Source organism: Eleginops maclovinus, chromosome 12 (genome assembly GCF_036324505.1).
Source record: "Eleginops maclovinus isolate JMC-PN-2008 ecotype Puerto Natales chromosome 12, JC_Emac_rtc_rv5, whole genome shotgun sequence".
NCBI classification, from domain to species: Eukaryota; Metazoa; Chordata; class Actinopteri; order Perciformes; family Eleginopidae; genus Eleginops; species Eleginops maclovinus.
In genome coordinates this window covers 8,692,148-8,752,309 of record NC_086360.1, presented here as the reverse complement: position 1 = coordinate 8,752,309, position 60,162 = coordinate 8,692,148, and the positions used below count along the sequence as shown (strand labels likewise).

Genomic DNA, 60,162 nt, shown 5'->3' with positions numbered 1-60,162 from the left:
ATAATAGCAATAATAATAATAATAATAAGCTTGATTTGTAAAGCTTTCATACAATAATCGTAGTCCTAAGTCCTTCACAGCAGACAGTTGACATCTCTCAAAAGGGTCACAGAAATCTGATATCACATAGAATACAGCTAGCAGTCAAAGACAAAAATAAACACTAAAAGATAGGTTGGCGCGCAAAACAATTTTATTTGTCTGTGTCCCCACCACTTTTCAAAACAAAGTGACACCCATGCCTGTAGCAGCCTATTAAGTAGTCTACACGTGAGCAAAACTAATACACACATCAGTCTTTAGTAAATGTATCCTTCCTGAGAGTGATAATCCGTTTTTTTACTGTTTTAGAAAGATGTAAGGCAAACATTTTGGTAATTTTTGAGGTAACGGACCACTGGTGTTTAAGGGTATCCACTTTGCAATGACATAAAAGCAACACATCCTTGTGAGAAGCTGGAGCGAGGGAATATTTAACATGTCAATGATTTGTTTAATTAAATGGTTGTTTTTTATTTTTCAGCACTGTCCTAAAGGCAGAGGTAAAAAAAACAGGGAATATAAACAGCTTTCAGCAGCATGAAGCTACAACAATTGAAGGAACATTTCAAGCATGCCAATGCATGTATATTCTAAACCACTTAAGGGCATGAAAGTGTTTTAATTGCACCAGGGTCACAGACGTTATTGCTGAGTAGTGCGGCTCAAACAGACAAGTTCCTGCACAGCCAGAAAGCCTCTTTCTCACAGTGTCTTTCCGAACCCATCAGGGTAGACCTGCTCCTAATCTACCTGACTTCAGTACGCTGAGTGCAGAAAGTGGCAGGTATTGTCCTCCATTCTTCTCACTTTCTCGTTCTGACAGTAACTAGACACGGCCATGTATTGTCCCATTGTTGTCTTAATTACTGGTCGACTTGGGTTCAGAGGAATCAACTTACATCACCCTCTTTTCCTTGCCTATGGGAAGATTGGCTTTTTCACAGGAACCTAGAGGAGTGGTGATTATGCACCAAGCCTAGATTTGGATTAATGTTACAGCACACACAATTGCTATTGAGAAAAAAACAACACATTTTGAGGTCAAGTGGACGGCCACACAGATTTAATTTCTCACTGTGGCTGCGTGGAGGCCAGAACCTTTGTCGGAGATCCTACAAAACCTCAGTTAAGACATCTTTGTAACCTAGATTGTCCCAGAATAAAGCATTCATTCAACATTTTTAATTACAAATAGGATTATTTGTGGCCGATGAAGATTATTTTGCTACACTAAGGAGCAAAAAGAGATTTAAAAAAAAAAAAACTTTTGAGGAAATGTGCTCAAACATTTGTCACCAGTAGAGGGAGGAAGAGGATCAGTTACACACTGTGCTTGAACGTGTGTGGTGATGATGAAAATATGAAACTATTGCATTTTCAAATAACCTGAAGCTGAATGTAGCATTACAGTGTCCCCATGTTTGAAACAAAGCCAACATAAGTGCCCTCTTGGTTGCTCGTCTGGAGGACATAATGTACTGAAGTGCCAAAGGCTGCACACAAAGTGTTTTGAACTACTTCACCATACAAATGCATCACGACTCTCTGCGTATTGGTAGAAGTACTTTCAAGAGCAGGTTTATACATGATCTGCACCTGTACATTTTTACAATATTATGATGTTATTATTATTGATGATTATATTATTCAGTGACAGGTGAAGAGGGCTGTAGACACTCACGGATTTGTGACCTCAACTTTTGAGAGCAGGTATAGGATTATTAAATAATAAAGTTCTCAAAAACTCAATCAGGAGCTGCAGAGATTCACAGGTGACAAGATTTTAAATGATTGGATGCCTTACAGCATTTTTAAGGGTAACCTAAACAGTTTGAACTTTACGTTTTTGACAGTTGTCTCACCACAACAAATTGCACACAGTTAAACAGTTACAGAGTGAAAGAAAAACACAGGAACACCTTTTATGAATTAAGAAATCACCGTAGCAAACATCCCAAGTGTTCCAGCTTGTTACACGTCCTTCCATGTTTGTTTTTTTCATGGTGTTCCAGTTGTAAAGCTGACCTCCTGCTGTTACCCACTAAAATGTGCAGGTTGCATGCTTGACCTCATCCTGGAGGGAAACCAATGGGTTACACATGGCACTTTGAATCCTTCCTCCGTGTGTGTGTGTGTGTTGTGTGTTGTGTGTGTGTGTGTATGTGTGTGTGTGTGTGTGTGTGTGTGTGTGTGTGTGTGTGTGTGTGTGTGTGTGTGTGTGTGTGTGTGCATCTACAAGCAGTCTGGGACTAATTATGCATATCTGACTGATATTTAACTTCACAGAAAAAAAAGCATGGTAGAGGTTGTACCATACAAAGACTGCAGCATGAGTCTATGAATGGGATTAGCTTGAACTGGCCATTTTCCCAATTAAGTGCATGCATAAATGTTGAAGTGTATTGAACATAAACAAAATAATAAGCACAACACCAGCTTAAAAAACATGCATACAGTGTTTATTTTGCAACCAGGACACATTAAATAAAACTACAAAGATACTTCACTTATAAAAAAGATAGATGATATCCCATTCACATACAAAATAACAATAATTTACTGTATAAATTAAACTTTTCACGTTTTTTTTGCTATTTACAATTTCATGAAAACAATGTTTTGGCCCCTCTAGATTATTTCCCACAGGGCTTCCGGTGATGTATTCATGTCATCGAGCACTACAGGACATTCACGTCAAGGACAATTTGGGAAAAGACAATTTCCACCGCTCAGAAGAAAGCGTGGAATTTTCCGATTGACTGGAGGATGGGAGTTTGCATAATTCACCAGGCTATCCAAACAGATATGCCCTTGTTAGATTTTAACTGTCAGATTCCGTTAGCTTGTGTTTGATGAGAACGCACATTAATTTCCCATCGCTCTCACATCTACAGCTCTTTTTTTCTCCCTCTCTGTACGCATGGTCTGCTCTGAACATCACAGACCCAGGGGCATGTGTTCTTGTCTTGCAATAATTAACATGAGTTACAGTTGAGCAGACAGGCAGAATATAGCACCGAGTCACATTTTTAAAAACTTCTGATTGACAAAAGAAAAGGGTTCTTTTTCTAAAGGCTTCAGATGTTGTCAGATTCTTGGAAAACTGTAAATATTTGGACTTGAATGTCCCTGTGATGCTGCATCGTGTCTCGTTTTGTCTCAAGTGCTCAAGTATTTTTTCACTGGAACTGAATGCAAAACTTTTTAAGTACTATTTCATCTCAAGTCGAAGCAAATGTAAGTGCGCTGAGGTTTCAAACATCATTTTTATCTATCCTGTCAGAGAATGATTGGGGTGACTATCATATCTATGCCGATGGCAAGCTTGCACATTTGACCTTTCACAAGGAGTTTAACTGTCAAACAGAAAACCCTGACAGCTACGAACCTGCTGACAGCTGGTGCACAGTGGGCTTTTGGTTATATTTCTGTCGGGGTATATTGTTTGCGTTAACATTTTTTGGATTGATATCAAGCATGGCATGGGAACCGGAAGGTAACCGATTCAAGTCCCAGATCGCATAAGTACTACCAAGGTGTCCCTGAACAAAACACCGTCCCCTACACTACACCATAATGGCTGCCCACTACCCCTAATACTAGGATGGGTCAATGCAGAATCCTGGGTGACAGTAGTGACTTGGCTTTGGAACTGAAGGGTTGCAGGTTCAAGTCCCGATTGTACCAAAATTACGGAGTGTAGAATGGCAGCTGGAGAGGTGCCAGTTCGCCTTCTGGGCGCTGCTGAGGTGTTGAGCATGGCACCAAACCGCCAACTGCCAACCTGCACCGGCCACCTACTCTATAGTCTATGGGTCCCGTTTGTGCATGTGTGTATTCTTAAAAAAAATAATTTTAAAGTGATTTTTTTTTCCTTTTTAATAAAAGTTGATCTTAATCTTAGTCTTATAGAATTTAAGAAATGTACCGCTTTGAAAGGGGATAAAAACATGATCCTATATCTTTAGGAGAAGTTGACAAGAAAGTACTTTTTCAAATGCCTTGACGAGACACAAAATGAAAGTGGACATAAATATCATCACTGATTTACATAATATACAACAATATTCACCCCCCCCCCCTGTAATCAAAAGACAACTTAATAAGAACAATATGTTCAGTAAATGTCCAAGACCACACATAAGAGCACACACAGAAATTAGAAACACATTTTTTTTTAAAGCCTTGTCCTTTCTAAATGAAGAGTTCTATCCTAAAAGGCTTTGTGTTGATTTTGAAAAATATCCTCATGTCCATCATGTAGTAAAAATGTAAAATATCTGGAGAGGTTTTCAGTTGAGTGGAATATTTTTAGAAAGACTTAATGCTTTCAATCACTGTACAAGATGTAGCATTTTTTCTTTAAACTTTACATTTAAGTGGTGGAAATCCTATTTTGAAATGAAACTCTTCACATCCACGCCGATTATAGAGATTCGAGTGAGGGACCCCATGAACGAAACAGATGTAATGCATCTCAGACAAGGGAAGAGGAGATCCTTAAGGCACTTGAACATCATCAAACCGGAAAGACTCCCACCCACAACCGAGCAAAAAAAGCCCTCAGATCTTCCCAAGCCTCCCTAAATGGCAGTTTGTCTGCAAACTGCACCACCCAACCCCCACTCAAGGGGAACAACGCTAGTTATCTCTACACGCAAATCCTCATGAGCGCTGAGTGGGCGAGTGCTCTGTGATCTTTTCATTTTTATGGCGAGTGATTCATCCCCAAAGTGCTGTGATATCTACCTTCCGCATGGTGTTTCTGTATCCAGTTTCCCTCTTCTCAGAAAGCTAGTTGTCACGTAAAGCACAACAAAAAGGAAACATTAGCACTTTGCATATGGACTCAAAAAGACAAATAAATATATAACTCTGGGATGGGAGGATTCTGGTTTCTGGCTGTGAGTCGTCCATGTGATGAAGGTTGTGACTCTGAAGAACTGGGAAGAGGTTTACCTCCCTGTTTCCCAAACTGCGCACTGACAGAGCAGTTAGCCGGTAATCTGCACCCATCTAATCTGCTTGTGTTTTCTCTAGTGAGCCTGCAGTCTGGAAGGCTTTCAGGAGGTATGCTGACTGTAATGGACATCCATTGGCGATGGAAATGGAGCCTCGCTTTCTTCCTTGTAACTTTGTCACTGCATCCTCTTTGGCTCCCACACTCAGGTCAGTGACAGCCCTGCCTGTCCCGCTCCTCTTTGGTGCTGAGCAGGATGGGAGGGCCTGGCCACTTGGGCCCAAAGGCTATTTCTTAGCAGTCACTTGTTATTCGCCACTCAGTTGTTCGTGTTGGCGTAGCGCCTCGTATAGTTTCATTGTCTGAGGGCTTGGCTCCTGACGGCCATCGTACATAGTAGTTGTGTTTGGCGGTGGCGTTTGGTTAGTGGCGGTGCGCAGCGTAGCGCTAGTTGCCTACCAGGGGGCTGAGGTCGCCGTGGTGGTTCTTTAGCTTCTTCTTGAAGAGGGAGATGGTGGAGGGTCGGTACAGGATAATCCAGGGCTCAGAGGACGCGTTGCTCTGACTGCAGCTGTCTGAACTGCTCACTGTTGGGATGTTCTGAGACCTGAGAGAGGAAAGGTAGAGAGAGGAAAGTAGAGCACGAGAGAGGGGGAAACAGGAATTAGAAGAGATAATATTGGAAAGTCAGGGACTTATAAATGGTGCCACACTGACTTCTTGATGTGTCATTCCATGCCTGGTTTATAATAAACTTTAACTAATGGCAATTACGGCATTGGATGCTTTTATAAGCTTCATTATCTTCTACTTGATATGTTAAATTGAAACTGAATCTACCACGTTTAATGTTGAAAATGTAAACCCTACCTAAAACTTTACCTATGTTGGTAAAATAGATATCACTGTTGAAAAATATTAGATATTGTGTCATTTAGTTAAAAAAATGAAAGGCCGAAGGTAAAAAATTAAATAACGGAAGATATCAATGTGCACAAAAGACTATGCTTTAAACTTATTTCCAAATGGCTGGAGTTTAGAAAATAATATTTAGGGGGATTCAAAACATTTCAATAAAGAAAAGTAAGAGAGTCTTTAGTTAAAGGGGCCATATTATTCTCATTTTCAGATTTATATTTGTATTTTGTGCCTTATCTGTGACATGTTAACACGCTTCAATGTTCAAAAAGTAATTTATTTTTCTCATACTACCTGTGCTGCAGCAACTCTCTCCCCCTCTGTCTAAATTCAGAGCCCAGTCTGTTCTGATTGGCTCTGTTATGAATGTTCAACCGCTTAGATATGTCCCTCCCCTTAGCCTATCAATTACAATGTGATGGAGCGCTAGCCAATAGAAGGCCCGAGTCCAATAGGGGAGTTTAAAGAAAAAGATAAAACAAATACCCATAACAATTAAATGTGGTCAATAGGGTAGTTTGGATTCAATTTCCATTGTGGCTAATTTATTTCCTCGGTTTAGCTGTAACTTAAGTTATGAATCACTGACAGGAAAAAATAAACGTAACGTAGCATCACTTTCATGTGTTATCAGATGAAGTCGCTCTGGGCCGAACCCAACATGAAGAACGAATCATTTTGAATTAAGATGCGACAGCGATATTCAAATTTAACACATGTGTGAATGTCTTCATGTTCTTTCACCTTCTCCAATATGACATGATTGAAGAATAATACTACAGATTTAAGCTTTGACATTTCATGCTTGGTTGATCGTGCGCACCCTCAAAACATCCTCATACTTACTTGACCGTCATATGGAGCAGCAGCTTCGCCACCATGGCTATGACTGTCAGAATGAGGAGAGCAGCCAGAGCGTAAATGGTCCACACTGCAGAGAGGGAGCAACACAGTAAATATACATTAGATGTATAATCAGGGTAATGAAAAGGAAATAAAGCAGACTGAAAATATTAGCAAGCGAAAGATTAATATAGCAGTGTTGCAGGCACACCTGTGAGGAGCGTTCAGCCAGCAATTTGTTAAGAATGCATTCTCAACACACATCTGTTGAGGAAAACATCAGATCGCCCTTTGAGACAGAGCGCTCAGAGTTTGGAAAGAGCGATATTTGAGGAAAAGAGAAAAGCCCACCCTGCGCAGCTTTGACAAGACGCCTGTTTGTGATCAGCAGGGAGACCCAAAGTAAATTCAGTTGTGAGTCACCGACAGGAAAAAACAAGCGTCAAGTAGAATTACATCTTTGTGTGATCAGGGGAAGTCACTGTGGGCAGAAGCTCCCAGAAGCCTCTCATCGAACTAAGAGGATTTTTAAATACTTTCTGAGAAAACCAGGTCATGCAAATTGGAAACTCGAGCTCCAAGAAACCTCCCGCAAGATCCCTGCAGAGGTAGAGAGAGGTGCTGTGTATCGTGGGTGTTAACATACTAGCGCTGTGGCCGATGGTCTCGCCGCGTCCAGCCCACTGACCTGGCATGTTGTGCTCCGGTTTACCGGGGCTGGACGTGATCACGTAGAGGATCTGGGAGGAACGTCCGTTAGAGGTGCTGTTGGATCTCTCTGTGACGCCGCCAGCTAGCTGCGGCCCTGCCGTGCTCGAGACGTCCTCTGCTTCATCCTCATCTCCTTCAGCCTCCATTGTTCTAGTGTCTTGGCTTCTCAGTGCTGGGGAAACAAAAAGGGGGGTCATTTGGACATAGATGTTGTGCCCTTAACATCAAGCAGACAAAGTGCAACATTTATTTGGAATGGTGTTCCATTAAATGTACATTCATTATTCTCATTATAGATCTGCTTTTGGTTTCCAGCATCTCCTGTGCAAGAGATCTGTGGCTGTACTCACAGATCTTACCCCCACAACCAGTGGATTTTAGTGATGAAATTCTACTAAAATTATTTTAATTATCGTGTTTTCTAAGAATTTCCCCTACATTTAGGACTAGATCTTACTGCAGTAAAATTACACAATTATCTCAGTAGAAAAAAGAGCTTTTACGGTAATAACTGATAAAGAGAACAGTTTTGAAAGCAGCGGACAAAATGCAAAATGAGAGGAGGAGGAGTGACATACAGTATTCAGACACTGAATGACAGTGAGTTCATTAAAAATGCTACAGATCAGGTTGTGCAGTGATCATTTTGTGAGTGAGTTGCGCACAAATGTCCCATCCATAGCAAAAATAACACCAAATAAAAGTGATCACAACTGAAGATATCTGGCAATTGGATAAATGCAAAATTCAAATTAACGCAGTTACAGTGAAATACTCAGAGAGTTGGTGGTCACTAAAGCACATTTTTATGGAGGCAAAAAAACTCATGTATTTAAGGATGCAGTGACAGGATGCCACTTGTGTCATACAAATTAAGAACAAAGCTCCTCTATATTTTAAAATACGTTTCAATTGTATATCTTAATGCTTTTAAAGTGTTTCATTTTCTGTAAAGCACTTTGAATTGCCTTGAAATACGTTATATAAATAAACCAGCTTTCACGTATGTGTATTTTTAGAAAATATGTGAGAAAAGGGCAAACTGCACTGCAAAAGTGCCACAAAACTGTATGTGCTGTCCTGCCTTACCCCCATATCTTTTGTGAATTTGCCCCAGAGTCTTTATTTAGCTCTAAGTAATTTGCATTTGCTTGAATAGTTAAGCACACAACATAAGGAATGGGGTGGAAATAAGTTCAGAGATATGGAAGAGGCTACCATCCCACATCCTGAAGCAACTACATCATTCATGTTGGTCATCGTCATAAAGTTAGTCTTTCTATCTTTTGATCAATCCTGTATTCCCACTTAATTCCAGCCTTATTGGAGAACCGTAAAGACCCCTACAATGTGATTACCAGCTCTTCTATCTATAAATCCAGACTTTTACAGCTCCAGTTAGACCAGCAGTGCATGCTGTGACGGAGACACAGATGTGGAAAAGCTCCGCCATGTCATTTCTACAAGTTGAGGACACATATCACTTAACGCCCCTTTAATTACTCCTCTGGGTAAACTGTGCTGTTGCAGCAAGCACGCAGTAATAGGATACATCATGCTGATCATGTCGTTGAAAGCATACACGGCAGTCAAAAGTGAATATTTAATGCGTTTGTAAAGAAACAGATCAACTTTGCAAAAACACTCATGCGTGCTGTAAACATGCGGTGTGGTGAGAGATTCTCTGTTTGTTCATAAAGCAGCAGTGCGAGAGAGCCTGAACTATTTTGAGTCATTTATGAGTTCCTGGAGGAAAGCAATATATAAATAAAATCAACTCTGCCTTTCATGTACTCCTCCTAAACACAGACATGATTTATTTAAAATCACTGTGTGATTTGAGAATGTTCTTCTGAGAAACAAACTTTGGCATGTTGCACTTCACTCTTTCATTATCTTTCCTAAATGTTAATTTGCAGTAAGCTTTGTTCAAGAGATAAACATCTCAGAAATGGATCAGTTGTTACTTAGAAATAAATTAAGCTTTTATAATCTGCTTCAAACTAATCTTAGGTTAGTGTCTCTTTAAATTGTGCTGGAAGGAAATAAAAATGTATGACTCAAAATAATAATCATTTTAATTCTAAGCTTTGGTTCACTTTCAAAAAACACCCTAAGGCTAAACATTGTTTCTAATTTAGCAGAGTTAAGAGAGACAAAAGCTAAACATTTTTTACTGGTTCTCCCTGTGACGTACTCCGGCTGCTCTGCCTCAACTACATCCTGTTTCATTAGGTTGGATGAGAAAACTTCTCCTCCAGCCTGCATCCCATGAAGAATAAATCAAACACCCAGAAATCATTTCAAATACAATTTGACCCAGGCTGGTTCCAGTCTTCCATGAATGGTTGAATGTTGAAGCAGTGTCTGATTTTTTCCCCTTAACTTAACACATTAACGTTCACCCTGACAGTGATGTTCCCAGTACTTCCCACATGCTTCCCATTTGCAAAAGGAATACCACGCTTCAACTTCAATTTTATATTGCCGCTTTGACTGCTAAGCTTGCCATCAAAGAGATATGAGCTATATTAAGTGCTTGTACTCTAACTTTGTCTTACTGTTGTTTTTGTGTCTTTTTTATTTGTTTCTGGCCCCAGGTCACTATGTATTCTTATCTCTATCTCACTGAGAACACCCTATTACAGGAGGTGACCTTTTTCTCATATCATGTTTCAGATTCCATTTATTTGCTACACTGTGCCTCACGTAAAACAAGAACCAAGACGAGAGCGAAGGGATCGTGCCTGTCCAGAGGTCAGCGGATTTTGACCTTCCAATATTGTTTTTACTGTAACGCTAGCGACAAGAAAAATGACAGAGGATTACAAATGAAGGCAGAGGGGAAAGAGCAGGGACAGATTGCCTCCAAATGTAGCGAGCTGTGAGCCTGAATGTCACCTACGTTGAATTATATCAGGGTGTGCTCCTCTCATGCCTCCAGAAATGAATCCATTAAATCATTTCTGGTGCAGTCAGGCTCATTCTGAAATAACGTACAGTAATGCAATAAACAGAGAACAGCTTTAGTTTTTTAACATGAACTTTTCTACATTCTAAAGAGTTGTTGGGAGAGAAGAAAAAAATATTTTCTGAGAGGACTTGAACTTTTTCGAGAGCTTTTAGTCCCCCAGCTGCATGTCTGCTCTACAGTGAAATCACGCTATCATGAGGCCCGATGCATCAAGTATTTTTATGTAAATGGGATAAAAACTCGCTCTGCAATTTCACCAAGCAGCGCTCTGGAGCAGCAAAGCAGCCTGCCGCTGCTTGATAAGAGAGTGAGTTCCTAGAAAAACAAAACATTATTTAAATATGCAGTATCACCCCGGGGCTGTGAGACATTGACTAGCAAATGAAAAGAGAATAGGGCCTGCCAGTGGCGTGACAACTGCCTCACCACAGCTAAAAGGCGGTAGTCGTTGAAACCAAGGCTGCCATGCAAAACTCCATCGTGGAGAAGGCTAGTCAGCACGTACCTGATTATGCGAATGAGCACTTTAGTTCAGGATGTTTGCTATAACTCCAAACATACATTAGAAAAGATACTGGAGACATTTTACAACATAATTTGTCCTTCGATGCAATCATTCTCATCGAATATACAAAAAAGTAAAAATCCTACCTTGGTAAAGCAGAGCAAATCCCTGGGCCTGGTTGGTGCGGTCAGAGTAAAAGTACAGAATGACAAAGTCGCCTGTGACATTGACTAGCTCCCTCGGAGGGCTGCGCCAGTCGAAGCGCGCCAACACCTGGTTGTTGTTGCCGTCAAGGAGCTCCACCATGTCCGTCTGGTCGGAGATTTCAAAGAAAGTGAAATTGAAGAGGATGGCGTAGGATCCAGGGACATGGATGGTCCAGTAACAAACTCGGCCAGCCCCGTACTTGTCGGGGAAATCAGGGGAGTAGATCACTCCGGATGGAGCGGAGTAGTTTCCACCACAGGCCCCCACACGTGCTAGAAGAAAGAGGAAAAAGTAAACAATAGATAGATAGAATCGGAGGATGAAACCCTCTTTATTTGTCACATACATGCACAAAGCACTGTGAAATGTGATCTCTGCTTTTAACCCATCCTAGTACTCGGAGCAGAGGGCAGCTATTGTTCATGCGGGGAGCAATGGGGAATGGGGAGCTGGGTGTCCGGTGCCTTGCTCAAGGGCATCACAGCAGGGCCCAGGAGGGGAACTAGAAGTTTTTAAGATTGTTCCCTTAACAAACTGGGTCCTGGGCTCTTGCTGGTCACATGAGTGCCTCGGTAACAGAATACATCTGATAAGGTTTGCCTGCCTGACATCAAAATTATTCCAATGAGTTCCACTAAGTGAGGTGTGAAGATTTAAAATTTGGGAAAGAGAGAGGTATCGGATCAGTATTTAGTACTGGCAGGCAACCATTTTTGCTTCACATCTGAAACTATGCACATTTGATGTCTGTGTTTATGAAATGTTTAAAGTCCCCTTCATGAGTTGAGGTAAGGAACTAGAGTTGGTATTGGGAGAGAAAAAGTAAAATAGCTTGTAATGACTTTCCTAAAACATTCAAAACTTAAGTCAAATTAAAAAGATTTGACTTTTCATAGAGTTCTAAGACCAACAGGTACTAAACATGTCCAATATTGTATAATACATTTGTATCAATGTAATTTGGAAGATCACAACTGTGTGTGAGGAAAGGAGGGCTGCTGGTCACAAGGACATGTGTTTCTGTGCCTTCTGCCGGCCAACTGGATCCTTCATTTAAAAAAAGCACTTGAAGGAAGGTTGAAGTTGAAAATGACAACTCCAAGGACAAGCTTACCGCAGCTAGAAATGTATTTTTATAAGTACCTTATATTACCCTGGAAATCTTAAAATCAGAGTTGTTATGCCCCCCCACTCAGATGTGAAGACCAGACTCACTGTCAAAGATGATGACCCAGCCGTCTCCACCGCAGGGCTGTGTGTGTTCGCCGAAGCAAACATGGTTACACTCCATGCTAGACGACTCGCCGTGGTCACGCTGTTCCACTTCGTTGCCACAGAAACAAGCATATCCTGACTCCATGCCGGCGAGCTGCAAAACACAAAAGGAGTTATGCAAATCACTGCATCAGCAATTCAAAACAAACGTTGGGCAACACTTTCCATAATGCTATTCATTATAAATCCATTTGGCATGGGTGCCAGCAAGGAAACATCGACGACTGAGGGAACAAACTTTATGCAGGGAACATGAAGATTTGGGATATAAAATAACATGGTTAAATAAAAGTATTTTCAAAGGTTTACTTTTCTTATATCAGCTTTAATTGATATTGTGTCAACACTTGACTGCATTGAGCTCCTTCTCTCTTTTGTGCCATAATTGCTCTTTCTATCCTGATTACAAGAGGCTATAATCTGAGTCTGGATAACCACAACCTCTCAGCTAATGAGAAGCCTCCCTTCAAACACACAACTGACACAGGGTGTAGAATATAAACAGAACATAAAACAGAAATAGCAGCTACCTATATTTCAAATTAAACTGTTAGTAAACTGTTCTTGAAGCAGGAATGCGAAACGTCAAACAACCTTCACACAATTTATGCCTCGCCACTACTGGCTTCTTGTTCTCAAAAGAGCTATTGTCCCTCATTAAAAAGGACACCATTGTCCAATTTTAGGCCCTAAATGAATCCACACAATTGAAGGTACTGCATCATTTCCCACTCAGCGTATTATGTCATGGAATAAGAATTTATGGAGCCCGTGCTCAAACCAAGATTTATCAAGCTACGTCCTTGTTGTATTATTCAATCCGAAGGAGTCACACCAACGTGAATACTTCTGGCAGAAGCAAACAAGCGATGAATAACTCATCAGGCATGCTCTTTGTCAAAAAGTCACACAGGATTCCGAGCATTGGCGTTTAGCATGGGCATTAAGACCGGTGACAGTCCAAGGGAAGGCAGGCGATGCCAATCTGCCAACACTTCCTGTAACATCTACTGAATTGAGAGTGGAAGGGGGAGCTGTCAGTATCTGTCAATGCAGATGGAGGTGAACCGGATCAGCTGCGACAGAAAATGAACACCTGGCACTGCTTATAGTTGGGACAATGGCATGCCAGACACAGAGATGAGAGAGGAAAACACATTGAAGAGGAGGTGACCAATGGTCTAATAACCATTCATTTCCAGCTGTCAGCCTTGATTGCTGTGATGATTTTTCATCTGCTGGTTGGTTCCAAACAGGACGTTTGATGGCTGAATGAAGAGGGCATATAGACTGCACTGGGTACCATTGTGATTGCTGTCAGGAAATTGCCCGTAAATGCCCGACGATTTACATAAAAGCTTGACTATGGCTAGAGCCAGCTTGTGTCGATTTTAGACATGACATGGGCAATTGACTGGACAGTTTTCATTCATGAAAAAATGAGGGGGCACTTTTGAATTTTAGTAGTGGTTTCAATCTCTTCTCCTACCGAAGCTGACTTATGATATAAACCTTGACAAGGTTCTTGTGTAAAGGTCCCCTATTATGCAAAATGCATTTTTTGCTGTCTTTTATACATAAATATGTGTCCACGGTGTTTAAGAAGACTCACAAAATGGCAGGAAATACAACCCTCTCTCTTTCCTCCTTACCCACATCTCTAAAAACAGGGGTACAAACGAAGTGATCCAGATTTGCTGCCGATTTGATGTCATAACCCGAAATATGGGCTGGCTTTACATTGAACTCCTGGCATGTCCCGCCCATGTGACACGTCCCAACCTATTGTCTGCAATATACAGTAGTGAGCTGAATCCCCTTCGCAGCACCTCTGTGTGTGTGTGTGTGTGTGTGTGTGTATAAGCAGGATGTCTGCAGAAATAATGCTTGATTTGGTTTGGAACATAATATGACGTTTAATCACGGCAGCGAGAGAGAGCTGCATGATGCTGCAAAGGGGCGTGGCCAGCTACAGGTCCACTCAAATTTAAAGCAACAGTCACAGAATCAGCACTTCAGGAACAGGGCTGAAATAGAGGGGGATGAGGCATGCTACAATGGGGGATCTGTTTGGTATTTTGAGCAAAACACTTCACAGACAAGTTTTGTACAGATATTGCCCTACAGTATACTGTTCAAATATAGCATAATAGGAGACCTTTAAGCATTTCTCACCTTGTATCTCTGCTTCCTACAGAAGCTAATGCAGTTCTGAATGGTGAGTTTGTTGGAGGTCTCGCTGGTACCGGACAGAGTGGGCGGGTCACCGCTGTCTCTGAAGCAGCCCAAGTTCCCAGGCACTGTAGGGAGAAAAGTGGAGGGTGAAAAAATGACCAGTTACACACAACAACTTAGATGCATTTTATCTGACATGCTAAATATGAGCATTTCCTGTGCAACAATGAGGGTGTTTTTTGTCATTGTGAGTGTTATATCCAGGCTTCCTTTTAGAATTATTGTATGAATCAGTCTCTATTCTGTATTTTAAGAAACAAATCATACCCTGCATTCCTTGAACAGTCATGTGCCTCCAGTTGAACAATTTAGGTAAACAAAATAACAATCCCAAGTGACACACTCGAAAAGAATCTTAGACCTCTGTGTGAATGTTTTGGTATGATTTGCCAAGACAACAATTTGGCTTCTAAAGAAAAGAAAAGAAGAGGAGGAGTTGGAGAGAGGGACGGGAGGAGGGGTGAAAGGGACAGGAATGTTTGAGTCCTAGCAAAAGGGAGCTGGATTCTAGAAAATGTACAGTATCAGAAGGGAGCGCAAGTTGCATCAGTTTCTGGATTTAACATTTTTTACATGTGTGACTGCGGGTGCGGCAACAAATCATATTTCCTAAATTTTATGTGTTTTCTTTTCTTTCTTTTTTATGAAGCGCCTTTCCAGAAGGTATTTGACTAATGGCAAAGTCTGGAAGGAGGCCAAGTCCAACACCTTAGATCTACATTAAAAGCAGGTTTAATTTTAACCCCTTAAGAGCATGAAAGGGAGATTAGTGCATGAGCTAAAATGAATGATTTTCAGTTTTCAGTTTCAGAGTGCTACTTGGGACAAACTTTGGTCTAATTTTCATAAAACAATGAAAGCAGCATCAACTTTTACTTCTGAGTTTTACTTTTTTATACCCTCTTGGTTGTAACCGTTGTTGCAGCCCATCATATAAATAACTACTCAACTCTAAAATGTTTGTGAGGCGAGCCCTAGGGATGTTTGACACAAATAGGCCAACAATCAGAGACCACACAAATGGAAGATGGATGTTGACACCTTTCCTGATCATATTTTCCACCTGCCTCCTTTAATCCACTTTGTATTCTTCAAATAGTATGCAATATTTAATTAAAAAAATGTTTGGTGATTAAACATCCAAAAGCCTTTAAATTCAGCTTTATAATTAAGGAAGTGCCAAGCAATATGAGGAGTCTACAGTATATCCCATGCGTGGTTTGTTTTTCATTGTGATTCAAACCGACTTAATCTTGTTTAATTTTCACGTTTCTGAGTTTAAACAAATTTGACAAACAGAAGTAAAATCACAATCAAAAGTCATTTCCATCGCAAGTATGAAGAATCTCCCCCCAAAAATGTTCAGTCTAATTGGAATTGATGCCATGTGACCGTAGGGGACAAAAAAAGCTCATTATGAAAAGACAAGAGCAAAGACTGTGACCAAAATAGCTTTCATTATTGGTCTGAGACATAAAAAATCAGAAGCATGTGACATTACAAAACATCCTTATTCTTTTTTTCAAGTGCGGTCTAACTCAGGCACTAACCTGCTTTAATACAGAGCTCCAAGTGTGATGCTTCCTCAATTCTTGAGGCATGTAAACACAAAATGAGTAAAATATTCCAAGACCAATCCATACGATTCAAATACTTTTATTCTATTCTAAAACAGTGCTACAACTTTTAATTCAAAACATCCAGAAACAAAAGACGGTGAATTTCTTTGAGTAAGTCTGAAGATTTGATCATATTTGTGTATTTTAAATATGTATGCAAGTTTCATTTAACAGAAAACTCAGTGATGCCATCTCCCCACAAAGACACTATTTGATCATAAGTTAGATATTACACAGGAGCATGTCCTGTCTGTTGGTGCAACAATGGAGTCTCGCTTTGTGGATCCTTGCAAAGTCTGACAACAAGCTCAGAGACCATGGAGCTTTTTGTCTCCTGATTCTGTATCGGCTCTTTATATTCTGTCCTAAACTGAAGATCTCTGGAGCTTTTTCGTTGTTGTGTGTCTTTTCCTGTCATACATTTGCATATTGAAAGCTGCTCGCCTGATATCAGCAGGTTCCCACCAGTGAACAACTGATGCAGAAAAAAACAGAAAAACAAGATTATTTACAAGCGTGTCCTGATTGCATTTTGGAATCCGTTGGAAGGGATTAGCATGCAATTTGAATATTTCTAAAATAATTGTTGATCTAGGACTGGGCTATCATTTCATATAATATGTTGTTTGTCAATGGAATCATGAAATTGTGGATATACTTTTAAAAAAGCACATTTAGCTGTAAATATGCATCGCAACAATTTCACTTCAAACTGTTGATCACTTTGCATTAAAAATGAAAGAATTGGAGGAAAGAATACTCCCTATTTTTTATTTGAATTTTATAAAAAATAAAAAGTAAAATTTCACAATGCAGTTATCTCAAATGGACTATTTATTAAATGAATTACCAGAAACATGGTTTATCATGATATAAATTGTTATCAAAATATGAAATGATCTATATTTATTGTCTTATCACCCAGCCCTCTATAGAGGGGATCCACTCAAAACTGCCATAATAAACTGAAGTAACTCTGATAAAGACCTCACATGTGCAATGTTTTGGGGGGGTTGATTCCAATGTCAACTTCCTTGCTGGCACGAAAGCCTCTACATGCACAACAGATGCTGAAGACTCTTTCTGTTTATGTAAGAGTGAGGCACAAAGGCTTTGGGGGGAAAAGGGTGACATGTTTCGGATTCCACGCAAATTGTTGTCCACAAGAATGTCCACCAGAGAATGGAAAAGTGAAGAAGGAGACTGAAGTGAAATGACCAGATATGGCCGCTGAGGGCTCCACACTGCGCTGAACTGTGTTTGACATATGGCTCAATATTTCAAGACAAAGTCCTCAGACTCCCTCAGACCAGCAATAAATCACGTACAATGTTCCCAACCGTGCCAAAGCGTTATACATGGATTTATATGGTTGTTTGAATCATTTAGCGATACTCCATGGTGCACACTTGCAGATTATATGACATTTTCAAGGTAAACACGAAAGCAATAAGAATCTTCGAGGTACTTCAGGACAGTGCTGTGACAGCAGTTTCTTTCATTCATGACTTAAGTATACACTGGATTAACCCCAGTGGAGTGTGCAGGGGTGGATGTTGGGGAGGGGGGGATAAACACCTGGTAAGGAACCTGTAACTCTCAGAGCAATGCAAGCAGGTACCACTTCAATGGAGTTTTGAAAAGCAGAGGAGAAAATGCTACTGCAGGGCTTAACAAGCAGATTAAAGGCAGCAGTGCTACTTTTTCATTTCGCTTTGACAAGATGATTGCAGACTACAGTCAATTTATCAGTCTTTGTCCTCCTCTCGTCCCAGGGGCTGTGAATAGCAGCAGGCGATGGGATAGTATCACACCAGTTACTGGAGATTTTTAAGGACTGGACACAAAGAGGGCAGCAGCTTCAGCTCTGCACCTTCTCTGCATGTAGTGTTTATCAAAAAAGCAGTTAGAACATTTTATGAAATCTCCTGAGCAAAGCATTGTTCCTTCAAAACATCTGCTTTGCAGGCCCAACAAGTACAAATATCTCCAAGTATAATAAAATGAAAAAAACACACAAACACGTTCACTTCAAAGCTGTTGGAGGAATTTAGACTTTAACGAGCTAGAGGGGAGAAATGGAGGAAACACAAGGTGCATAAATGCTCCAGTCAGCCCAGACTAGACCTCTGAAAACCTCAGGAGATCACAGCGGGATGGGGAGACTCCAGCAAGTGAAAAAAAAGGTGAGAAAAAAAAGAAACATCACACAGGGAGCTAAATAAGGCTTGACTGCAGCCAGACTCGTCACAAACACGGGAGCCTGCTGCATTAGCTCGGAAAAGAGCAGTCAGGTAGCCTTCCCACAATGCAAAACACAGTGCACTGCAGACAGGAGGCTGCTGGCAAAACAACAAAGTTCACAAGTGTCTGTGCAGCAGAGAGAAGGAGACACCTCTGTTGACGCAGCAGACACAACAAGGAAACATAATTACAGTTATACATTTCTTTGACATCTAGAGGGTAAACAGCAAAAGCAATCTCAAAAAATACATACAGGGAGAGCAAGAGATAGAGTTTAAAAACAATGTTTTCTTTGTAATAGGGCTGGGTGTCTCTCTTTTCAAAATAGATCTACTCTGAGCAGCCAGAGCAGCTCGCTTGTAACCACCCAGAACAGAGTGCCACATATTTCCACTTAAAAGATGAGGTAAGAGAGGGAGACAGAGAAAGAATACGGAGCCTTAAGCAACAAGGGACCTTTAAAGTCTGTTCTTCGTAATGTCAGCTGAAACACTGGAGGATTTCACTAGAAAAGCTATTTTCACAGTCAGTCCTAATCCTATAATCTAAAAGAGAAGCCGTGATGACAATGAATAAATGTAGATACAACAGCCTTAGGGCTTGAAAATAGATATAATAAAGCACCGACATTAAAGCAGAGGAACACTTTAAAACCTTTTCAATACCAACTGAAATGTGTCCACAAACATGTACTTTGTTTGTTTTTTAAAGGTTTTTATGGGGGGGAGGGGGGGCAATAAGCATTAAAAGGCCCCTTTAATGTTAGATATTGGATGTTTATGTTTATCATATTGACACTAATACAACAGGCTCTTTATTTGATACCAACACAATACAATAACAGCTGAAGAAGATATGTAACCATTATTTTACATTTGAATAATTCTGATTTATAACCTCAAGTCTTCTGACATATTGGCTGAATGAAGTCTATAAAGTTCTTCCTTTCTTCTCCTTTTCTCACTTTACAGACATCTATAGTCATTCATATTCATTATTTGGGGGGAGGGCTCCTGTCAGGTGATTTTGTTGATGTCGTTGCTTGTTTGTTCTCTGAGTCAACTATCAGTTGGCGCCTGATATGTTCTGGATGTGGGAGCATGAAAGGTCAGTATGAAGGGGCTGGCTGATAGCTCCCACACAGATCAGGAAGTAGATATCGTCACAGTGGCTTGTCTCAGTAACTGATGGCGTGGGGTTTTCCATTATGAATGATAACAGTCATGGTGAAATACAATCACAGTTGTTTACTCTTTTGAACAACAATTTAGCTTGTATTCTAAAGATACTTGTTGATTTGATGACAGAGGGATGATTCGCCACCTATTTTAATAATTGGTAATTGCTGCCATTTTTCAAGCAAGCATGCCACACCTTTGTTGGATCTGGTTCCTCAAGGGTTTGATGGTTGTCTCTGGCGTGTATGATAAACTCAACATTTTTGTGTTTTGACTGCTGCTCCAAAAAAACAAGCTATATGATTATAACACTATGGGAACTAGGGATGCACAATGACATTGGCACGTTGTTGCTATTAGCAGATGAAGGTTTTAAAAGGAAATATTGGCGGAAATTAACATTTCCTCCGATAAGATTTATCACACAAGACTAATTAAGTCAATTGCAAGTTGTTCTTTTTATTATGCAAAGTGTGCTTTTGAAAACTATTCTATTTTGTGTCTGGCACTGGATATAAGGATAAGGCCATATAATATTTCTATTCCCTAAAGAAGAGACTACAGGATTAAATTAGGATTACATTTTTATTAAATTAGAAAATGATAAAGTTGTTGCTAGTTGCAGTTCTAATGTCATATCAACATTTTCACACAGACGAGAGAGGCAGACTGTAACACCTGAAGATGTTTGCAATGTGTGGTATCTCAAATGGATGCAGCAAGCAGCGTGAAGAAAACATCATTTCTTTTTTCAGCATTTCTGAATCCTTCAGTGATGATACAATATTTGCTCTGATTTCAGTGTCCAAAATCACATGCTTTGCCTTTTGACGGTGTTACATACAAATCATCAAAATATGTGTTTTTTGTGCCACATTAGCCTTGTACACACTGGTGTCTCTTTTGGATAATTTTCTCACACTGAGTTGCCGTCTCAGAGATTGAACATTGATAGAATTTGATTAAATTGATATCAATTGCATCTAAAGATCTCTGATAGGTATCTCTGGTAGAAGCATGAGAAAAATCCATAATAATTATTTCAGGCAAACAATCGATACAATTCAACTTAATATTTAATGAGTCGAAAATCATCCATTTAGCAGCTCCACTGCTTCATCAACATCCAATTATAATCTAACCAGAAAAAGTCATTAGTGCTTCCACAATGGAGAAGGGATGTTAAAGCCGAGAGTTCAAAAGAGGAGAATCAACATTTTATAAGCACATTCCTTAAGTGCTAAAAAGGCTTAATGGGAGTAATTTAAAACACAGGTATGTTGGAGCCTCGGAAACACTCCCAACAACCCATTAATGCACCGCCAGCAGGTTAACAATTTGAATCTGATGCACATACACAAACATGCACCTCGTGGAATCTTGCCTTCCCAGGAATGCAACACACTGTAAAAGGAAACAACACTTAACACAGTCAGTGATTTTTCATCACGTTGTGTCTCTCTGCCTTTAGTCCTCGGTTTGTCTGCCTTTTATTGTGTCTCGGCTCCATGTATTACCCCTTTTGTAGTACAGTATATTCAATACATAAACAAATACAGCTGCTGCGTTTCATCTAGCCTGTGATTAGTCTTGTTGACTGAACACACAAGAAAATTAGAAAAATATGCCACTAACTCCCCCAGGACCAACATTTCTGGAAAGTCTGTTGTTTGTGAGGAGGTGGGAGTTGCTATTATGAGTTTCTGTTGGGGTTGATGCTTTGCTTTTCTATGCAGATCATAAATTATCCAGACTGTAAATGAGAACCGTTAGACAATAAGGGGCTTATTATTGGACAGAATGAGAGAAGTGTTTGTTTCCTGCAGGCTGACTCTGCAAGTGGGATGTTCAAAAGATGCTGCTGGTCTGTGTGAGGGTGTCAGAGAGAGCCTCCACGGTATTTCATATACCATGTGTGTGTGTGTGTGTGTGTGTGTGTGTGTGTGTGTGTGTGTGTGTGTGTGTGTGTGTGTGTGTGTGTGTGTGTGTGTGTGTGTGTGTGTGTGTGTGTGTGTGTGCGTGCGTGCGAGTGCGTGCGTGCGTGTGTGGTATAGGCTATGTTACAACAAGATTGAAATGGAGGAGATCAATGCCCCAGCCTGAGGCCCTGGGAGAGTGACTAACCATCTAATTAGAGGGAAAAGGGAAGAGCCGGAGCTTTAAATGAATTATTAGTGCCTCCTCAGAGACTGGGCCGAACAATGAGGGGAAGAGATGAAAAATGGCCCCCACACTGTATCACTGACAGACCAAATAGTCTGCAGTCCCAGATGTCTTGATACTGGGGCGACTTGGAGATGAAAAGATAAGCAGACACTTTGTGGCCACCTCAGGCATTAGATACGCACAACGCTGCATGTCCATTTATCATCCTTCACATTCAAAGAGATTGACTTCTTGTTTGTCTACTATGGCAGGTTGTGCTGGTTATCTGGATGTCAATGACAGCAGGGAAGTCCCTTTGTATGTGCAGTTTGCAAATTATAGAAACTATGCTACACTTTAGACGGAAGCTTGTAAAGTACTGCTTTTTTCTTTATTCATGAACAGAAATTAATGCATTGACATTTTTTGACATGTTTGGGTTAGGAAATATTGTTTGAAACAATTGTGAATACGTAAATTATACGTGGGAAAATAAGATCTACTGCTACAAACACAAGTAATGGCTATGAAAATAATGAACTACAGCATAGCCTTAGCCTCTGAGCCTCATAGCCTCAGAGCCTTATCAGATCTTGAGTAAACATGTAACTGTTTGATAAGACGGTGCAGCAAGAAGAAAGGACATGCACTCATTAATCAAAGAATCGTATTTAACGGGGAGTATCAATGTGCTCTGTAAAGTTAATTAACATTTCTGCCCACTGGCCTATTACACACTGCATCTTGTGAGCGTAGTTTTAGGATAGCACAACAAGCCAGATAATGGAGTGATCATATCAGAAAGCCAAAAGAGTTTATCCTCTGGGGATCATGAATGGTGGTCAGTACATTTTGTTGACATCTACCCAACAGAATATTGATTAAGAGTTTTTTGTGTATTTTCAGGAAACACTGGCCCACATACAGTATGGAACAAAATGTGGCCCTCATAGATGAGTAAAAGTAATTTGTGTATATTCCTCAAAATCAATTCATATTTATTTCACGTAATTGCAAACGTATGAAGAAGGGAAGAATAAAAAAACACTGGACATGTCCTGCATGTGACCAGAACAATTCGTTAGTCACGTAATTACGTATTAAACTCACGCAGCTTCTGTATTTATTTTTTAACGCAAACGACAATCATTTCTCCTAAACCTAACCAAGATGTTTCCAGTGAAGGCGGAAGTTTATTTTGAAGATGTTGTGTATGTCACAAGCAAAAATGTACTCATATTGCTTGGAATTCGCCAGAGAAACATCAAACAAACTGTAGCATTGTCGCTGTGAGGACGTTAGCATGGTGATGTTAGCATTTAGCACAAAGCACTGCTGAATAGTACATCTAGCTGCTAGCATGGCTGTAGCGTTGAGTCATCACTTTATATACCTAACACAATGGCAACACACACACAACATGCAATGTGAGCTTGCATTACACTAGCTGAACACTATCCAATAATAAAATGTAATTTATTGCACCTGCTCAGAAACATGCTTTTTCTAACTTTGGCTGTGAGCCCTCATTCCTAAGAGCTAAATAAGTTGACCCGATATTCATCTCCCCCTCTCTCCCAACACAGGCACAAAACAACGGCCATCTACTTGTTCTCATTAGTAAACATTCTACACAACGGACTTGCTTCGTAATCGATACCTTTCATTCCCTAATGGCCCCAACTGATTTAACCCCAGCCATGTCGAGAGAGGGAACGAGCCAGACAGAAAGGTTGAGAGATTCCATCTACCTGATTTCACGTGACTTGTTTTTGTGAGTCTCTACTCTCTAGTTTCTGTCTGAGGTTTTCTTCACATCACTACAGGCAGGTATTTCCCCTGAGGGCAGGTATGGGTGGAGCTTTAAGAAGGTCAGAGGTCAGAGTAAGATAACAATGAGCGTGTTCAAAGCTTTACCAGGGATGGACGGGCCAAATGCAGGTGAAAGGGGACACGTCATGTCAAGCCGACAGCTGATAATTGGCACCTGTCAAGTTCCAAATACATTTACATTTGTAATGTTGCAAAAACGTTTATCCATCTCAGGCTACCTATTTGCTTCTCCAAATATGAAGTGCCGTTCAAATCTCTCTTTCTTCCGACTGTGTATGGGTTTTAAGTCTCATAATAACAAAACGTAATCCCTTTGTTGAGGTCAGTGGCAAGAAATACAAATAAAGACAAAAACGTACAATGTATAAATACGCAGGTTTCAAAGTAGACCTCGTAATTCGATACATAAAACCGCTCTTCAAAAGAAGCTGCTTGGCCTATTCCTAAGAAAAGTCTGTAATTAATTTGGTTTGAAGGTAATAATCTTGCGAGGTAATAGTTTAATTTACAAGCCGGGGCTGTGAGGCCAAGAAGCTAATTCTGGACACTAGTTGCACGCACACAATTTCCAAGAACTATAGCTCTTTATGAATGTAGTACTTTTATGAGGAACCACATGATGAGCTTTTTGGATCATGTTTGACCTTTTTTGTTTTGTTTTAACGCAACAAGAATTAAGCTCAGTTTTTTATTATTTTCCTTTCTTTTCGAATTTAATAAACTTGTGTGAAAACATAAACACGAAAAAACAATCATTTAACCACCAGCACACCACGACTGACCTTACCCCGACCTTAATCCTCATGATCTGAACCTACAGGAGCCCAAATGAGCTCACTTCTGAAAAATGTCCTCACTTTGAAGGTCTAAATCTCTGACCTGTTCTTACCCTGTCAAAAGTACAGGAACACACATACACACACACACACACACACACACACACACACTCCAACACACACACCATTCCCCACTCAGTGATGCCTGAACCTGCCTCATGCTGGTTAGGAGGGTTGGTTGTGGAGAAAGCTGTTCGAAGACCACCTAGGGGAAATATTCTGCCTTTTGAAAACATTGACAGAGAATGAGGTGAATACTGCAATAACAGATCCTGAAAGCATCCCTGGTTTAGGCAACCACAACAGCCACGAGGCAGGGCCATGGTGATTCAGTCTGCGCATGGTTTCCAGACCACATGTACAACATGTTCAGCTTGTCTGTCTCTTTCTTATTTCAACTTGCAATTGTTCTTGTGTCAGGCATTCATTCAGTCGTTTGACTTTTGCTGTCAAATTGAAAAAGACGCCTACGTTTATTCTACAATTATATAGTGTTTTCATCAGCTGGATGAACCTGGGGCGATGTAGAGACAGGTAATTATCTTCATCAACAAGAGGATCCAAAATCAATCAATTAGTCCACACAATGAGGTGCTTATTCTAGTTGTTGGTCTTCTTGTCTTTTTCGTTGCTCTGGTATTGCCCCAACTGATCTTGACTAATCTAACTAGTCTTGACTCGATGCAGAAACAACTGATCAATTAGTCAATAAAAGAAACTAAATAAAAAGTCAATGTTGACAATTGAATAATCATTTAAGGCATTTACCAAGGATAACAGTAACACAGAAAAACAGTTTTCACAGTGGGCCACATACAGAAAAATATACAAATGGGCTGGGCCAATAATGGTGAGGTATATTGCCTTATAGGTTAAGTTATAAGTTAGCAACATCTGTCAAATGTGGGTTAAAGAAGCGTCAAGTTTGCTTATAATAAGGAGAAATATGAAGGGTATATTTCAAAGAAGGTATAGAACTTTGGTTGATCCAAAAAATGTCCAGATGTGTTTTTACAGGCCCATTTATAACCCTATGATTTGGTTGCTAGAATGAAACAAGCTGAATTGCCTTATTTGGTGGCTCATTTAAATAATTATGATGAGCTCTGCTCTGATTGGCTGGTTTACAAGGAGCAATCCATGGCTGCCTCAGAGCCCTAGGAAGTAAGTGAAGTTCGCGAAAATGTGAGAGATGAACCATGGAGGCTATTGGCATCCAACCTTACATGTCTGAGCCTTTATCGGAGGAGGAAACCGATGAATTTGAAGAACAGCCAGTTGGTCGGATATTGGAGAGCAACGTTACGGAGTGGTAAGTGTTAGCGTTAGTGTTTCCAGTAGCTGGTGTATGCAAATGCTGGGGCTGGACTACCGTGTTTTACGTCACATCCAGGGATTGTTGTAATTCGCCCGTTTAACCGCTGTGATGCATATTCATGATTTACACGTGAAGGAGGAAACAATGGTGTTTGAGGTTCACGGTATGTCAGTTCAATGTACTGAACTCTCCTTATTCAACTATGCCAAGGTAAATACAGTTTTCATTCTATGGCACCTTTAAACTGTACTTTTAACAGCTTATACTTGAACGAAGCAGAGTGAAAGAAAAAATGACTTTTGTGTAAAGCCATGTAAAGCACTGACCCTTGGACTCCTCAGTTTCATCCCAAATGGTTGAACAAGAGAAACTTTGGAAATGGATATCAGGTCAGATTCATTAAAAACTAGCTTTGACGTCTACTCAGGTGTCCCACAACTTCAAAACGCTATTTAGCAGCTTCATAAATCTCTCTTAATGAAGGCAATATCTCAGCATTGCAAATTTTCTTCAATGTTTGGTCGTAAAACCTTGGGCCAAACACATAACTACTTTGTTTTAATGTCTTCAAGGTGTGGCTGTTTAGCTTGCCACAGTGAGCTGATGCCTATGGTGTTGAGATTATTGTTCCATGGTGACAGAATCACACGTTCCCTTAAATGTTTTAATAGATTAAATTATAACCTACTGTAAGTGAGGTAGCTAGACATCATGCCACTTGAAAGTTGAGCATAGACAGGTTAATGACAAATAACAGTTTAATTACCACAAAGTATCTTTGTGTTGTCAGTCACAGTAACAATGCGTGAAATAAAATCAAACTGAAAACGTACAGTACAGTGTTTTTATTTATATCCTGTAAAGAGGTCCTATCTTCTTAATGTTAAAAAATGATTGGTGAAATAAGTCCTCAGAACAAACTTGCAAATACCACTTATCGCTATAGTGGCAGCCAAAGAAAACAAAAGGCAGATCTGGGAGATTATATTTAAAGTAAAAATACTAGAGTGTAAAAAAACTTAATAGAAAAAAACCTTTGTTAAGGAAAATAACAAAAGTGTACAGGTGCTTAAAGAAAAGAGTAATTAAAAGTAATCTTTACACAGAAATGAGGAATGAGTTCGAAAGACAGAAAACTCAGTACCTGGTGAGGTTATATTTAAAGTTAAAGGCAATAAAAAGTAAAAAATAACTTCATCAAAATCTTATGAAATGTTGTGATAATAGCACCTTAAAGCCATACATAATGTTGGAAATGTGAATAAACTGGATTCCTCAAGATAGAATGTGGGACATGTGATTGTTTGAATGGATTGATCACCTTCTTTATTCCTGGGTTTAACTTTACCATTCTTATCATTATTCTTGACATTAATTTTATTAAAAAATAGCATTTCCTCTGCAGGCACTGTCCTACAAAGGCAAAGTTTCACAGCATCTGCAAAGTCCCTTTTCTGCAGAAAAAGACAGTGGAGTAACAAGTTTTTCTTGGTTATACAGCACAGTGTTGAGAGGAGCTCCTGCCGTGCACATCAAAGCATCTTTGTCTTGGCAAATGTTTGAGGACTTCACCCTCACAGTTTCACTCTTTGTCAATCAAATTTTGCAAGGGTACATTGTGAAACATTTGAGTGCAAGCTGAAAAGAGCCACACTAAAACAAAAAGTTCTTCCGGTATGTAACACTCTTTAAAAGGTAGTCAATAGTCAATTTACAATTATTTTTATCTTATGTCACAACAGTGAGACATATAGTGCAGTAATGCTGGCCATGTGTAACTAAAGATGTCATTATCAATTGACCTTTTCATTTTTTTTTTAAATGTTCTGTCCCTACAAAAAAATGCTTTGCCATCTTGTCAATCATTAATGCAAATGAAAATTCATCACAAGTGAGTGAAGTGTACTAAATTTAGCTTATTTTTGAGGACTCTGGTTTCAACACAAGTAACCTGGAACTGATACCATCTGGGAATCATTTGAGTTCAGAATTTAAAACAAATAATTAAAGTCCCTTAATAATAGATTGAGCTGTCAACTCTATTTTTCATCCGGTGAACAAACTGGTCTGTAACAAAAGGATTTCTGGCATAATGACCCTGATCAAGGCCACAAGCCGAAACTTGTTTGTCTAACAATTAAGTTGTTTGGTATATTCCAAGTGTTGCTGAAGTTATACCTCTACGCCCTACTAGTTTGCCAGAGGCTCCACTGGTAAATTCCTTACACTTCATTAGATCAGCACTGCTAAGTCAAACAACATTAACATTAAGGGCTGATAGAAATAAATGATATAAAACTGACCTTAACAACAGAGAAAAATGCACAATGAATTAAGTGTGGAAAGGCTAATAACTAGGTTCCACCTTGAAAATGCCTATTTGTACCGTCATAGATGAGGGACATAGACAAGGGTCAATTAATGTTGTGATCTATGTTATAATCCACCCTGTCCGACTATGTGTTTCTGGCCTTACGTGACCAGCCTGGCAGCGCACACTAACAGGGTGTGTCACCTTCACCAGGGTGGCAAGACCCTAGAGCCTAGCCTCAGCGAACGGCCACCAACTACCAACCATGTGACATCAAACATAAGCAAAAAAGTAGACAAAACGGAGGCACAGACAAAACAGAAACCAGACGAAATGAAAACAAAGAACACTGTTGCCCTTCCTCTGGCACACCACTGTGTTTTTCATCCTTTTGTTGTTGTGTTTTGTTGGGAACAGTGACACTGACAGAGCATGGGCATTCTCTCACTTGGCAGCCTAGCTTTCAAACGCAGCAGATTAAGAGCAGAAGGTGAGGCACCACGTGGCGATTGTGGTTTCACAATAGATGAGACAGAGCATTGGTGTCTGAAATCTGCCTAACATCCCTGCAGGGAGAAACCGTCTCGATTGAGCAGGCATGTTTCTTGACATTGGATGCCTGGCCCACAGCAAACTTCATCTCCTTTTCTTACATGACAGGGCTCCGGTTCATTTTAAATGCTCAAACAGAAAGAGGATACTTAATATAGACAACATTTGATAGGTCTTTGCCAGTAGAAATGGGCCACATCGCTGGGATGGGTTTCACACTGCACAGTGCTGGATTCTGGAGAAGAACAAGGCACATGGCAAACCCATCTGGAACAAAAGCTGGCCTGATTCAACCAAAGATAAGGGACGACACACATAGACAGCATGGGCTCCTCTTTCCTCCCAAAACACAAAGGTTGGGGATATTAGCCTAGAAAAACCGGGCTAAATGGACATTTGTCTGAAATAGGTCATTCAAAAGTCTAATGGGAAACACACAAGCTCCTATACACATAAACACGCAATCCATTCAAACAGCAAGCTTTAGTCAAGCATGCTACTCAGACAGGATAATGGTGGGATAGCTCCAGGGGTAGGGAGGTTCTTGAGGCCGGGCGTTACCTACTTCAGGGAAAAGTCACAACACCTCAGTCTCAGCTTTGCCCACAACACTGTCTGATCAATACGTCCACTTTCTATCTCGAGTTCGAACACAAGCTGCATTTGATCCTTTTAGGCAAGGCTTTAATTTGGTGTGGCAAGGGTTGCAAAAGCATATAGAGTACTAAAACTCAATTCCTAACGCACAATATGTCAAAGAATGCATAGGTCAGTTGGAGAAATAACAGAAGCAAAAATACATGATTGACAATACATTTTCATTTAAGCGAAACTGAATATTTGACTTCTGCTTATTTTGTGATTGAAAGAATGCAATAAGACCTTATCTGCCTTGCAAAGGGAAGAACGTGAGAAAAATGCATATGTGACATGCCTGCAGCTAATCGCAATATCTAAACCTCCTCTTTTGTAATTCTTTCATCTTTGGCTTCAGAACCAGCGTAGGTTGATCCACCCTAGTCAGTTTTCAACAGCAGTGATTAAAAAGGTGGAAGAAATGAAAGTAAGGGGATTAAAGAAAGGCTTCTCTTTGTGAATGTGTGCCAAACCGGTAGAGAAGACAGAAGCACCAAATATCCAAACAATCACACTTCACACATTTGTGCACAAACCAGTGGACTCTCACACCCAATTGTGCACATATCCTACACATTTATCCACACACAGGTAGATGCACATTAACACTCACATTAAACAACGTGTCAAAACAAGCTACAAAGCCAAAGGGGAAACTTATGAACACACATGCGAAAACACACGGAGGCAGCGATTGACAGCTCACATTAAAGTGAGGGCAGGCTCAGGCTTGGTAGGAAGAAGGGTGACGGGAGGCAATTAGAGACGATTTTTGGATGATAATAGCTGTGTACAAGCCATACAGTCTATAAAAGCTATTCATAGCAGGCGAGCAGATGAGCATAGCAATGGAAATGGCTGGTCCGTGTGCCCATGATACGGCCCCGAGGGCATGGAAGCGCACAAAGAAAGAGAAGGAAAGATAAAGAAGTGCCATAATATCTTACTCTTGCATGTAGGGATGTCGCAGTATCTCCAGTAGATCCCGTCCTCGTGATCTGCAATGTAGCACCACGGCTGAACGTCCCCATCAGGATTCCTGCAGACAACGAAGGGTTAAGGTTAAACCATGTGCACACTTAGCTTTATATCCATTTTGCCTTCTGGTTTCTCACATCCCCCAAAAATTATAAAACAATTGGAAGTCAGAACTTTTGGCAAAAGACACTCAGATTTTCAAATGATCAGTAATTTTAAATTTAAGTGAAACCAAACCCAAAATCCAGGTATTAACATTTATTATCAAAGCATGTTGATTTTTATTGAGTAAATTGGAATATCGGTCAATTAAGATTAAGATTTAGATCAACTATATTAATCCCCGTTATTTTACAATTATACAGACAGACCTGAAATACACACACAAAAAGGACCTATAGACATGCACCAATGGAGAGGGGGCAGAGCGAAGGGTCTGCCAGGGTTCCGGTGGCCAGGATTAGTTGGGGGCTTGGTGCACTAAGCAGTGCCCAGGAGGCAGAATGGCACCTCTCCAGCAACCATTCCACATCCCATATTTTTGTTTCAATCGGAACTTGGTTCCCAAGCCAAGTCACTAGACAGTTTATTTTTTAAGAATTATATATCTGGTTAATGGGCAGAATAAAAGGGTTAGAAATGATAATATCTTTATCAAACAATATTTTTTTCTTTTTTTTGTAAAATGCTAAATATTTTCTGGTTCCAGCTTTTCAAATGTGAGGACTTAATGTTGTTTGGACATCTCCTCAGACTTAGGGACATTTTATTTTATGTTCCACAAATGTCTATTCAGTCAATACTCAAATTGATTAATAGCGAGAAATAAACTGAAAAAAAAATCAAAAACAGCACAGTCTCTTTGTGTTTTTAAACTGACTCTCAAGGCTTGACCATGCATGTCAGTCAAGACCCAGATCAACGGGTCTTTGATGGGTGTCGATAGTTGGAGGTCACGGGGAAAGCTCTTTGTTCCTTGTCCAGACACAGACCTGAAAAATGGATGGGTGATGGGGCAATACTTTTGTCTGAGGCTTCAGCCCCTTTTGAACCTCATCAAGCCACTTTTAACCCATCATACGAACCCCACTCGGTGCTTTTGCTTTTCAGTTTCACTTACAAAAGCAATGAGAAGTTGAAGCACGGAAATGCCTAAAAGCTTTGTGCAGGCTCCATATCTCCAGGGTGATCATGTGACTTTGTAAATCATGACCCTCCATAGCATCTCTTAAATTGCTGATAAATGATAATAGAGCATCTAGTGATGATGTGAATCTCATCACAGTTATTTAGAGCTCTATTTTAGGATAAGGATGTTGCAAAATAAAACCCTTTCGAATTCAAAAGACCTCTAAGATGACATTGCAGAGTTTTTTTTTCTAGAAACCTTTTCTCTTCTCTTTTTACACACCTCATTGAAGCATCTTAAAAAAGCCCGGGGCGTTACAATATCCCCTTTCGCTCTTTGTGAGCAAAGTTGTGAAGGGCGTTTCCTTTTCTTTTCTTCTCCAATTAAAAACACTATCCAGAGTTTCCTCTTTCAAAACTCAAAATGAGGTATTGATGAAGATGTCGCTGTATAGAGTTTTTGGGCTGAACTCAAGTTTAAGTGGCTTAAAGCTTTTCACATTCCATATCAGGGAAACTGTTATCTTTCCCTTTCATACAGACAGACGTCGATGGAGATGTGTGAAGAAAGAGTTCACGTTTGTATATGTTATTTATTCTGCCATCAAAACCAACCCAGAACTCACAGCGTCAACCTGAAATGTTCCCATGTTTAAAAAAAAAAACAGCCTTGTTTTCCAGTAAATTTCGACACCTTATCATGGGCGCAGATCTGTTTGTTGCTTCACTCGGATTGAAGGCAGACACCTGTTTGTTTATCCCGAGGCTACAGCTGAAATAAAAAGAGCAAAAACCGGGTGCAACCATCAAAACAGTGGATTATATAGCCTTCCTCGATCCCCCTCTACTCTTTTTTATGCCTTTCAACGTGTAATAGTCCTGTTTGAAACAAGACTCCCAAGAGCTCAGCTATAGCCACTTAGGTAATTTACCGCGCTTTCTCAATCACCCCCTAAGGAGGCAGACATGAATTACAGCCATCAGCGTTGAAAAAAGAACGTCCGCAGTAGACCACCGTGTCTGATCCAGGGGTATCTTTGATCTGTGAATGACGTTGTGCGCCCCTCCAAGCTCTTTCTCCCAAACTACAGGTCCCCAAAATGTTTCGCCTATCGCTTTCACACACACACACACACACACACACACACACACACACACACACACACACACACACACACACACACACACACACACACACACACACACACACACACACACACACACACACATCTGCACACACCTTTTGCGCAGAAGCATGGGAACATCTTCCTCAGAGCTGAGGTGAAAAGGCCAGCCCGCATGACAGAGAAACATAATCAACCCTGCCCTGAGGTGTGCGTGTGTGCGTGTGTGTGTGGCAGCACACAGAAAGACTTCAGCCCTTATGGTGACACTCTGATAAAAGTCACTGCCAGTGTGTGTCTATGTGTGTGTTTGTGTGTATGTAGTCTTAGGGGGTGTTGCATTCACATCCATGTGCGTCAGAGATGGCCCGCTTGGCACCGAATAGAAGAGCTTGTTCAGACACTCTCATACCCAGAGGTGGAACACAGACGATGTTTGGACACTTAATTGGCGCAATTAAGCTGATTGACTCATTTTGCTCCGAGTGAGCCACACACTTTGGTACGCAGCCAATTATAGCCACATTGCGTTTTGCCTCACAGGCTCTACTGTCCTGCTTTTGAAGGCTAAGACATCTGAACACAGAGAGAAACAGCTGTTCTTAACTGACTGGCTGCTGTTCAAAAAGTTTCCTTTAATAACCATTTTACACGTACCTTAATCAGAATATTTACGATCACCTTTAAAATGCCTGGCACTATAAAATTGAAAATCCTCAAATCATTTGGATGAAACTAAAGTATATGTGCAAATGCTAGGAATAACATGTGCGAGCTAAGATTGAAGTGAGATCCAAGAGGGGTTTTGGTTGAGCAAAAATAATAAGGCGTAAAACAATATCAAAGCAAATTTTGCCGAATTGGAAATAAGAGTAATGTTGATTGAACAGTGGTGGTGAGAGGCTTGTCTGGATTGGGATTTGAGGTCAACAGCAGATCAGAGTCTGGCAATTTACTGCCTGAGAGACGACTCTTTAATTGCCTCGGATGATTTAGCATGCAAACTGCTGCCTGCTGCTGTGCTGCATGAATGCATGTATTGAAGAAGAGGGATTGTTGGTTGTGGGGCCGATATGTAGCGTCTACTGTCTGCTGTTGTTCTCCCACGGTCCAATTGTGCTAGACACATGGTCGTGATGTTGCAGTGTCATGGGTGGCTGGTGAGCACTATACTTCTTCACTAATGTCTTCAAAGGATCAATATGCAAAAAATGACTAATGTTTCTCACCTCCCTTTAATGGAATCTAGCCATGTAGATCTTTTTGGGTTCATTTATTCAGTATATGTGTGTTTGAGACTTCTGCCTCCACCTCATTACAATGGAGATGAATGGAATTTCATGTTTACAGCATTGGGAAGAGATCCTACTTTAGATCTATGGGCCTCACCATCAACAGATCTCTTCAAATGAAAACTGTTGACAATGAAGCCTGAGGATTATCTGCAGTAGCATTCAGGACACAATTTAAGGGAAGAAAAGATGAAATTGACTGATTACCACCAACCAAAGAGAGGAGCTCGCTGCACTTCAGTAAAAGGACAAATGTTAAATGAGTCACATAGGAGCACTTTGACTGCTTAGATTGGCATGAATATAATCAACAGTACAGAGCTGCGTCAGAAAATATGGGTTTCTTTTGGAAAGAGTTGCAGGTACATAAAACATACTGTAAATATAATATGACATGACATGTACAAGCAAATTTAGTTATAGGAAGATCTGACCCTGACTCCCAAGCTGTGTTCAGCAAAACACATCCAATTAGGAAGCTTAAGGTTTGGTGATGTGAGCTGCTAACTGGGAAAGAGAGCTGAAGATTTCTCTTTTTGAGAAAACTGAAATCTGAAGTGTGAATTGTGGGTCAGCTGTTCAGTAGTTGTGAATTTGCAAACGCTCTGGTTGACACCTTTGAATGACTTTTCCTCCATAGCATCAGCAGCCAAGGTGGGTTTTGTAGTATTTAGAGCCTTCCGGCAAGGCGAACACACAAACAACACATTATTTATTAGAAACAGAGTTTAAATTATTAAAACTGTTTCTAATTCTATGTTCAGTATACAACAAATAGAATTTCAACACCTGCGCAAATAAAACCAAACTATCTGCATGGCTCAACAAAAACATACAAACACGCCGATGGGATCTTGATACAGTCTCACAAACTGTGGATAACTTGGCTGCAGTTTGCTTGACCTTGAGATTTGCACCTGACATCACGGAGATTCAATTACAATCAACTTGGAGAACACTATTCACTCTGGCATTTCCATTATCTCATCTATGTAAGGGAAAAGCATTAGAGGCCATATTGGACACTCGTAAATTGTACAGTACACACACACACACACACACACACACACACACACACACACACACACACACACACACACACACACACACACACACACACACACACACACACACACATATAAATAGCCAGGAAATGGCTGGCAAAGCTATTCAACCCTGAAGCGTCAGGCACTTCACACCCTCGTACTAATGCACCGGGAGAAAATCAAAAATCAGTCTGCAAATGGTAGAATGAAAGGAACAATAAAGGAAATATGAATGACTTTTGAATGTCGTGAAGTTTCAGCAAAGGTCAAAAAAGTCATTAAAAGGAGAACAAAAAACTGTGTTAAGCTGCAGGATGACCAAAATTCAACTCCATACCAGACACGAGAGTTGATCATTTACTTTCACTCGATGATATGAAATTTATTCTGAATTGCCCCACACTGATGATGAGCACTGTGATATTCACTGCTGGAAAGAGTCTCGCTAAGTCTCAGCTAAGACACAAGAGCTGTTGTCCTTTTCCTGAGGCTTTGTGCAGCTTTTCTTTTTGTAGGGGAACAATGTGACATTTCCCCTCTGCCCAGTTTCTCCCCGTTTTCACTTTTTTACAGCAGGCTATAAAAGTGAAATGTGGGGACTGTTAGGGGTCTTTCTCCAGCACTGCTGAAGTGCCCTCTCGACTGAATCACCAACTGGAAAACGGCAGTGATGGGACCAGAAGTTGGTGTGTAATATTCTATTTCCCTGCTTCTCAACACCTAATACGTGCGTGGAGCTGTGTCTTAAAGCAAAGAGGCGCAGCTTCCCATTATACACCAGTGCCTTGGCCTCAGATCAGGCTAATAAAACCCCAATTAGCCTCAGGGTCAGACTTGCCAAAACTTCCCTGGCTCTGCTTCTTTTTTTGTTTTTAACCCCCACCTTTGTTTAAGTATTACCACCTACTGTGTTCTAGTCAGAGACGTCATCATATGAAAGTACATTCTTTCACTCTGTACTCTTTCAGATTGAAAGTAAGAATGTAAATAAGGTGATTTTGCAATCTTTAACACAACTAAGACATCTAATTTTCTCTAATGAACTAATCTCACATTACTCATCATGCTTTGCAGTGGGATTACCCTCTTCTCCGCAGAGACGTACTTGTGTGTGCACACACCAACACACACATGGGAGGACACATGCACAAATACTTGACCCTTTGCAGACATGCCAGAAATGCCATCCCTCATCTTTTCACAATGAAGTGGCCACTTTGGTCCCATAGCCCCACTGATGGGTGACTCTTTACAAGGAGGATGTCTGAGAGAGAGTAGTTGTAGCTGAAGCTCTAAGTGACAGAAATCCCTCTGTCAGGAAGAATCAAAGCTATGAGCTGTAAGTTGGAAAAGCTGCTTACTCCATCAGTGGCCAAGAAAACAAGCAAATCCAAACAATGGAGATGTCCATTTTTTAACGCTGTTTTGACATAATGCACTCCTAATGTGCAGGGAAAGCTTTTCTGGATCCTGTGCATGTATCCTAATCATACATCTCTCAAATTTCCATCCAGTTCAAGTAAAAAACTAATCTGTTCTGTGCTACTTTAAAGCATAGCTGCATTATGAGTTTACAACCGTGACTTAGAGAAATGTTTCAGGGCTTTGGGCCAGGGAGGGGGGGGGGGGGTGGTTCTGTTTCCTACGGCTTGGCGATCTCAGCCAAGCCACTGTTCTGGTAGTTTCAGTGAATTCGAACCAACTCACGGAAGAGTGTGGCTCCCTGCAAATACACAACTTTGACAGTTGTGCATACAATACTGACAGTCGAACTTTGAGTGTGACTGACAGATTTTAAAGTGATTCCTAGACACCAAAAGCCACCGTGTCCCTTCACATTCCAGGGATGATGGATGGAGAGTTGCTTAGACAAGCTCCTCAGGCGTGTTTGTGTCCTTGTGAAGAACGGGGCTAAACGTTCTGTTCGGGTAGCACCAATAAAATATTCAGGGGCGAGTGTCTGAGCAGGTACTGTGCTCAAACCCTTCACAAAAAGGACACAATCTGTTTCTAAATTATTCATCGAGTCAAATGCTTTGTCCAAGAAGCTCAAAGCTCTATCAAACATCAGTATCCATTTGAGTTTGAACGGTGCTACTCAAAGCATTTTCACATCAATAACATCAATCATACTTCAACTTCAACTTCTGAAAAGATTGTTAGTCTTGAATTGAAAGTCAATGTGTAGGATTGTGTGGTAAATCTGATAGATTTCCAGGACAAAGGAAGATTTCTTAATAACACAAAAGAGGGAGAGGGATCTGCTTTCGGACTAATCTTAATCTTAGTCTTGATAACCTTTAAATATCAGCGTTATCTGTAGCCTTTGTAAAACAAATAGAATGGAGTGACGGTAGGCATGGCCTTTATTTCAGAATCTGACATTTTTTGGGAGTTATACCAACAAAGTCTAATTTATTCATTAAATACAACATGTGTTTAAGAACGTTTTATGTAACTCTGAGGTAAAGTCAAGATGTTACAATTTATATTTAAATTGAAATATCATTTCTCTAATCTATGATTCATTTTTTTAAATACTGGATGATCAAATTTCTAGAACAGCGTTCCCAACCTGTGGTCCGCGGCCCACTAGGCATTGCAAATAATTTGCAAAACATTATTTAATTTTTATTTTTTAACGTATTATTTACAAACTTAAATTGAAAGTTGATGGTAGGAACTTTCCCGTGGGACCACATTGATAATGCACTTGATTGATCAGTTTTGTTAAAAAAACAAACATCCACAGGTAAAACTATCCAAGTGTATAAGTAAGGGATAATGTGCAGTGAGGCGCTCATTATGGGGAAAAGAACAACCGACAGGCTGATCAGAGAGCCCGACACCAAGCGATCTCTTGCTCCTGGCTGAGCCTACATGCTGCATTTACAGCATTTTGTTAGGCCTATTAATTGAATGCTCTTGTTTTGGCTTGTTTTGATGTTTTTTCTGCACCATTGTATGTGTGATTTAGCTCACTACATCTGGTGCGTGTAACATATGTGCAATTGTTATGTATAAGAATGCATTTCTCAATTTCTGAATGAAATCATTATTAATTTGCCTATTTCAGACAGCCCCTCACTTTTTAGTTTCTTTTTTATATGTGTTACTGATGGGCAGCTCCTTTTCTAAATGAAATAAAAAGTAATCTGAGAACTTTAATTAGCCTCCGTATTGTTTATAGTTGAATGTGGGCCACGGAATTTTTTTTAGATTCTTAAGTGGGCCCTGAGTCGAAAAAGGTTGGGAAACCGCTGGTCTAGAAGCCTCTAAAAGTTGGTCCCACTATGCATTAAGGGGTCAAATCCACAAAAAGGTTTAAAACCTTTATTTGAACCTATTTACCCTTAGGTCAACACCATATGAGGGACTCACCTGCAGTAGTTGTGGCTGCCCAGACCCCCCTCTCCATTGGGATATTTGAGAGTGTTGTAAGGGTGCTGGAAAGTCTCATTCCAGAACAGGCATGGTTTACCACCATGCAGGCTGGTCTGATTCTGGAAGCCCCTGTAGTCCTCTCCGTTGGCAGTATAACACTCTGAAAAAAGAGGAATGAGATGGAGAAAGTGAGAGGAATTACTTGTGTCTGCAATAAGGGATTATACATCTTTTAAGTTGCAAATCAAAAGCTTGGCCAGATATTTTGAATGTATAAAGTCAGCCAAATATGTGACCTGCTTTATTGAGAATTTTCCCCATAGGAAAATGTGGTAGGAATGATCATAGATGACAACTTTGGAATGATCTTAATTTTTGCCCAGGCTGGGTTCATTTTGGCTTTGACCAACGGGAGTAAAGAAAGATCAATCACTGTATCGTTTCAATCAATGTCATCGCAGAAGAAAAAAAATGGCCCACAGGTATACAAATAAAGCAAATATGACTTGGATTTCTAGGAAATTTATGACAACCATATGGCCAAGTTAGAGAGACAGAGGGTGAGAAAAAGGGAGAGCTGGTTTCAAAGCAAAACAATGCCTTGAGGAGAGCTTTTCTTCCCTGAAAGAGAGAATTCAAATAAACATTGGCTGATGATGGGAGCATGATCAGCCATTACTGTTCGTCGCTCTCAGCCTCTGGGAGGGGTGGGGGGGGCTCCCGTCAAGAGAGTTTTAACTGCTACAACTGAATTCCTCTGTGATTGCATTACGATGGAAACCATTCATTTATTATGTTATGATTACTCATACACAGAGCAGGATACTCCTTCAGTGTAAACAGCAGGGGGTAAAAAAATACGGTATGTATGACATTATTTTGCAAAGACTAAAAACAGACAGTGGCCAGATGCATCAGCTTGAAGTTTTCTTATACGGTGTATGCTTTAACACTTTTGAGTGACGACTTATGAAGAACACACATATTATACAACTATTTCAACTTGTGCCTGTCAATCAAACTCAAGAAATAGAACAATAGTTATTTGTTTGGCTCGTTTCCATGGGGTCTCGTTGCTATGTATGTGGTTAGCCAGTGACCGGCCCCTTTCATCAAGTCAAGCTGTCTGGGCTGAGTATGAGCTAATGCATTGCAATATGACAGTCGTTACACCCCTTAGTGAGCCAGCTGTGCTCCAAGGCTCTTTCTCATTCTTTTTTCAGTCCAAGGTTTCCTAACTTCCTTTTTCTTTCCTCATATCTTATCCTCTGTTCTCCCCTCTCAGCATTCACAACATTTCTCTCCTCTGCTGTTTTTTGCTTTTTCTTCTGTCATCCCCTTTCAGCGTATGTTTTCTTGGGGGGGATCGCTTAGCTTCACAGGCTTCTATTGCAACTTTTGAGCTTGCATCTATCGTTAGATGGCAACCTTAAGATAACATTTCACACGTCTAGAGGAGGAAAGCAGCATCAATTAAGACCTAAAGGAGTATTATTCTTTTAGAACACCAATCATCTCCCAAATGAAACAATGTTGATTGTAGATGTGGAAAACTGTGTCTAACGTAGATAAGTAAGGGACCTGAATAAGCTTCCAATACATGCTTTGTTATATTAACAGCCGTTAGCTTGCACACAAACGTGCATTTCAGTCTCTTGCATCCTCTACTAAAGCACTTAATTTTCAAGTAAATCAAAGGCCCTGGCTGTGTCCGCAAAAAGTTACTTTTAATTAAAGTTCTTTCGGCAGTGTGGTTCAGTCAAGCTTGTCAGCCATCCATCGTCTGGCTGACAGGGGTTCAACGGTGGCAAGGAGATGCAGGGTGTCAGGTTCCTGCATTATGATGCCACTATTTTCTGTGAATGGCTCCCCTCTATCAAATTAATACCAACCAGGCAACCACCACATCATAAATCCACTGGACAGTGTCTGAGGCAGAATACGACTCCATAAAATTAGAAAAACAGCTTAATGGTGTTACAACAAGGAGTCACGCTCTTGCTCTCCTACATAGGGGGTGTGAAGAGTGGTGGAGGACACTCCTGGCTGACACTCAAGACGACCGGCCAGTTTGTTTAATAATGGAATTGTGCAATTGAAATGCATGTTTATCCTGTAGAAGACTTAAGAGATTAGGGGTATATATCAACGTTTATCCATACTACTTCAGTAATAGTTCTGACCACTGATTGGTCAGAGAGAATCGCCAATCCTGCCTACACTGAGGCGGTATTATCACTCATCCTATACTATATCTTAAGCAATCTTTTTAAATGTGAGAACAATTAAATCGATACAATACTATTGACAAGAAAACAAACAACCAGACGGCAAAAGAATACTTTTCAAAACAGTGAGATTTAGTAATGTAGTAACATAAGCTGCAATTGTGTTACATTAAAATGAGTCATCCTGCATTGTATGATCTTTATGGTGTGATATACTCAGAACTCATTGGGGAAGGCAGGAATCAAATGATTATTTTTCATAGAATTCACATTTCTCCGAATGCTGGCAGTGATGGCAAACAGAGAAAAAGGGAAGGAACCACTGCTATTGAGAGTTTGGCAGCAGTACAAGCACAATCATGAGTCACTGCTCCCCAAAAGCAATCACGGCTGTTACTGCCCAAGTCACAGAGGATAACATCAGGCAGGGACAGGGCAACAGACTGCATCCCAAATGAGCTCACGTCCTTCAAATATCTTCTCCCCGAAAAATAGGGTATTAAAAGGACTGAACTTGGCTGCACGAAGCGCTGCTCCACACACTGTATCAAACAGAAAGAGCCAAATGACTTTGTGAATGTCTCCTTTCCTCCTTCAGGAAACTTTACTCTGGAGTTTCAGGATGAAGCAGAGCTTGTCTGCACATGGTCCCCTTGGAACGAGCTGCTGCTGGCAATCATCCCGCCCTGCTGCGGTCAACTTAGCTTTCCAAGACGAGATGGTAAATATGGCAGCGTTTTGCCCCCTGGAGGAATATGGGGAAGGGGGATTGTTCCAGGTGGTTTAAAATCTCTTTTCGCTTGTGGTGGGAATGGGAAGTAGCGGAGCTGCAAGGATTCAGAGATAAGTGAGGCTACGTTAAAGATGAATGGTCCATTTAAGAGCCTTGAGGATTTCCACACATCTATATAGCTGATACAAATTTTCTTTTGTAATGGTGTGGATATGAACTCTTCATTCTTGTCTGAGGAGAAGAGCTCATCTACTGATTGGATCATCCCCACTCCATGCCCCCTTTCCTACAAACATGGTCCTCTCAATCTGACACCCCCTTTCCATGTCACCAAGCGACTGTTATGCTCTCGTCACATGGGCCTGGGCTTTCTTGTGGTTTCATCATAGGCCGTGATGGGAAACAGAACCACCACCGCATGAAAGACAGAGAGAAGGGGGGGAGAAAAAAACTCCTATAAAATACATGCAGATCTACAAATAGAAAAAATCCGGGAAGAGAAGGACTCGCCCTTTACCAAGCCCTGCCCTCACAGAATACTGCACCACCCCGGCGACAAGAGAAAAAAAAGGAAACAGCAGAGGACCGCTGAGAGAGAGCTAATCGCCCTGTTATTATATTGGTCGGGATTTGTGGCTAATGACTTCCACATTGCGACTTCAAATGCACTTGATGTTGCGAAAAAAGAGGGGGGAGTGAGAGAAAAGAGCATTTGGTCATGTGATCTCAAAAACACAAACAAACAAGCTTACAAACAAATGTTCTCTCCGAGACCCGTTGCCAGGTCGCACAAGAGCACTTGTTGTGTTTGCTACGAGGGATGAAAAGCAGCGATAATTACAGACGACTGCTTCCTCACTGAGGGCTGACATAAAGAGCTTCCTTCCATCTTTATTATATGTTTCGAACTTCGAGGACAGCATAACAGGCTTAGTGGATGAGCAACATTTCCAGAATGACTCTATGATTGAAACATGCATGTAAACTTTTATGTACAAAAAAAGAATAATTTGTGCACATGCTAACACCACTCAAGTCTGCTCGGTGAAGATTTAGAGAGCTTTCAAAGGTGACATAAACGTCAGATTATTAATGCACAACCTGCCACAATATGTTTCCCCTCCGCTCTGTCCTGGTAACCATTACTGTTGTGAGGCTCATTAATGTCAGTGTAGTAAGCATAGAGGCCAGGGCCAGGCCAAACCAAGCAAGATGTAGCAGGTTACAGATGACTTTTTTTGGTGGGGACACAGCTGGCTGCAACACAAGTCTGGTTCCCCTTTTCCCTAGCAGCATCCATTTCCACATCAAAACCACATCAGACTTCAGAGGATCGCAGGAAGACTGCTTCACAGGAAGACTGCTTATCCAGGTTTCACAGATAGTCACAGATTCAGTAAGGCTCTTTTAATGAATTTGGAAGTGGTGGAGAAGAAGTCACTGATGTCTCGGGGGTGGGCTTGGCAGTTAAATGACCACATCTCATCTCTGTGCTTTAAAAGTGCCCTCATGGAAGAGGGTCAATGAAAGTGCAAGAAATTAAAAGAAATGGTGCCTCCCAAGTGATGAGAACAGATGCTTCTCACTGAGTCTGCAGACCATGACTTCTCAATGGGATTTTACAATCCTTCTTTCCGTTTTGTCATGGGTTGTAACACCAGATAACCAGGCCATAAACCAGTATCTCATTCATCCTGAAATAGCCTTCGCCATTCTTCCTTTGCAAAAAACCCTCCACTGCACCACCTCCTGAGTTCACTACCACAGTAGCCACAGACCCACAAGTCTCCCTGCCAAAGTTACTGGGTAGCACCTATAAAATATGGCCCCATCTCGTTCTAGTGCGGCCCCTATTATTTAGCTCGGTAATGGAAAGAGTCTAATCGGCAGGAGCCCGTGGTGGGCTAAAAGCGCTGCCAAAAAACCCGTCTGTTTGAAGTTGCCTGTCACAAAATGGAAAGCAAAAAGGTTGTTTTGCCCACAAGCTGCTCTCTGGCCCTATATTTAAATACTAGAGAAAAAAATCAATCAACAAATAATATACCAAGGCAGATAATGCATCCACCTATGTAGGATATCCCATAGTTGCCAGGATGATCTCTGACAGAGCGCAGCACAGATGGACCTAGTGTAGTTTTGGCTCTGTGAGTGGCCCAGAATGAAACAAGGAGGGACAATTTTTAGTTTTACTTGGCAGACGTTCAGGGAGTGACTGATGGGCTGCAGACTCTGACAATGACGTAAAGGACATTCAGGGACTGGCTGAAACCCTAGGGACAAAAGCTGCTAGCAAAATGTGGACATCTTAGACATGTCAGCCAAACTGACATGAGGGCGGACGAGGTGTCACGCTCAATTACCTCCCTCTGGCACCTCCTTACCGTTTCCTCGAGTCATAATTCACATCTGCCATATATTTCCAAACATGATTAAAAGCTTCTTCAATTCTAACGCTGTCCTTGTTTCTGTAGTTTCTCACAACCAATCACATGTGTCCTTACACAGTAAGTAGGCAAAGGTTACAGGGTTGAACAAACAGAAAGGGAAATCACCTGCATACTCAACCCATGCCACGGAACTAGCTTTAAACTAACTCTGACACAAGACTAAACAAGACGTGTGCATCCAGGAGAAAGCCTAATTGAAGAAGGGGGGGGGGGGGGGGGCAGGAGATAGGGAAGCCAAGACAGGCTAAGGTTGTTCAATTAAGGGCTTTCAAAGGTGCACAATTAGTGTGTCTGGGATCGAACCATCCTAAATAAAATTTAACTGCAAATTGGTGTGGAGCATTGACAGTACATAACGGATTGTGAAAGAAACACAGATGTCAGTGGAAGCAAAATGAAGCAGAAAAAGAAAGACTAGAAGAAAACAGAGTGAGTCAGGGTGGGACAAAGACTGTTTTAATGATCCCGCAGATTGTTAACCCAGGCTCTAATTTTCCCCCTCTTGTGCATAACACTAATGAAGTGAGCGCTGGGTTTATTTCACATTTCCGACAAAGACCAGGCTAGTGAAATTAACAGCGAACACATAGTTTTTGTCTCCAACATCTGAGTTTGAAGGTACAAATCTCATTACAGAGGAGCTCTGTGGCACAGCTGCATGCTGGGGCCTTTTAGCAGCAAACAAACAACCGAATCAGGGAGGAAAAAATGTGTCTAGCTAATGCGTGTCTGTCCTCTGTGAGGAAAATAACACAAGCCCATATGGTTTCTTCATTGCACACCGCCTTTGATAACCAGAGGATCTACGGCTTGTGATACAAGCCATGATGGCTTACTGTTGCTGATGGCCGTGCGTTACTCACATGGGGGTGTTTTAAGCGTGTTCTCTTTTTCTTTGTTTTGCTTGTAAATGGATGGTAAAATGATCCCTCAGTCAGCTTGCACTGTCAGATGCCCTGATAAACATATGCAGTGACAAAACAGGCATTAAACCGCCCTCCTACCCACATCATTCCTGATTTTTTCCCCCCTCCTTTTTCTCCCTCCTCATACCCATATCCCTCCCCCAGATGCACTTACAGTAAGAATGAAAGGGAGCAATTTTCATCAGTGAAGCAGCCGCGGTATTTTAAGATGGATCTGATGTGGAGGGAACGGAGGACACACACACTCGCACACACACATCAAAATGCACACAGGCTCCTTTGTTCACTTGGTGGTAGGGCCAGTGTCATTGTGGTGATGCCATTCTCACCCACTCATCACTGTACTGTAGATATCTCCTACTGAGCGCGTGTGTATGTGTATGCATGTGTGTGTGCATGTGTTTTTGTTTGAGTGCACATGTCTGCCAATTCCCCTCTCCTCACAATTTGACAGCTTCTCCAAAGCAGTAATCAATTTGTGGTAACATAATGTAAGCTGTGCGGCCAGTACGGCTGCGGCTGGGCTTGTTGGACAATTACCATGTTTGATGTTGCTCCAATGATAACAGTTGGATTTGTACGCAGTGATGGACCTCATATCTATATGTAGGTCCTTTGCCCCATCTGTTAAGCCACTTTGAGTATTAACATGAAGGCCAGATAGCACCTCAGAGAAAGATGAACCATGAAAGAAAAGGGGTTGTTGCTGAACACACCTGTTTTCGATCTTCCTGTTTGTGCTCAGGTTAGCTGCTATCTGAGGAATGTAAATTATATGTGGTTTGGGCTGAAGCTCTGTCAGTGCTGTTGCAGGGGATTGAGTGCAACTACTACCCCCCCTCAAACACACAGACAGACAGACACACACACACACACACACACACACACACACACACACACACACACACACACACACACACACACACACCACCTCATCTGTCTCTTTTTTCCTGAGGTCCTGTGTGAATACAGGGTGCGGGGAAGATGAGGTCTGACTTGGATAAATAAAGGCCTCGAGTCGAGGGGAGGGAGCGATTTGACCTGCCCTGCTAATGCAAACAAGAAGAAACACACTGCTGCACCAGATCAAAAGCACAGCTGTTTTTTCTGTTTATTCTTAACAGACATCATTATTAAAACAGAATGATGCCGGCTTGAATCATGAGTCCCAAGACAAGTCCCAAGACAAGCGAAGCAGAGTCCCTTGTGTAAAGCAGCAGAAAAGATTTAAAGGATTTGATGAACTAATACTATCGCAGGATGCAATCTTATGTTTGGTTTTGAGGACATAAACATGTATTTAAATGTCCATACCCAATGCACATGTCCATGGCAGTGCAGGTGTTCCTGAAAATATTGTTAGTGGAACTTTTAAACACTATCCAATTTTGTTTTTCTTCCTCTATGCTGCTGTTTGGAAGGGAGTTTAACATGTTGCTCTCCAGTTTAGTAATTTCCTGTTGTGGAGAGGTCCTGTCAACTTTGATACATGACTCCCACGTATAATTTTGTGAAAGAGAAAATGAATTGCATTTTATCTGGTGGAGAAGGTAAAACTGTAAAAAACAAGAAAAAAGGGCTTTATTTTATTTTTTTAATAACCAAACAGTAAAGCATCAAAATAGTTGCTGATTAGTTTTCTGTGTCTAGAGAAATAATCAATAATCAATCTGGCCGAATATTCTCTTGAGTCAGACCACCAATAGTCATATCAGCCTTGGAAGCTTTAAAGGCAGCTTTGAAGCCGCTTTTTAAAGAAAATTGAAGAAAATAGTTACTGAAAATTGGGCTAAAGTTGATCAAATGTCAAAGGGAACAGAGGGAGCTTATGGACATGTGTTGTGATTAAATGTAACTGAAGCAGACCAATAGGATATTTCATTTACCCTGTAGGCCGAGCAGAGAAATGGATGGTCAAGAAGGCAGAATTAAAACACTGATAGATGTATATTGAATGCTGTGGTTTAATTTAACTTTTACTTGTTGCTTGCAGTTGTGGGGGAACAGACCCAAAGTGTGAAGCCTAAACATCCTCCCATCTGCAAGCAATGAAACCGGTGTGATGGTTTGGAGAGAGTGGCAAACACATCAGAAAAAAACACCAGTATGTTTTATCTAACTTTGTATGCTAAAGATGAAGGCAAGCTTTTCGTACAATTTAAATCTATATGTTGTGTAGAAAATCTCCTTTGTGTGAAGACATTACACCATAATGTTTTGCTACACTGAATGTTCTTCTCCCAGTTGTCGGCTTTACACCACTGTGTGATCATCATCACTGAAGTGGATCGTCCTAACATGTTTGAATTGTTATTTTTTAACTATCCTGTCTGACTGACCCGGTCAGAGAATGAACAGAGCATGTACAATCCCCTGTATCAAATCACAAAAGGTTGTCAGATAAACCGCAACAGAGTGCACTTCTAAGGACACAATAACAACAGTACAATAAGCTGCTGCAGAGGGGACCATAGCACTCAACATTCAGACCCCTTTTAACCAGCCACGTCTCCAGTTCCTGATCTTGATTGTGAAAGTGATCCTTTTTCACTGTGGTTTGTGTGGCTGTGGGAAGAGCAGCAGTACTGGGAACCAGATGGCTCTGCTAAAAGACAGGGGGCATCCCACTGGCCTCCCAGAGAAGGGGATCCATTACGGAGGATCTATTGAGGGCCGGCAGATTCTGTTTCACGGCATCGGCCGAGTGTGACCAACCCTCAGTTGGCTTTGGTAGTGGGCTGGTGCCACGGAGGCGGCTGCGGATCCAGCCCTTTTTGTGTTCACATTGGGGAGCTGTATTCACCTTCTTTGCAGGACAGACAACTTAATCAGGGCCTCTAGGCGACTTGGGTTTCAACCTTTTTGAGTTCAAGTTTTTTTCAAAGGGCCTCGCATTGCAAGTGGATATCACTGGCTCCATAGCTTAGAAGACAATGGTGGTTTTTGAAAATAGTTGACTGGGAAGTTTTTAAAGTAGGGTACATGGACTGTTTAATCTAAGTTATTTATCATTGGGGGTATCTCAGCTCATCTTACTGGTTCATTTCTATATTCTTTCAAAAATGACCACACACTATCTGTTTCCCTGAACATTTCGCTGTCACGGTTTTTTAGCTCTGCCCACTACTGGTTTGTTCGTTTCTTTGCTGTCAACTCAACTATGTCTGGATCCTTCACTTGTCCAAATGTTTGCACTGTCCACTTAGCCATGTCCACTTGCTTGGCCTTGTCGAATCAGTGCTGTCTGTGGGCGTTTCCTGCAAGGACGAAAGGCGACAATTTGCCTCTTCGGCCACAGGCTGCTGCAGCTGGACACAAACCAGACCCAAGGGCTCAGCAGCTAAATTACTCTCCATTTATTTAAAGTGGTTGCCATTACTCTACCGCAGTAGAGCACAGACCTCAGTGGCCCTGGCCCAACCATAACTGCAGTATAAAAAGAACTAGGTTCGCCGGACAGGTCATGTCTCACACAGTAGCAATTCCATATCCTCCCGTTATGTTCTTGGTTACGCTTCTCAAAACTCAGAATTGCATATGACACCACAAAAATACATGGTTACTTTGAAACTCCTGTTCAGATTCTCGCTTAAACACCCAACCAGTCACTGGCGAGATGTTTGGAACATATTACAAGTTTAAGTCAAATTTTAAAAAACAGCTAATTTACGTTAATCATACCATGTCAAAAGATTTAATAATAGTAGGTTCAAAACGGAGACAGAAAGTCAGAATGGTTTTGAGCTTGCACCAAAACAAATCAAAATAAATCTAATTGTTTTATGCCTGCACTTCCTTTTATCAACAAGCCCAGAGCTGATGGGTCAGTATATATCGTAATATATAGAAAGTTGGTTTTATTGAAATGTTTTGATCAATCATCCACTTTTTGCCTCGGGCATTAAAACCTACCTTAAAATTCCATTCTCTGTGAATCTAATTGAGTTTTGATAATGACAACAATTGTTTGTTTGAGAGTTAATAGAATTCATAGAAGAACATAAGGCTCTATGATATTTCATTACTGTTGTCTCACTATTTGATTTACCCCCTCGCCCTGGAGTGTGTTCAAGCTGATGGGCTCTGACTCCGACAGAGAGCACCAGCTCAGCTGAGGGAGAATGTCATTTGGCTTTGACTGGAGTGGGTCTCCTCATGCATACGCAAATGTCAAGGTACAAGAAGAGGCCAGGGAACACAGCTCATGCATAACAGTATTAAAATGTAAAAAACAAGGGAAAGGGAGAGGAGTGAGGGGTGAATCAGTTGCAAGACTGGGAGGAAGAAAACTTAGAGAACAATCTAGAGATGAAAAGAGCTGTGAAAGAATAAGAGGCTACATGGCTTTGCAGTTCCATCCAAAACCAACATGTCACGGCTCATTCAAAAAAAGACTCTGACTGGTCCTGAGTGACCTTTGAGCAACAAAACCTCACAAACCACTATTCTGGCCACATGTGTGTACTCTCCCACCTAAACATTGTTTATCTCTTTCAAGCCTGACAGTTGTGTACAGCCAGAAGCAGTTTGACAGTCTAATTCCATGTTGTCTCACCGGACCGCCTCCGTGGATCAGGGACCGGAGTGACTCAACCATGCACCACTTTGTTTGGGGAAGCCTGTTTCTCTCATCTCCCTGTGCTTTATGTGTCTATTGCATCTGTCACGCCAAATCATCTCTTACAACACAACCACCATCATATGTCCTGATGCTGGAGTTGGATTGGCTGCTTTGCATGCTGGGTCACCCAACTATCCGCCTGAGCAGGTGGTGATTTGCACAAGAGAAAAAATTAAAGAGTTGCACTAAGCGGAAGTTCAAACGGATAAATCTAGAAACCAGGGAAACGACACAGAGAGGTGTTTTAATAAAACAAATGTAAGCCTTTGAACACAACAGGACGCAAATCGCAGTGGCACAATAATAAGCATGATTGTGTTTATAATAACTAGCTCTGTTTCTCCGTCTTAGTGGTTGGTGGTTTTGTGGGTGAACCAATGCCTTGGCATGGAAGAACAAGGGTGTAGCCCGGAACTTGACCTTTGCAGGGCACCACCCAGAGGTCAACAGGAAGTAAATGGGCTGCAACCAGAAACAGAAGCACACATTTCCAAACTAGAGCTTTTTTTTCTTCTTCCGTTGCCTGTGAGCCTGATCCAACCTACCTTCGGCCAAGTAAATAAGGGAATTCTTCACAACTTTGGCCTGTCTTAACAAGTCAAGACATGCTGAGTTCCACAAGTGTTGGGATATGCAAAAAGGAAAAAAAATGTTTTCCTCAATTTCAGACTTTTTTAGTCCATATGTCTGGTTCTCAACTCTCTGTCTCATCATCTTTCACTGCTACTGTGAGCTGGTGATACTGTCACTGGAGCATGAGACCTTGAGTCATATATAAATATATAATCAGATCTGGCTTATTTTAAAATCAATCCTTCTGTCATCAAAGTACCATACAAATGTAAAAAATATGGTGATGCTCAACCGAAGGTCCTCTTTGGAGGCCTGTTGTTCGTCCTCTACATTATCATTATAAATATTATCACCTCAGCAAGTTTGGCTAATAGCAAAGCCTTTCAGCACTTCTCACTATAACTCCAAAGCCCGATCTGTTGTGGGTCACCTTGCAGTCCCGTTGTCATGTTGAGGTGGATATGCATAGTTGGTTTTTGTTGCTGTGTTTTGTTGAGATGCTAAACTTAACCTCTTGGGGCATTCCGTTGAAGATTCATGAGGGCTCCATATGGGCTGGTGTGGAGCTGTTTATGCATGGACAGAACACAAAGTGGAGACTGATTGACTGTGAAAACAACCAGTAAATACTCACTGAATCTGACTTTAAGCCACATGACATTTAAAGGAGTATAAAGTTGTACATAATTTAAAAGTTGAAAAGAAATTAGCCCATTTATCAACTCAAGTCCCCAACTATTGATGAGGAAATAGGGAGTCAAAGCAACCATGTGTCCCTGATATATTATTCTTCCCTGTGATGGATGCAGGTAAATTTGCATGCCCTTCAGTGAAAGAAGGGACTAGTTTGTCAAAAGTGAATAGCTAAAGAACTACTGTGTCCTCTACTTTCTTCTAAACGTGTTCCTTTAAAAGGTCACTAAAGCTATCACATTTGTAGCTCTCTACCACTATTAAACTAAAAGAATGTGAGCCTTGCTGATAGTCACTCAACAAGGTGCATAAGTGTGTTAAAGATTTATTACACAGGGTTTGCTTCAGATAATATGGATGAAGTTAATACAACTGCAATTTATGGATTGTGCTTTTGCTATATATCACATATATGATAAGGTAAATGCCAAAAACTGATTAAAAAAAACTGTGTGAATCATTTTTAGTAATAAGAGATCCCTTCCAGTCTAAAACTCCCACTTGTTTACACACATACACACACACACATACACACACACACACACACACACACACACACACACACACACACACACACACACACACACACACACACACACACACACACACACACACACACACACACACACACCAATTCAATCCAGTGGTCTGTCTGAACTTGTATCTGTCTGCAGCACAGAAGATCACCAGGGGAGGAGAGGTTTCCATCTCCATCTATCTCTGAAGCGGAAGAGCGGGAGGGACCGCACGGCACACATCTGAGACCCAGACCCTATGCAAGCTCTTCCCATTTTGCCCTCTGACACTCCCAAAACAGAGTGCAGTGGGTTTAGCCGCACGCCGAAAGCTAGTATGTTAAACTCTTTTAGAACCCGCTGTCTCTCCTCAAAGCAACGCTCCATCGCAATCACCTCTGCCAACACAAGCTCTTGTTTCCTCCGATCGCGGCTGAAGATGGTCTGTTATTATCATCCTAGTCAGACGATTCAGAGATTTTCTCTCGAACACACACACACACACACACACACACACACACACACACACACACACACACACACACACACACACACACACACACACACACACACACACACAAAGATCTCTCTGTCTCAGAGGTTAGAAAGGTTTATGGAGGACAGTAATAAACTGCTCTGTATGGACTGCTTTTACAAGTTGAGAGTGGATTAAGTCGAGACGGATACGGTGATTGACTGTGTGAGGGAGAGCTGTGGATTAGGCAAAGACAGACAGTTGTTTGTGTGTGTACGTGGTCGGTGTGCATGTGTGGGGAAGGAGGGGCATCAGATTAAGGATGTGAGACCTCTCGGTTTGGCACTTGACGTGGCCTCTTGAAATCGAAAGTAGGAACGTTGGAAGTTTATGGAGGCTGCAGAAGGCAACAGCTGCCTCACTTCACTCAAACACATGCACATGTAGTGTTGAAATTATTGGCTGAATAGTTGATGACTACAGTGACAGCAAACTAATTATCATGTTTAAACATTTACTGTTTTCAGATTGGTAAGTATGAGCATATAATATTTGACATTGAATGCCTTTTGGTTTTAGATGGTTGCATAAAGAAAACCAGACAATTGAAGATGTTCACTTGGGCTCAGGCCAACTTTAAAGACTTATTTTTCTTATTTGCGGACATTTGAGGAATTTTTCAATTTATTTTGGAGAAAAAGATCAGTAGTATCCCCTTTGCACCTCAGATTGAACAAAAAGACAAACAAAAGGTCCATAAAGTGTTGAGGAAGTGTGTAATGTGATATGATCATGAGCTCCTCAAGACCTTCTCAAAAAAAGGATCAATTTTCTTAAAGGATTGCAGCAATTGATAATAAAGATAACTGTAAGTTGCAGCCCTAAACACAAAGGGATATATAAAAAAAAAATCCAGATTTTGCAATACATGAGAATGTTGAAAATCTACTGGCATCTTTTCCAACTGATGGTGGTATCTACCGTATACAATGGGTAACACGCTCTGACTCGATGTTCAGCCAAACATCTGAAAATAACACAAACCACGCACTGTAGACTCAATCACATGTCAATCTAGTGTCAATCGAAACACAGTCATCAAAAACTACAAAACAAACCTCTGAGTGAGCTACTGTTCAGGAGTAAGTGCAGGGTTTTAAACCTCTCTCCCGCAACCATGCCTCACCTACAGCATTGTTTAGTTCTTCATGCTGCCAGACAAGACAATCCTGACAGAGTCCAGACCAACATCATGCCCTGATGGACTGCGTTCAGACAGGGAGTAGGATAGACGGCGGGGTCGCCAGAAGAAATAAAGGGTTAGTAAATGCAGCAGCCTACCTGCATGTCAGGCTACAAAGACAATATCACACCACATGTTGTCAATCACCCCACCATCACACTATTTGGTGCCTGCAGTGCTTCAAGGAAAAAGAAATAGAGTGCCTAAAAAGCGTGGTCTGGTAATAATCAAGCTGATTTACCTGCTACAAGTTGGTGTTGATAAGATGCCTCACTGCACAGAACGCAGCCTTAGCATTTCTTCCCACTGTGGCCTTAAAAGTGAATTCATGCATATCTGGTTAAGTAGACTGAGACTTGGCGAAGACTTCAGATAAAATGAAAGGCCATGAAGTCACATCTCGCTTTGTGCGATCAGTCCAAGATTTAGTTTGTTTGAGCACAGCCCGATCTTAACCTGATGTTTTCTTCATCTGGCTTTATTTCTGACAGCTCGGTCTATCGTGATCACATAATGAGAGTGCATTCCATGTTGCCAAAATGACAAACCCTGCCATTTTCAAGCCTCAGCTCGACACAACCAAAGCTAACTGCTTCGCTTTAAAAGTAATAGAAAGAACGTTCAACGGTACACAGGTTGTCACTTCACTTCTTTTTTCAAGTTGCTGTTATTTATAACTGCAAAAGGGGGATCAGACAGATCAATTGTTGCTGAGCTTTTGGTGTTGTGAAGCTCCTAATCAAAGCAAAACCTCCTTGAAATCACTTTCCCTTAAATATAAAATGTTATGGCAGATCTAAAAGGATAAAAGCATCCAGATATTCACAATCAAAAACTTCAGAAAAAGATTGAAAGATTATCTCCTACACGGTTGAAGAAATAGTTCAACATTCAGGATGATATAACTATTTTGCCTTCAAATAACAGCTGGATGCTACAATGAGGAGGAAGAAAGACGAATGTCGGTTCTTGCATAACTTTAGTAAGCTGTTCTTAAAACATCCCCTTCAGAAAATAGATGCGATTTTGGTGAAACTGGATCACATTTTGTTCATAAAATGTTTTCCTGCTTTCTATCTAATGTCTTCAAGCTGCCTTAACTCTTGGTGTTTAATGATATTTCCTTATAGAGAGAAAGCCTTACTGTTTGCTTAAGTAAAGCATACTGCTAATTGCTGCCGTTAGCTGTAAGACAGTTAGCTGTTGTTGGCCTTATCTTGGTCTGTTGCCAGTTTTGGGTGCTGGCTAAAGACCAAGGTAACAGGTGGATTAGTTGTATTGGATGGCTTGCCATGTCTTGTGTTGTTGCAATTGCTTGATGCTGGAATGTGTTTTCAGCAGCTAGGTTTGATCTTAAGTAATAATATCATAACAAATGCATGTGTATTAAAGCTGTCAATATTTGAGCTAGCGGGGTTTCAGTGGATTGCACTCTGAAACTGTAGGGGCGCTACACCAAATCCAACATAATTTTGCTTCAATTGTAAAGATACAGCTTGCAGTTGCAGTGAGTTAACTTAGCTTAGCAACAGCTAGCCATGCCATGTCAAAAAATAACAATATCCACATACCAGTACCTGTGAAGCACACTACATCAGGCTGTTTTGGTTGTGTATGTTAAAATATGAAATGTTAAATCAGTTTTACAAAGGGTTTATTTACCTGACGTGTTTTTTGACTTTGTTATTAAACAACTAAGGTGATATATCATGTTAATTGGATTTTGTTACCTTTAGACAGAGCCAGTTGATGTTTGTAGTATTTGTGCTAAAACAACTAACTGAAGATCCAGCTTTATATTTATCAAATATCAGTGCTTGACGTATAACAAGCCCTGCTTGTTACTGTGTGTCCATTTTCTCTCATTAGCCATGATTATTTACTCTGAGCTTCCTACATTTACCAGAATGCCTTTCACCAATCTCCAAATCATGAATAATTTGCATCAACCATAAAGTTAATCTCCTTTTGATTCCGCGTCTCCTGATAAAAATAAGCACAAAACTGCTTCTCTGGAAAGAACTACTTTTTCTTTGATTCACAGTGCCTGACACTAAAAATGTGGTGTTGAGTGGAGTTAACAGGAACATCAATAGTAAAAGAATTCTGTGTATATTAACCGGCAACTTGTTCACAAAAACAACATCATGAACAGATGATTACCGGCTTACATAGTGACTAAATTATTTCTCATCTCGACAGCTCGGACAGGATTTGGCTTTTACTTGTGTGTACATTTGTGTGAAGGGCCTAAGCCACTGACAATTGAGCAACAGCGGGCTGCAGTCATACAAAACGGCATGTGGGAGTCTGGATGTGTTTTTTTTATAAAGCCTCGGAGTTACATACATACATTAAAGATAGGAGTTTGGTTAACTAAGGCTTTAGAAGCGTTGAGTGATCTGTACTGAAGAGGAGCACGTTCTTATATTAGAGGTTGCATAAAGGTACTTAGCTGCTGCAGCTATAGGCAACACGCTAACCCTTAGCTTCATTTTCACTTTTTTGCCTTTTGAATGTGTCTTTACATCTCTGTGGGTGTGCATATCAAGAAGCGCATGATTGAGCTTTTAATGCACTCCTGCCTGATGCGATGCTGCAGTCTACCATGACAGTAAAAGCCCTCTGTTGTGATATTGCTTTAGACACTAGTCACAAAATCAACAGTGGTTGGCTTTCAGCAGAGCACTAATACGCTGCTGCATGACCCAGCCTTTACAGGTTCAACTCAATTCCTGCTGTGTTTAAGAATTCTTATATGAGCATATCCAGATTTTACTTCTTAATATCATCCCAGACTTGCTCAGGATTCTCCTCTTGGATTTTGGGGCAATTCTAAACCTCAACAATAACGTGAAACGTATTTTAAGTAAACCAAGTTATTCCACAGCTCTGCATGTTACAGTGTGTTCACTTTCTCTCATTAGCCATGATTATTTACTCTGAGCTTCCTACATTTACCAGAATGCCTTTTTCCAATCTCTGAATCATGAATACTTTGCATCAACCATAAAGTTAATCTCCTTTTGATTCAGCGTCTCCTGTTAAAAATATGCACAAAACTGATTCTCTGGAAAGGAGCACTTCTCTTTAATTCAGAGTGCCTGACATTAAAAATATGATGTTTCCACTTACATTTGATACGAGCAGTCTTCTGCTTTAAAACCATAGAAGCTCCAGACATTAAGCAAATAACCTTTGACTGTATAAAAACAGATGTAGTGTCTCTATTATATGGGCAGAGAGGCTTTAGGGTTTTTCCTTGTTTTACATTTGTTTTGACCTGCAGATCAAAGATATTAAGAGAAAAACAGAGCAAAGGAAGAAACACACAGGCTGACTGCCTTTAAAGGCATGAAATTATTGTTTTACTGTACAGTAAATGTGCCACAGCTGACTTAAACTAAACATAAACGTAGCCTTTTTTCTCCCCAGTGTTATGAGGGGGAATACCATTGCTTTAAATACTTTGTTAATACATAGGTACACATGGGAGTACTTACGCACTAGCCCAGATGGTGGACCCTCTAATTTGAAATCCAAGGGTATAATTAAGAGACAAAAAAATTAAAAAGGAAAGCATGAGGATTTGCTGCTTCGACATGAAACGCGGCACAAATTACAGCAAAGGGGAAGTTCGGTTTGTGTGGTCATCGCTATTAGATATTCACATTAAAAACAACATATCCAGCTTTGAATTGGGATCCGGCTGCAACTTTGAAGTTCTTGCAGAAAAACGCAATGCTATGCCTGTGTATTTATCTGAACTTGATGGTAAATTAAATGGATGTAATCAGATGAGTGATCTGAGGGGGTTTGAGTTCATTTCAATACGATGTGGTTCAATTAAAAGATACAATAGCCAGAAAGCCAACAATAATATTATGATGGAAATAAATATCTTCTGCTATAATTGTTTAAAAATGACCAATCCAAAAGAATACAATGTGATTGATGAGTGTTAAGCAGCTGATGCAGAACAGGTAAACATACCCCGGACTCGAGGCGCAGGATGTGCTGGAGAGAGGAGTGCGTAACAGCTGCTGGTTTGGGTTACAAGCCCGTGGTCTCCCTGATTAAATCGAAACGTAGCTTAAAAAGAACATAACATCGCTTCCAGATGACTTCTAAGCCTTTTTCCAGATTCACATGGACCGCTGTTTTCTCGGATATGTCGCTGGGACTTACAGGTCTGAGGAGAGCTTTGGAAACAAGTGTTTACCCTGTACCTGTGTGTGTGGAGAGAACACTGCAACTGTAGCCTGTCTCATTCTGTTGTCTTCGAACTTATCACATTACAGCAAAACCCATTGCTCCTTGCTGCTTTGGCCGCCCTCTGTAAACACCCGTAGTGGAGCCAGCGTGCATTTGAGAAACAGTGTCGTAGTGGGATTTGGACCAAGGCGATAAACTATGAATGAAGTTACTGCGAATGCAATCTGTGACAAATTCCAAATTAAATAGGAAAATATCATAATAACATAAAAACTAAACGCATGTTTGGATATGTATTTGCCGATATAATAACATAATATTCGAAATAGCAACTTTGGAGACGCTTCCGTCAGCGCAGACATGTATCGGTATACATCCTCGGCAAAAGGCGAGCAGAAAAGTTTGACTCACCGGTGTCGAAAACACTAAAAGCCGCAGAAGAAATAACCCCAGCAAGAAGAAGAGCAAAGGTGGCTGTCCAGGAATCCATGGTGTGTTTAAAGACAGTGAAGTGGCTCTCAGGTGAAGTGCAGCCAGACGGACGGATGCGCAGAGCAGGCGGGCTGACTGTCTGTCCCGGTCTGTGCACGAGTCTCTCTTCGGTCGGCGTTAAAAGTCCCTGAACTTCAAGGCAGGTCCTACAGCTACTACTACACTGACACCACAGAGACGGCAACAGATAGTAGAAAGCAGGGATCCTATTTCCAACCCATGTGACAGGAAATAGGGGCAATAGATTCAACCTGCAGCGCTGGGGAAGCAGCAGGGAGAAAAGAGGAGGAGGGAGGAGGGAGGGGGAGAGAGGGTTGACTCAGTGGTGCAATGAACAGCAGGTTAAAGTATAAACTATCTTCCCTCTTTCAAGATTGGATTTAAACATTGGTGTAAAGTAACTAAGTGGATTCGAGGTACTGCCTTATTTCCATTTTTTGCTACTTTGTACTTCTACATTTCTCCACTACAATTCAAAGGTCAATACTGTACTTTTACTCCATTACAACACTCCACAACACTCTACTACTATTGAACAGCTTAAGCTACTTTTATCAAAACGCATCTCTAAAAAATAAACTCTCACCAAAGAGTCAAGTTATTTCAATATTTTACAAAAAGTCAATCAGAACTTTGTCTACAACTGTAAAAGGCTACTTGATGCAACAATATTATCTAGAAATGTCACATATAAATATGATGATATCAAACATGAAGGCCTTTTTTCTGCACAATGAATAAGTGCAAGTACATTTTGTTGAAAACACTTTTGTACTTTGACGTAAGATTCTGGCAGACTTACTTGCAATGAAGCATTTTGAAAATAATGTATTTGAACACTTCTTCCACCACTGGATTTAAACCATATTCCAAACTTAAATATTCCCAAATCAAAGCATAACCCAAAAAAAACAAAAAAAACACCAGAGAACATCATTCCATAACTCTTCCAGATGGTCATTACTAACTTTCTGCACCATATGGTCATTATGCATTTACTATTAGTTCCCTATAGTTATATTATAGGAATAGAAGTGATGCCAGGGGAGATCACAACTACCATAAAGTAGGAGATCTCACTGTAAACATGTCATGCAGTAAAAGACACACACAATAAGTCCCTTCTGGATTATTATAGGAGTATTCTCTTGGGTTTTTTATGTAGGGGTCTAAATCTGATTAGGGGTACATTGCATTTCGAAAGCCCTGGGCTATGACATTCTCAATACAAAACTGCATCAAAATGGAAGTTAGCAGACCTTAGCAATACATAATTGCTATAGCTATGTTACGTTTGCACATGATCCTGATAGAGCAGTGGTTACACTAGGTAGACATGTGAATAATACAATGGAGTTTGAGAAAAAATCATGTTCCTGCAGTTGGAGTAGTGATCAATGACAATGTTGTGTGATATACATTTTAGGAATTAAAGACTTCTTTCTTGTTGCAAGTTTTAGAATAGATGTCCACAGTTAGTTATCAGATTTTTCAATCCACAGAAATTGATAAATGAGCAGATTATACTTTATATTGAGGCTTTCATTTTAAAGCTGGTGATGTGTCCTTTAAAAAGTATACCAAAGTGTACAATGTGTGTGTGTGTGTGTGTGTGTGTGTGTGTGTGTGTGTGTGTGTGTGTGTGTAAGCCCACTTGCAATGCTTCTCACCTCTTTGCCATTTCAGACAAGCCTCCTGAGTGTAAAACAGCACCCTCCTGTGTTTTCATAGAGCATCATGCAGTACTGTGAGGAAGTGTCCAAGCCAAATGCAGTCAGCCTAAAAATAGCAAAAGAAATCCAGTATGATCTCACCACTCTTGAAGAAAAAAAGGCCCAACATGTATTATGCCAAAACCGACAGAGTTGAGATGGGGTGCCCTGGGAAAGTAATCTAACATGACGTGTGCCCTTTTGAGACAAGAGATACTGGCTGGTAGAAACTCCACTTATTAAAAATTGGGAGATTGTTTGGGAGGACGACATTTATTAGTATTTAACCATATTGACAATTTCCTTAGGGTCTGACAGACATGTCTTGACTTTTCTGTAGAACTGCATGACTGCATGGGGGTTGGAATCCCGAACGTCCGGTGATGCATTATTGCGATACTTTAGCCACAGTTCGATTGTTATTGTGATGTGCTAAAAGTTGCAATAGTATACTGTATGTTCTAATACAATCTAACACCATAACCATTTTCGGTGGATTCCTGATTACACCGATCAGCCATAACATTATGACCACTGACAGGTGAAGTGAAGAACAGTGATTATCTCATTACCATGGCAACTGTCAGTTTGTGGGATGTGTTTGGCAGCAGGTGAACACTTTGTCCTCAAAGTTGATGTGTTGGTAGCAGGAAGAATGTTTGAAAAAAGTTTAAGGATGTGAGCGACTTTGACAAGGGCCAAATTGTGATGGCTAGACGACTGGGTCAGAGCATCTACAAAACTGCAGCTTTTGTTTGCTGTTCCCGGTCTGCAGTAGTCAGTACCTACCAAAAGTGGTCCAAGGAAGGACAATCGGTGAACAGGGTCAGGGTCAGGGCCATAGGCGACCAAGGCTCATTAATGCGCATGGGGAGTTAAGTCTAAGTGTTGTCCGATCAAAAAGAGGAGTTTCTGTAGCTCAAATTGCTGAAACAGTTAATGCTGGTTCTGTTAGAAAGGTGTCAGAAAGTGGACCCACCGGCTGAGGAGCAGTG

The 60,162-nt window shown here is 40.8% G+C and overlaps 1 protein-coding gene across 3 annotated transcripts; it reads right to left on the bottom strand.

The window, feature by feature from the left end:
* Positions 1–2,479: 2,479 nt before the first annotated feature.
* kremen1 (kringle containing transmembrane protein 1) lies at positions 2,480–57,654 on the bottom strand. 3 transcript variants are annotated; one of them, XM_063896275.1, is made up of 9 exons: positions 57,375–57,654; positions 38,292–38,454; positions 30,290–30,381; positions 14,611–14,735; positions 12,376–12,529; positions 11,100–11,432; positions 7,410–7,646; positions 6,767–6,851; positions 2,480–5,609 (listed from the first exon to the last, which is right to left on the bottom strand). In XM_063896275.1, exons 1-9 carry the CDS (start codon positions 57,451–57,453, stop codon positions 5,450–5,452), a joined length of 1,428 nt encoding a protein of 475 aa, XP_063752345.1. In that variant the 5' UTR covers positions 57,454–57,654; the 3' UTR covers positions 2,480–5,449. The 3 variants fall into 3 exon arrangements, with proteins under 3 accessions (XP_063752345.1, XP_063752346.1, XP_063752347.1); XM_063896276.1 differs by having other exon boundaries at positions 7,452–7,646; XM_063896277.1 differs by lacking the exons at positions 2,480–5,609; positions 6,767–6,851 and adding an exon at positions 7,067–7,363 and having other exon boundaries at positions 7,452–7,646.
* Between the last annotated feature and the right edge of the window lie 2,508 nt (positions 57,655–60,162).

What these genes read in the sequence shown, in the direction of transcription:
- kremen1 (XM_063896275.1), bottom strand. Translation starts at nt 57,453, where the DNA reads ATGGATTCCTGGACAGCCACCTTTGCTCTTCTTCTTGCTGGGGTTATT. An exon ending in ATTTGCTCTGCTTTACCAAG is followed by an intron (nt 7,647 to 11,099) that starts GTAGGATTTTTA and finishes TTGTTTCCCCAG; the next exon opens with CACTGAGAAGCCAAGACACT. An exon ending in GACCATCGGCCACAGCGCTA is followed by an intron (nt 6,852 to 7,409) that starts GTATGTTAACAC and finishes CCCTCTCTGCAG; the next exon opens with TGTGGACCATTTACGCTCTG.